At 49.3% G+C, this 69,857-nt stretch overlaps 2 protein-coding genes across 11 annotated transcripts; one reads left to right on the top strand and one right to left on the bottom strand.

Moving 5' to 3' along the window:
- Nucleotides 1-20,533: 20,533 nt before the first annotated feature.
- NAIF1 (nuclear apoptosis inducing factor 1) lies at nt 20,534-25,748 on the bottom strand. Of its 5 annotated transcripts, none has more exons than XR_014081346.1 (4): nt 24,997-25,748; nt 22,328-22,854; nt 21,163-21,477; nt 20,534-21,079 (listed from the first exon to the last, which is right to left on the bottom strand). XR_014081346.1 is itself a non-coding variant. In XM_081587071.1 (2 exons), the coding sequence occupies exons 1-2, from the start codon at nt 25,505-25,507 to the stop codon at nt 22,382-22,384; spliced, it is 984 nt and encodes a 327-aa protein (XP_081443197.1). In that variant the 5' UTR covers nt 25,508-25,748; the 3' UTR covers nt 20,534-22,381. The 5 variants fall into 5 exon arrangements, 1 of the variants encoding a protein (XP_081443197.1); XR_014081347.1 differs by having other exon boundaries at nt 21,163-21,332; XR_014081344.1 differs by having other exon boundaries at nt 20,534-21,477.
- An 874-nt stretch (nt 25,749-26,622) lies between these two features.
- On the top strand, nt 26,623-60,239 carry SLC25A25 (solute carrier family 25 member 25). 6 transcript variants are annotated; one of them, XM_081587064.1, is made up of 11 exons: nt 26,623-26,957; nt 52,378-52,504; nt 52,605-52,692; nt 53,376-53,411; nt 53,681-53,792; nt 55,075-55,233; nt 56,468-56,620; nt 56,966-57,073; nt 57,182-57,349; nt 57,899-58,049; nt 58,153-60,239. In XM_081587064.1, the coding sequence occupies exons 1-11, from the start codon at nt 26,703-26,705 to the stop codon at nt 58,335-58,337; spliced, it is 1,542 nt and encodes a 513-aa protein (XP_081443190.1). In that variant the 5' UTR covers nt 26,623-26,702; the 3' UTR covers nt 58,338-60,239. The 6 variants fall into 6 exon arrangements, with proteins under 6 accessions (XP_081443190.1, XP_081443191.1, XP_081443192.1 ...); XM_081587066.1 differs by lacking the exon at nt 26,623-26,957 and adding an exon at nt 42,343-43,216; XM_081587068.1 differs by lacking the exon at nt 26,623-26,957 and adding an exon at nt 49,858-50,052.
- The last annotated feature ends 9,618 nt before the right edge of the window (nt 60,240-69,857 follow it).

Genomic DNA, 69,857 nt, shown 5'->3' with positions numbered 1-69,857 from the left:
TAGACCACTGGGCTCCTCTGTCCATGGACACCTTTGCCTAAAAACAGTGAGCTCGCTGTACATGTACAGCTTCCAGACAAGCCCCTGGTCCCCGCCACACTGGTGCCCCCAGGCTCCTCCTGTGGGGTTGTCCGTCCTGAGGCTGCCCTGCTGCTGACCCAGAACTCCCTGCTGTGTTCCTGGGACAAGTTTGTCGAGCCCCTCTGGGTACCAGGCCCGGCCCTGCCTTCCCAGAGTCCACTTCTAGGGCTCCACCTGGGCCCCAGAAATGTTGCCTGCGCTTCAGAGCTGCAATCCAAGCTCTCAGTGGTGTCCTGAGTTTCGGGGTAACAGTAAGGGAGAGACAAGTTTCCGGAAAAGGACACTGGACTGGCAGCTAAAGGCCCAGGTCTAGGCCCAACTTGACCTTTGTCATGCTGTGTGATTTTGAGCAAATCTCTATTTCTCTCTGGGCCTTAGAACTGAAGGGACCATAGATGGTCCCTCTCTCTTACAAACTAATCAAAACAGAGGTAATACTCAGGAGTCAGTCACCCCCTAGTTTTTTTTTTTTAATTGACATATAGTTGATTTAAAACGTTGTGTTAGTTTCAGATGTAAAGTGATTCAGTTTTATAATATACATATATATATACTTTTTCAGATTCTTTTCCTTTATAGATTATTACAAGATATTGAACATGATTCCCTGCTCTATACAATAGTCCTCGTTGTTTGTCTATTTTAGTGTGCATGTGTTAATCCCAGATTCCTAATTTATACCCCCCCCTCACCTTTCCCCTTTGGTAACCATAAGTTTGTTTTCTATGTCTGTGAGTCTCTTTCTGTTTTGGAAATAAGTTCATTTGTATTTGTTTATTTTTTTTTCAGATTCCACATATAAGCGATATCATATTTATCTTTCCCTGTCTGGTTGGCTTACTTCACTCAGCATGATCGTCTCTAGGCATTGATTCACATTTTAACATCTTTAAAATCAAGATGCATTTTTTTACAGTCAGTAGTGCACCTGATGGCTATAATTGGCCTTGTTTATTTCTCGATGGTGCATAAGCAATGGTGCATGTTATAGCTGGTGATGTCTTAGATTCACTGAAGTGTGGCATTATTTTGACAAAATCACAATTATTTTAAATTAAAAAATAGCTAATTGGAACAGCTGCTGTTTATTGCACTCCTACTGTAGATCAAGCACTGGGCTTCCTGCCCATGTGCTTACTTAGTATTACAATTCTGGAGTATTACCAAATTTGTTAGATGAAGAGTTGGGGGCTTAGAGAGGCTAAGTGACTTCCTTAATGCCACCCAGCCAGGAAGTGATAGATACAAGATATATATATATATATATATTGTTGTTCAATCACTAAGTCATGTCCCACTTGTTGCAATCCCATGCACAGCAGCATGCCAGATTTCCCTCCCTTTCACTATTTCCTGGAGATTGCTCAAACTCAGGTCCATTAAATCTGTGATGCCATCCAACCATCTCATCCTCTGTCGTCCCCTTCTCCTCCTACCCTCAGTCTTTCCCAGCATCATATGAATCACTGTGCCATACACCTGAAATGAACACGATATTGGAAATCAGCTGTACTTCAGTTTTTAAGCATGTGAATAAGTGGGCGTCTTAGAATTGATGCAATACAGTCCAGGTGTGGGAAACAAAACCAACTTAGAGCGAAAAGGAAGATAACAACGTGCATTGGTTTCCTGTCTGCCCCTCCCTGTCTCCCCATGCTACCCCCTCCCCCAGGAGCAACCACTTTTGAGTCTTTGGGTTTATTTTTTTTCTAGCACTTACGCATTTCATGCTTCTAAGCAATAAGCACATACCGCTATCTTTTGATACATACCTTCTAGCCATCTTTTCCTCCCTGCTCTGCTTCCCTACCTTATGCTCTCTACCTACTACCTGTTGTGAGAAGGGAGGATTTCGCTTTCCTGCACCACCTCCTCCCCCATTTCCTGTCCTCCATCTTCTACTGCGGAAGTACCATCATCGCAGTTTGGGGTTAAATTACTAGTCACACATAAGATTTGCACACTTCTTTGTGCAATTCACTGAATATATTTAATATCTCAATTTAAAAATCATTGTTCAGTGTTTACGTGATTTTTCTTCTGCAAATATAATTCATAGCTAAGCATTGTTTTTTTCTGTTTTCCTGAAGCTAATAATTACTTTTTATTGATCTGTAATTGATGAACAATAAAATGCACATATTTAAAAGGTACAAATACCAGACTTCCCTGGCGGTCCAGTGGCTGAGACTCCCCATTGCCAGTGCAGAGAGTGTGGGTTCGATCCCTGGTCAGGGAACTGAGATTCCACATGCCCTGTGGCCACACACACACACACACAAAAGGCATAAAAAGTACACATTTCAATATGTGACCACCAGTGATATCATCACCACAATCCAGATAGTGACCAGATCTGTTACCTCCATGAGTCCCTCACATCCCTCTATAATCCTCTTCTTCCCACCCTCCCTGACACCCCACCCCATTTCTGTCACTGTAGTTTGCACTTTCTGGGACTTTATACAAATGGATTCACACAGTATGAATGCTTTTTGTCTGGCTTTTTTCACTCAGCATCATTATTTTGAGAGTCATCCATGTTGTTGCTATGAATGTCAGTGAGTCACTCTTTTTTTTTTTTCTGCCTGAGCAGACTCTTCATTCGTGGGCTCAGTTGCCCCATGACGTATGGGATCTTAGTTCTCTGACCAGGGAGCCAACTCGTGACCCCTGACTGGAAGGAAGATTCTTAACCCCTGGACCACCAGGGAAGTCCCTGATTCACTCCTTTTTATTGCCAAGTATTGTGGTATGGATGACCACATAGTCATTTGAGCCGTTTTTGCCTATTGTGAGTAAAGCTGCTATGAACATCCTGCAAAAGACTTTGTGTGCTAAGTCACTTCAGTCATGTCCGACCCTTTGAGACCCCGTGGACTATATCCCGCCAGGCTCCTCTGCCCATGGGATTCTCCAGGCAAGAATACTGGAGTGGGTTACCATCTCCTTCTCCAAGGGATCTTCTCAACCCAAGGATTGAACCTGCGTCTCTTATGTCTCCTGCATCGGCAGGGGGGTTCTTTACCACTAGTGCCACCTGGGAAGCCCAAGACTTTAGAAGGACATGAGTTTGACGCTTTTGAACTGTGGTGTTGGAGAAGACTCTTGAGAGTCCTTTGGAGATCCAACCAGTCCATCCTAAAGGAAATCAGTCTTGAATATTCACTGGAAGAACTGATGCTGAAGCTGAAACTCCAATACTTTGGCCATCTGATATGAAGAACTGACTCACTGGAAAAGACCCTGATGCTGGGAAAGATTGAAGGCAGGAGGAGAAGGGGACGACAGGGGATGAGATGGTTGGATGGCATCACCGACTCAATGAACATGAGTTTGAGTAAACTCCGGGAGTTGGTGACGGACAGGGAGGCCTGGCGTGCTGCAGTCCATAGTGTCACAAAGAATCGGACATGACTGAGCGACTGAACTGAACTGAAGTTTTCTTTCCTTTGGGGTAAATACCTAAGGGTGGATTTGCAGGTGTGTAGTAAATACAGGTTTAATTTTACAAGAGCTGAAAATTTGTTTTCTAAAGTGGTTTTTCCGTTTTACATTTCTACCAGCAGGATAGGAGAGTTCCAGTCATTCCCTCACCAACCCTTGGGATTATTGGCCTTTTTTAAATTTAACCATTCCAGTGGGCAGGCAGGGGTATCTCATTGTGATTTTAATTTGTACTTCCCTTACAAATAATGATGTTGAGTATCTTTTTGTATGTTTATTGGCTATGCACTTATCTTCTTTAGTGAGGTAATTTTTCAAATATTTTGCCCACTTTTAAGTTGAGCTGATTGTCTTATTATTGAGTTGTAGACACTGTTTGTACATTCTGGATACAAGTCCTTTTCAGGGTTATGTATTGCAAATATTTTTATCCTAATCTGTGACTTGCTTCTTTATTCTCTTAGTGACAACTTTTGAAGGGCAAAGATTTAAACATTCGAGTCTAATTCATCAAGTTTTTCTTATATAATTTGTGCCTTTGTGTCTTTTACAAAAAAAAAAAATCAATGACTTAAAAAGTCTCTTTACTCTAGTTTCAGGAGGGAGATAGATTAGGCACGTGTGGTTTTTTTTTCCTCTTCTTCTTCTTCACTGTGTGGCATGTGGGATCTTAGTTCCCCAACCAGGGATAGAACACACACCCCCAGCACTGGAAGGCAGAATCTTAACACCGGCCTTCGAGGGAAGTCCCAGGCATGTATGACGAATCCATCATCTCACCAAGGATGGATTAGCTCCTTTTCTTCAACGGGAAATTCCCTCCCACCCTGCTCTGCGTCCCCTTCCACCATAAGAGGTCAGACAGGTATGGTGTGGAAGGAGCAGAGTTCCTGTTCACACACGCCAGGCTCCAACCTCTCACAGATCTGCAGCCTTGGGAAAGTCATTCAGTTTCCTTGGGCCTCTCTTTCCCAACCCGGGAAGTCAGGGCAACTTCTTGACCTCAGGGGCAGGGGGCAAGGTCAGACAAGCAGAGGGCTGTCACGGGGCTTGGGCTCCACAGGTGAGCCCGTGAGTGGCCCACTGGGCAGCTGGTGGCTGACTTTTGGCCACCTCGGGCCTTTTGTCAGGGGTCAGATGTGGCAGGCTCTCACATCCTCACTGCAGTGAGAGGGAGACTGGGGCCAGAAAAGCAAGGCGAGCCAGAATCACACAGCCGGCCCAGGTGGGGTTAGCGCTGCCGACTTTGGTTCCTAAGCTCGGTCCACAACCCGAGCTGCCTCTAGGATAGCCAGGTTGGTAGAACTCGCCATGGCTTCTCCCTGGGGTAGTGGAAGAGCCTGCTCCCCTCCAGGACAGGACGCTTCTGAGGCCTCGCTCCTGTCTCACCATCCCCACCCAGGGCTACGCCTGACTGTGGCTGTATAGCGCCACCTACAGGACACACGGAGAACGACATGCCACAAGCCTCCCAGCCCCGATTCCCGAAACTCTGGGCTGGGAAGACGCAGGTGAACAGCGCGCCCCACCGTGGCCTCTTAGAGCTCTGCGCCCTACGCGGGTCTCCAGCACTATCAAGTAAAACAGGACACACTTCCTTAACACTTAGAAATTTTATTATTTTTATACTTATTGAACGCACTCTTTTAAACAGACCTTTTAATCATATACCATTACCGTGAGCACTTAAAAAGGAAACTATGATCTAAATAATTTCGTGAAATTATTCCTGAAACGTTTGCACATGCAAAATCTTTTTTTTTTTAGACTTCATGTTCTTTATCTCTTTTTCTTTGAAGTATGGGCTTCCCAGGTGGCGCTAGTGAGAATCCGCCTGCCAACGCAGCACACATGAGACACGGGTTCAATCCCTGGGTCAAGAAGATCCCCTGGAGGAGTATAGTTGATTTAGACTCTGATTCTTTGTTTTGTTTTGTTTTTTTAAAATATATTTGGCTCTGCTGGGTCATAGTTGCAGCACGCAGGATCTTTAGTTGCAGTATGTGGGATCTAGTTCCCTGGCCAGGGATAGAACCCAGGTGCCCTGCATCGGGAGTGCAGAGTTTTAACCACTGGATCCCTAGGGAAGTCCTAGAATCTGACTTTTCTATGTCACTTTTTCATTGGGAGTCACCGAAGTCTGTGCTGTCCCAAGTAATATTGTCCTATATCATCAAGAGCTTGAGTAAAGTAGCTTTTCTTCAGAGCATGCCACTCTTGAGGCTTCTCTGCTGGCTCAAGGGTAAAGAAACCGCCTGCTAATGCAGACAACGTGGGTTCAGTCCCTGGGTCGGGCAGATCTGGAGAAGGAAAGGGCATCCCACTCCAATATTCTTGCCTGGGAAATCCCATGGACACAGGAGCCTGGCGGGCTGCAGTCCTTTAGGTTGCAAAGAGCCAGACACCACATAGTGACTAAACAAAAACAATGCCACTGTTGTCTTGGGGTATCCTTCCAAGCTGTAAGTTTTAATGCAAACCGGCAGGTACTGGAGAATATGTCACAGCTGCTATTCAGTCACTGCAGTTATAATATGTGTCCTGACTTCAGAGATGTTAAAATGTGAGGTGAAAACACATCTTAGAATGGATGGCATAGGGTGTTAACACTACTTGTTCAACAAAGTTGCTGGGGTGCCTACGCTCTGCCAAGCCTGTATAAAGGGCAGGAGACACAGTCCCCAACAAGACTGTCTTGTCCCTGCTCTCAGGGAGAGACATCAAACAAGTGGAGACAGACATAAACAAATAATCACAGACAGCATTGTTTAATGACCACGGCTGTGTGACGACAGGGGTCAGTAGCAAGAGTGACTGTGTCTGGGATCAGGGCAGTCTGACCCTGAAAAAATGGCATCCCAGCTCTGATGAATGAGTTGGACTGAGCTGGGGAGACAGGCACAGACTTGCAAGCCAGAGGTAAGAGCATATGTAAAGGCCCTGGGGTGGGGGGTAGGAGTGTAGGGGCTACAGTGTAACTGCTGTGTGATGAATGAGGGGGGAGAGGCAGGACCTGGAGCTGGAGAAGAGGGAAGGGGCAGATCATGAGGGCCCTTTTCTTCTTATTTTTATTTTATTTTATTTTTTTTTCTCTTTCTCATGAGGGCCCTTTTCCAAAGCAAATTGAGGAGCCATTGCAGGGTCCTACTTGGAAACAGAAACTGAGGTATGTGAATGAACAATGCAGCAGCCTAGACGGACCTAGAGATGGTCATACTGAGTGAAGTAAGCCAGACAAAGACAAACACCATATGATAGTGCTTATATGTGGAATCTTAAGAAATGTTACAAATGAGCTTATTTCCAAATAGAAGGAGACTCACAGATGTACAAAATAAACTTATGGAACTAAAGGAGAAGAGAGGAAAGGGATAAATTATAAGTTTGGAATTAAAATATACACACTACTATATACAAAATGTATAAACAACAAAGACCTACTATATAGCACAGGGAACTCTACTCAATATCTTGTAATGACCTATATGGGAAAAGAATACTATATATATATATATGAATCACTTTGCTATACACCTGAAACACAACACTGTAAATCAACTACATGTCAATAAAAATTTTTAAAAAGAAATTGAAGTATAGAGAGGCTGAATAACATGCCAAGTCACAGGAAGTGATGGAGACGGAAATGGAACTCAAGTTTGGAAGATTGCAGTACCCATGCTTTCAGTCCTCTCTGGTGGGGCCAGAAGGGGACTGAGCACCTGACCCACGTGTTCGCTGCCCAACTCAGGAGCCTGGGGCCTCAGCAGGGCAACGGGCTTGGGCCAAGTGACACGGAAGGGCAGGGGCTGATCTACAGCCCAGGTCTCCAGGCTCCCAATTCCCTTCTTCTGCCCAGCTCCAGCAGGTCCTGGCTGGCCTTGGCCAAGGCCCCACCTCCCTGTGTCCCGGGGAAACTACTGGTATTGGGAGCACAGGGTTGCCCTTTCTCAGGTCCCAGGTGTCAGCCAAGTGTCCCTTGTTCCCAGTCTGAACTGGTGGTGGCTTGTTAGAACCTGGCCAGGCCAGGCTCAGGGTGGGCCCAGACTCCTGACGCAGTCAGGCGAGACCTGCATAGGCCTTTCCTCCAGCCTCCCTGCCGGCCGCCGGTCAAATCTCAGCCTCACTGACCTCCCGGTCCCTCTGAGCCTTTCGCTTGGGGCTCTGAGCACACGGCAGAGTACTAAGATCCCAGGTCAGCCAGCCAGGCATGTCTGCAACTCCCTCCTGTCAGCACACTCCAGTATTCTTGGGCTTCCCCTGTTGCTCAGATGGTAAAGAATCCACCCTCGATGAGGGAGATCTAGGTTCAATCCCTGGTTTGGAAAGATCCCCTGGAGGAGGGCATGGCAATCCACTCCAGTATTCTTGCCTGGAGGATCCCCATGGACAGAGGTGCCTGGCGGGCTACGGTCCATGAGGTCGCAGAGAGTCAGACATGACTGAGCCACAAAGCACAGCTCAAGCTTTGATAACCACCGAGACTGGTGCACCAGGGCAACACCAGGTTCACAGCAGCTAGATCTGTCAAAGCTAAATACCGAAACAACCGAATATCCATCAACGTGTGATTAAATAAACAGGGACTTCCCTGGTGGTCCAGTGGTTAAGATTCTGCACTTCCAGTGCAGGGGGCTCGGACTCGATCCCTGATCGGGGAGCTAAGTTCCTGCGTGCTGCACGGCATGGCCGAAAAAGAACGAATAGAAAAACAAATTGTAATGTATCCTACTCAGCAATAAAAAGTGAACCATTGATAAACGCATCAACATGGGTGCATCTCAAAATAATTGGGCTGAGTGAAAAAAAAAAGTCAGGCCGAGGAATCGTACATGCTGTATGATTTCATTCAGATAAAATTATGGAAAATGCAAACTCATCTATAGTGAGAAAACAGAGACCTGTGATTGCCTGGGGAGAGGGAGGGAGGGATGATTATAAAGAGGCACCGAGAAACTAAGTGGAGATTTTCAAGACAATCTTCCCCATCTTAACTGTTGTGATGGTTTCACAGATATACATGCGTACTCATTAAATTGTTAAATATATGGAGTTATTATAGTTGATTATACATCAATAAAGCTGCAATATATGTAGCTATATAGACAATTGGCTCCCCCCTACACCCACCTAATGATTATAGCTTCCCCATGTAGGTTCCAGGAACCTGCATTTTAAACAGATCTCAGGCAATTTCAGGGCTTCCTGGGTACCTCAGCTGGTAAAGAATCCGCTTGCAATGCAGGAGACCATGGTTCAATTTCTGGGTCTGGAAGTTTCCCTGGAGAAAGGATAGGCTACCCACTCCAGTATTCTTGGGCTTCCCTGGTGGCTCAGATGGTAAAGAATGCGCCTGCAATGCAGAAGACCTGGGTTGGGAAGATCCCTTGGAGGAGGGCGTGGCAACCAACTCCAACAGTCTTGCCTGGAGAATCCCCATAGACAGAGGAGCCTGGCGGGCTACAGTCCATGGGGTCGCAGAGTCGGACACGATTGAGCGACTAATCACAGCACAGGCAATTTCAATGCACATCAGACTTTGAGAAGCACTGTTGTAGTAAAATCCTTCAGCTCCCTATACCCCATGCCACCAAGACCTCTCCTGATGGAAGGAGTGGTTTAAGCAGGGGCTCCTATCTGAGGACTTGTGGCGTACCAGGGAGGGCATCACAAATCGCCGCACTGGCCATTTTACAGATAAGGAGACTGAGACCTTGAGAAATAAATGACATCTTAGATAAAGGTCTCCTGGTTACAAGCAGCAGAAATCACCCAAGTTAGTTATGTCAGAAAGTGGAAGGGGCTCTAGAACTACAGGGTTCCACAGGTAGTGGGGAAGGGGGACCTGTGCTGAGTGGTCAGGCTGGGAACCTTATGGAAACGTGGTCATTTCTGCTGGACTCTCTCAGCTCTGCCTCCCCTCCCATGACCCCTCCTTCCTCTTTTGAGCAATCTTTTTTCTTTTGTTTGTTTGTTTTTCCTTTAATTTTTTGGCTGCACCACGCAGCATGCTGGATCTTACGTCCCTTCCTGACTAGGGATTAAACCCACGGCCCCTGCAACAGAAGCTCGGAGCCCTAACCCCTGGCCTGTCAGGGAAGTCTCTGAATAAACTTTTCTACTTCCTGGAGTGTGAGGTGGAAGAAGGTTCACACAGCCACAAAGAGCAGGTCCCTGCATACCTATTCCATATTTTGGGGAAAGAGAACCAATGACTCAGTTTGGACCAGGTTTCCCCTCCTGGTCCAATTAGCTGTGGCCAGATGGGCAGACTCACGTGGTTGAGACATACAGGGAGGAGGGTGGAAAGGGGGAGGGACAGAGGCCACCAGTGTTCTCCGCCTTGAGGTTTAGTCAGAATCATGTGGGAGCTTGTAGAAAACCCACACTCACAACCCAACATCGCCAGTATCTGTTTCAGGTGCTCTGAGGTGGGGCTCAAAAATGTACATTAACCACTAAAGCTAAATCTTCTCAGAGTACAGCGTGAGAAACAGCTAGTCTAGGCCAGCACTGAAGATACTTTGACCTGCGATCTTAATAGTAGACCCTTAGGGTTGGTTGAAAACAGTATTTGGACTCTTCCAGCTGCTAATGGCAAAGTGAAAGTGGAAGTATTAGTTGCTCAGTCGTGTCCAACTCTTTGCGACCCCATGGACTTCTCGTGGACCCCATAGCCCACGAGTCTTCTCTGTCCACAGACTGTAGCCTGACAGGCTCCTCTGTCCATGGGATTCTCCATGCAAGAATACTGGAGTGGGTTGCCAGTCCCTTCTCCAGGGGACCTTCCCGACTCAGGGATAGAACCTGGGTCTCCCACCTTGCAGGCAGATTCTTTACCAACTGAGCCACCAGGAAAGTCACACTGATGGCAATGCTTAAAATGATAGATGCAAGACTGCAGATTTGCAGGTGTTGTAGCTGGTGCATCCAGGAAGGTAGATCTAGCTTCAGAAATCGCTGGATTTAGGACTTCCCTGTTGGTTCAGCGGTTAAGAACCTGCTCTGTAAAGCAGGGGATGCAGTTCATTCAATCCCTGCTCAGCCCACCTACCACAACTAAGACCCGATGCAGCCAAATAAATGAATAATTTTTAAAAAACCATTAAAAATAAGGAAATTGCTGGATTCAAGTACTCAAAGTGTTAGTCACTCAGTCGTGTCCAACTCTTTGGGACCCCATGGATTGTAGTCTGCCGGGCTCCTCTGTCCATGGGATTCTCCAGGCAAGAAAACCGGAGTGGGTAGCCATTCCCTTCTCCAGGGGATCTTCCCAACCCAGGGATCGAACCCGGGTCTCTTTCACTGCAGGCAGATTCTTTACTGTCTGAGCCACCAGGGAAGCCCAGACCCTGGCTGAAATCTTTCTCCACCCTCTACTTAGACTTTCCTGCATTGGTTTCATCATTAGGCAGACTTAGGTGACCTTCTCAGAGCCTCAGGAAAGTTTTCATCCTGCCAGCTTAGAAATATCAATGGCAAGAGCAAAAGTCCTAGGGCAGGCTCTTATTGGTCCAGTTGAGTCACATGCTCACCCTTAACCAGTCACTGTGGAGAGAGGAATGTTGTGCTTCTCAAGGACCAGCCCTGGGCCATATCCTTACCACTACAGCCAGAATTAGGATCTCTGCCTCAAACTGCATGGACTGAGAGTGGAGGAGGAATGGTTCCCCAAAGGAAAACCAGAGTGCCACAGCCAGGAGGAGCCCTGGGTCCTGAGCAGACCCTGAAAACAGCCAGAGGTGGGGCTTCCCTGGTGATCCAGAGGTTAAGAATCTGCCCAGCAATACGGGGGATGCGAGTTTGATCCCTGGTTGGGGAACTGAGATCCCACATGCCATGGAGCAACTAAGTCTGTGTGCGGGAACTACTGATAGCCCACAACTAGAGAGCCCACACACCACAACTAGAGAGTCCATGCCCCGTAACAAAAGATCCCGCATGCTGCAACTGTGACCCAACGCAGCCAAATAAATAAATAAATAACCACCCACAGGAGATCATGGAGGCCTTTTGGCCCAACCTCCCACCTGGACAGGACCTTGTTGGAGGGTTGCCTGGAAACCGTGGTGCTGCCAGCCTCAGCCCCGGTGGGCGTCCGCTGTGGTGGCCAGTCCCTGTTTGCGCTAGGTTCCTAACAGGCAGGGGGCACGTGAGTACCATTACCACATATGTCTAGACTGACTCATCTTGGAGCCAAATGAAGAGCCCAGCACAGATCCTCCCAGTGAGTCAGGCCCAGCCTGGGCAAAGGAAGGGTGTCCAGGAGGGGCCCCTTCCTAGGAACCATTCCAGTTAGGCCGGCCAACACCCATCATATGAATGGCGAGACTGAGGCACAAGAGAATGAGGGATTCGGGGCCCAGGCCTCCTACCTACCAACCTCTGCCTTCCTCTGGCCCCTCCCGAGGGGTATAGACTGGTGCCCATAGGGTAACGTACAGCTTGCAAGCTGACTTCCATGACTCTAGGCAACGGCTATGTTTGGTTTGCCTTGTACAGAGTTTATAAATATTTAGTACTCGAAATATTTCAACTGGGAAATTTTTCATAAAAGCCCAAGATTTCTGGCTGTTTTTGTGAAAAAAAGGACTATTGGGCAGGTGGGCCCACATTCCTGCCTGTCAGGATTGCCTGAAGCCTACAGTTCAGCCTCTATCTGACCTCCTGCAGATGCAGGCAGGAACTTGTTATCTGACCCAAGGGCTTCTTAACTGAGTGGCTGTAGACCTCTGCATCAGCAGAATCCTTGGAGAATGTGCTGTCGGGGGGCAGGGTGTGGGGGCCTCAGGTGGGCCCCTTCCTCTCTTCATCCCCCTTACCTTTTACAGGCCAGGTCCTGTGCAGAGCCCCCACGCACAGACAGCCCTCCCATCACTCACCTACTCTATGTATCTCTCATCAGCTCTCAGCAAGAGGGGCGGCATAGCAGGAGAAACCCAGCAGCCCAGTGGGGAGGTGTGACCTGCCCCAAGGTCATAGCACTCAGGTGGGACAGGGCCACTCCAGGTGGGATTCCTGACACACCTGTCACAGATCCAGGGTCCAGGCCGCAGGTCCAGAAGGTGATTCATGCTCAGCCTCTTATGCGAGGCTGACTCATAAGGAGCAGGCTGTGTAGCCAGACACGCCTGGGATAGACTCCCAGCTCCGCCACTTGCAAACAGTGTGCCACCAGGAGAGTCCTGGCATTAAGGCCTTCATCTATTGAGTGGGGGAAACGCAAAACATCTGATAGGAATGCTGTTGATGGTCAGTCAACTAAGACTGCAATAAAAAGTGGATTAAAAAGACATCCAGGGATTGTGCTATGCTCTAGACAAGGAAGTATAAGACAGATGCTACTGCTGGAGGACCGTTGTTCTTTTTTTACTTTTATTCTTTGGCCACGCCCAGCGGTTTGCGGGATCTTAGTTCCCAGAACAGGGAGTGAACTCAGGCCACAACAGTGAAAGTGTCGAGTCCTGACTGTTGCAGAAAGGGGAACCCCTTCCAGGGCCTGAGAGGGGGCTCTTGTCTAACACTCGGAAAGGAATTATCTGAGGAGACACATGTGCTGACAAAGCAAGAGACTCTGTTGGGAAAGAGCACCTGGGTGGAGAGCAGTAGGGTAAGGGAACCAGGAGAACTGCTCTGCCACGTGGCTCACAGTCTCGGGTTTCATGGTGATGGGATTAGTTTCCGGGTTGTCTTTGGCCCATCATTCTGACTCAGAGTCCTTCCTGGGGGTGCACGCATTGCTCAGCCAAGATGGATGCTAGCAAGGATTCTGGGAGGTGGTCGGACACGCAGTGTCTCCTTTTGACCTTTCCTGGACTCTTTTGGTTGGTGGTGGTTTATTAGTTCTGTGTTCCTTACTAGGATCTCATGTCATAAAACAACTCACACCAATGGTTACTATGGTGCATGGTCAGTTTGGGTGGTTTCAGTCAGTGTGTTCCCCTAACTTGATCACTGGATCACCAATTCCCAAGACAGTGGTCCTTAACTAGAGGTTTTAAGAACACCTCCCGTCCCAGGGACACTGGTGATGTCTGCATACATTTCTGATTGTCACAACTGGAGGGGGATATGCTGCTGGTATCCAGTGTTCAGAGATGTTGCTGCTGCTGCTGCTAAGTTGCTTCAGTCATGTCCAACTCTGTGTGACCCCATAGACAGCAGCCCACCAGGCTCCCCGGTCCCTGGGACTCCCCAGGCAAGAACACTGGAGCGGATTGCCAGTTCCTTCTCCAATGCATGAAAGTGAAAAGTGAAAGTGAAGTCACTCAGTCGTGTCAGACTCTTAGTGACCCCATGGACTGCAGCCCACCAGGCTCCTCCGTCCATGGGATTTTCCAGGCAAGAGTATTGGAGTAGGTTGCCATTGCCTTCTCCAATTCAGAGATGAAGATGCTACTAAACACCTTACAGGACACGGGACACCCCTCCAAACACGGAAAGATCCAGTCTAAAATGACAATTGTGTTGAGGTTGAGAAACCCTGCAATAGCTGGACCCAAACATTTATTTTGTTAATTTTTGCTGGGGTACAGTTGCTTTACAATGTTGTATTAGTTTCTGCTATTCAGCAAAGTGAATCACACACACACACACACACACACACACACACACACACACATATCTCCCTTCTATATTTCCTTCCCATGTAGGTCATCACAGAGCATTGAATAGAGGTCCCTGAACTATATAGTAATTTCTCATTAGTTGTCTATTTTTACTTATTTGGCCACAGCGGGTCTTAGTTGTGGCATCTGGGATCTAGTTCCCTACATTGGGAACACAGAGTCTTAGCTACTGGACCACCAGGGAAGTCCCAGTTGTCTATACTTCATACATAGTAGAGTATATACGGGCTTCCCAGGTGGCTCAGCAGTAAAGAATTCACCTGCCAGTGCAGGAGATGCAAGTGATGTGGGCTTGATCCCCGGGTTGGGAAGATTCCCTTGGAGGAGGAAATGGCAGCCCACTCCAGTATTCTTGCCTGGAAAATTCCATGGAGCGAGGAGCCTGGAGGGCTATAGGCCATGGGGTCACAAAGACTGAGCATGCAGTGTATATACGTCAATCCCAACCTCCTCATTCATCTTACCCTCCACCCTCACCTCAGGATCCATAAGTTTCTTCTTTACATCTGTGTTTCTATTTCTAGCAGGACCCAAACTATGAAAAATGAAATTTTCATATGAAGCTTTCAAATGAAAAATTGAAAATTTTTTTTTCAAAAGAGGGAAGGAATGAATTGGGAGATTGGGACTGACATATAGACACTACTATGTATAAAATAGATTACTAATAAGAGCCTATTGTGTAGCACAGGGAACTCTACTCAGTACTCTGTAATGACCTACATGGGGAAAGAATCTAAAGAAGAGTGGTGGTGGTTTAGTCTCTAAATCGTGTCTGACTCTTGCGACCCAGTGGATGGTAGCCTGCCAGGCTCCTCTGTCCATAGGATTTTCCAGGCAAGAATACTGGAGTGGGTTGCCATTTCCTTCTCTAGGGGATCTTCCCGACCCAGGAATCGAACCCAGGTCTTCTGCACTGTAGGCAGATTCTTTATCAACTGAGCTACCAGTAATGACCTACATGGAGAAAGAATCTAAAGACTGGTTATATGTATATGTATAACTGATTTCTTTTGTTTTACAGCAGAAACTAACATAACATTGTAAATCAACTATACCACAATAAAAATTCATTTAAAATAAAATTGAAAAAAAGTGCAATTATAGCACAGTTCGAGGGAGGAAACACAGGGTGTGACCAAAGAAAGCTCCCTGGAAGAAGTGACCCAAGCTGAATGTGAAGGATGAGTAGGAATTGGGAAAGGGATGAGCAAGAAAGTTGTTCTGAGCAAAAGAAACAGCAAAGGTAAAGGTTTGGAGGGCTGAAAGAGCCTGGCATTTTTAAGGAAGTAAACTTTCTCTCCCTGACCCCTGGTTTTATTGAGATATAAATGACCAGGAAGTAAACTTTCAGTGTGGCTGGAATGGAGTACAGGGTAGGAAGCAGCATCAGCTCAGGTCTGTAGGTCACGTTCTGGAGCTTATACTTCACTTTAAGAGTTAAGGAAAGTCACCGAAGGGGTGGAACAGGGAGGAGCCTGGCTAGATTTACTGCAAAATACCATCCCCTGAAGGGTCTGGAAGCAGGGAGGCCAGTGTGAAGAGGCTGCTTTGGGTAATCCAGGTGAGAGAGAAGCTGGGGTTGGTTGAGAGGAGAGAGAGATGTTGCTGTTCAGTCGCTCAGTCGTGTCTGACTCTTTGTGACCCCATGGACTGCAGCACGCCAGGCCTCCCTGTCCATCAACAATTTCTGGAGCTTGCTCAAGCTCATGTCCATCGAGTCGGTGATGCCATCCAACCATCTCATCCTTTGTCGTCCCCTTCTCCTGCCTTCAGTCTTTCCCAGCATCAGGGTCTTTTCTAAGGAGTGAGTTTTTCTATCAGGTGGCCAAAGTATGGGAGTTTCAGCTTCAATATCAGTCCTTCCAATGAACACCCAGGGTTGATCTCCTTTAGGATGGACTGGTTGGATCTCCTTGCAGTCCAAGGGACTCTCAAGAGTCTTCTCCAACACCACAGTTCAAAAGCATCAATTCTTTGGTGCTCAGCTTTCTTGATAGTCCAACTCTCACATCCATAAATGACTACTGGAAAAACCATAGCTTTGACTAGATGGACCTTTGTCAGCAAAGTACTGTCTCTGCTTTTTAACGTGCTGTCTAGGTTGGTCACAGCTTTTCTTCCAATGAGCAAGTGTCTTTAAATTTCACAGCTGCCGTCACCATCTGCAGTGATTTTGGAGCCCAAGACAATAAAGTCTGTCACTGTTTCCATTGTTTCCCCATCTATTTGCCATGAAGTGATGGGACCAGATGCCATGATCTTAGTTTTCTGAACGTTGAGCTTTAAGCCAACTTTTTCACTCTCCTCTTTCACTTTCATCAAGAGACTCTTTAGTTCTTCGCTTTCTGCCACAAGGGTGGTAACATCTGTGTATCTGAGGTTATTGATATTTCTCCCGGCAATCTTGATTCCAGCTTGTGCTTCATCCAGCCCGGCATTTTGCATGAGGTACTCTGCATATAAGTTAAATACGAGCATTAGCTTAACTTTTGATACCAATCTCATTAGAGAAGGACTTTTTTTTTTAATTTGGCTGCACCATGAGGCATGTGGGATCTTTTCTTTTGATAGCTTACATTTATTAATCTGACATAACATAATTAATACTCAAATATTCATATGCCTTTATATAATTGCCATTGATACAAAATTTCATTCCACAGATTCAAATACACAAGAACTTTTTTCTAAGTTTTTGGAAACTCTTTTTTTTTTTCTTTTACCTGGGAACTTTTTAAATTAATTTTTTTATTGGAGTATAATTGCTTTACAATGTTGTGTTAATTTCTGCTATACAACAAAGTGAATCAGCTATATGTATACACATATCCCCTCCCTCTTGAACCTGCCTCCCACCCCCAGTGTGTGGGATCTTAGTTCCCTAACCAGAAATGCAACCCTGAGCCCCTGCATTGGAAGCATGGAGTCCTAACAACTGTATCACCAGGGAAGTCTCGAGGATTTTCAGATGAGGAAGCCAAGGTCTGGAGAAAGTAAATGACCTCACGCCAGGGCACAAAGCCAGTAAGAGGCAGGCTGACTCCAAAGACCTGAGACAAACTTATGAGGAGTCCAGCTCCTGGCCACAAACCAATGTGTGATCTTCCAGGCACAACTATAGGCCATTTTGAAAGCTTTATATGGCAGGCCTTACATGCTCTTAGGCAGAGTTGCATTCCCAGCCTAGGTGCTTCCATTCGGAGGCCTCAGACGCTTCTGCCAAGCGTCTCCTTCTTATCAGGAGGTGGGGGGAGACGTTTTGCTCTGACTCTGCACTTTCGCACTCCTGGCCTTTCTGCTCTTGTTCCCCCAACACGCACACAAAAGTCCACAAAGCAGGGGCTTCTCTCAACAGTGAAACGATTCCCACCTGCAACTCATCTGACCCTGCCCAGCCCTGTGCTGTGGGAAAAACGTGACCCTGGGAGAGCTGCCGCTTTCCCTTCTTGCTTACATCATCACAGCCAGTGATCAAAGCCTTGTCTGTTCCTCCCATTTGGGCTGGTTGTCTACTGTGACTCATGGCATCTCAGCTCTTTTTCTGTGTGTTTTGGGGTTTTTTTTGGCTGCACTGTATGGCTTGTGGGATCTTAGCTCTCCAACCAGGGACTGAACCTGGGTCCTCAGCTGTGAAAGCAGAGTCCTAACCACTGGACCACCAGGGGATTCCCACATCTCGGCACTTGACACCTCGATCGACCCTCCTCTTTCAGAACCATTAAGTGCAGCTCTTGCCCATCCTGGCCTTGGTTCCCATCCCCCACTCTCCCTTCAATCGTCCCTACTCTTCACTCCTTGGGCATCTTTTTTGATCTGACTCAAGCCACTTTTTTTTTTTAACTTTTTTGATGCAGATAATTTTTTAAAATGTTTACTGAATATGTGACAGTATTGCTTCTGTTTTCTGTTTTGTTTGTGAGGCACATGGGATCTTAGCTCCCCAACCAGGATAAATCTCAGTTCAGTCGCTAAGTCATGTCAGACTCTTTGCAACCCCATGGACTGCAGCTCGCCCGGCTTCCCTGTCCTTCACCATCTCCCGGAGCTTGCTCAAACTCATGTCCATCGAGCTGGTGATGCCATCCAACCATCTCATCCTCTGTCGTCCCCTTCTCCTCCTGCCTTCGATCTTTCCCAGCGTCAGGGGCTGTTGCAGGCGCAGTCTTGAGCACCGGACCTCCTGGGAAGCCCTTGAGTTGTTGTGCTCTCTCACTCAGTTGTGTCTGACTCTGCGACCCCATGGACTGTAGCTCACCAGGCTCCTCTGTCCAGGGGATTTTACAGGCAAGAATACTGGAGTGGGTTGCTGTGCCCTCCTCCAGGGGGATCTTCCTGACCCAGAGATGGCACCCACATCACCTGAATTGGCAGGTGGACTCTTTACCACTGAGCCACCTGGGAAGTACTGGAAGTCCATCAAGCCCTCAAGCTCCCATTGTGATCGAAAGAAAAGATGTATGAGTAGCTTTCTGGAATACCAGACTTGTAATACTAATAATGGCAGCAGCCAGTATTTATTGGCACATGCTATGTCCGTCCCAGGCACATGCCAAGTGTTTCACATACGTGATCTCATGAAATGAGTTAATACAGTGCTTAGAACAGGGTCTAGATATGGTCAATGCTCAATACATGTACAACACCTGGTAACACCCTTGACCTTGGTCAAGTAGGAATTACTATTCATCATAATCATTTTAGAACTGAGAAGACTGAGGTTCAGAAAACTTCAGAGACCCAGTGAATAAGGGGTGGAGTTGATCTCAAGCCCAAACCTGCCTAGTCCCAGGGACTTTCCACATGGAAGCACTGCCTCTCTGGATCTGGGGTGCAATTTCTATTGAACAAGAAACATCTGGGTAAAATATAGTTCACAAAGGGAATCTTTATGAGAGACTTCTATCAGAATGGTTTAAAAAGTAAAAGGTTTTGGGACTTCCCTTGTGCTTCAGTGGTTAAGACTTCCAGCTTGCACGGCAGGGAGTGTGGGTTCAATCCCTGGTTGGGGAACTAAGATCCGGCAAGCGGCAGGGTCAAAAAAAAAAAAAAAGTTTAAAGTTTCAATACTTGAAGTAGTAAGCTTCAGTGGCTTGGAAGGTTTCACTTACGCAAAACTCCACATTTCAGGAAGGATTTCAAATGAATCACCCTCATATATGTGACCATTCTTCATCAGCACCATCAAGGTGCAGTGGGTTTATTTTTTTATTTCATTTTTAGGTGATGCCATGTAACATGCAAGATCTTAGTTCCCCAGCCAGGGAGCAAACCCGGGCCCCTTGCCCTGGGAGCTTGGAGTCTTAAACAACTGGACCACCAGGGAAGTCCCAAGGTGCAGTGGATTCAATTCTGTTAAACCACCCTTTTCCCTATTACAAGTCCAAAGCCTACAAAGAATAGAAGTCACTGTGTTCCCTTTCAAGTGCCAGGAAGAACAACACAAGTTGCCTCCTGGGCCTCTCACCTGACCTAAAAACTCAAGATCAGGCTCAAATAATCTCTAAGTGATTTCACATCTCACCAGATCAGAGCAGTAGAAGCTGAAGCTCAGCAGTTAAAGATTATAGGCTACCCCAGGGTACAAGGCAGCTGTGTGGCTTTAGGCAAATTGTTTGGCCTCTCTGATACTCAGTGACCTCATCTGTAAACTGAAAACAGCATTACTACCTAGTTCATGAGGCTGTTGCAAGAAGTCTATAAAGTAATGCTTATAACTTGTCCGTTTTTATTCTCATTAAATACTGGAGAGAGTGTTAACTGTGCCCAGAAAGCTGGGCTTCCTCCAGAATGAGCGCCACTCTCAAGTGAGAATTACTGCTTAGCAGGACTTCTCAACTGTTCAGCAGAAACTCCTGAGAACCAGTCCTTCCTGGGACATTATCTTGATTCCAGTTGAATTTGGAATTCATAGACTGAATTCTTTCAGTCAATGTATGGGCCACAGTTCTTCAGAAAAGATGAGAATACCCCAAGAACTTGTTCATAATGCATATTCTTAGAGCTCTCCCTCCAGGAGTCTCGTCTAGGTTTGACGTGGGGCCAGGGATCGGTTATATTTAACAAACACTCCCAAGTAATTCTCATCCAGAGTCTGAGACACTGCCCTAAACCAAAGATGGGCAGGCAGGCTTTTCTGGAAAGAGCCAGAGAGTAAATATATTTGGCTTGTGGGCCAGATAGCTGTCACAACCACTCAACTCTGCTGTTGTAGCGGCAAAACAGCCAGACATTAAGGAAATGAAGGGATGTGGCTGTGTTCCAGTAAAACCTGATTTACAAAGGCACATGGGGGGCCAGATTTGACACGTGAGCCCCTGCTCTCTGCCAGCCTCTATCTCCTCTACATATAACCAATGAAGACACAGACATGTGTATTTTTTTTTTAAAAGTGATATTTCTTTAATTTAAAATTATGACCTGGAAAGACCCAGTCACTCGAAGTGATCCAAGCTTCCTCTTTATACCCAATTGGAACAGACACAATATTGGCTCAGATTGCCAACCCCAGAGAAAAACCAAACCAAGCTGCAAACCCCTCAGAAATTCCCCGAACTTCCTAAGTTCAGGGGCCATCAGGCTCCATGGACGGCGCCCAGGTGGCCGGAGGCTGCTGCTTTCCAGTCACTGAGAAGAGTTTTCCTTTGCTCTGTAGCTGGCACTGCCCTCATCCCCCATACTGAGGATGATGCTAAAAGAGTCACCTCCCAACCGTCCTCGGGGCATCTTCCCGTAACTGTCACAGTGGAGCTGGGCGATTCTAGACGTACACCAGAAGGGCAGCACCTTCTTTGTTTAGCTGAGATCTGGAGCCTTGAGTTGTAACCAGCGGTCAACGTGTGGCCAAGGCCTCCTGGCAGCAAAATGGCAAACTTGGGAGAGGACCGGGGAAGGTGCAAGGGTCTCAGTAACTGATGGCGATTCTGAAAATGAAACAAGACGGATGGCAGCTGGGTAAAGCCCTTACAAATGGGACCAAGCGTCAAGACAGAATAGGGAATACCACCTCCTCCGGCACTCTGAGGTCGGTCCGCTTTCCTTTGAGAACAGACGTCCGAGGCCCCACTTCTTGGGTCAGTTTCAGTTCTCCCAACAGCAAATGTTCAGGGCCAATCAGGCCTTCGGATTCACCCAACCAGTCAGTGAGGCTCTCACGAGAACACGAGGCGCAGAGAACTGTGAGAAGGCAGTCCAGGCAGTGATGCGATGGAGGCTGTTTTCTGCACCGAGTTTTATAACTGCGCGATCAGTAGAGGGATAAGGAGGAAGGGCATGGCCAGAGCTGCCCTTGGAGGCCCCGGAGGCCTTCCCAGAGAGGTTCCTGTACAATAAATACCACTGGGTCGCAGCAAAGCCTTTTGGAAGAAGCCGTGGCCTCAGAGCCACTGCAAGTAGGGGCAAAGAGTAACATTTACAGCACCCAAAGCCTGATGCTTAACCTGAGTCAAAAGCTGTCAGGACAGACCACCAAAGGGCTGCCCGGGGAACGCAGTGGAAGACCAGATGGAGGTCAGGCTGGTCCCCACCACACACAGCATTCCTGAGCCTGGCCGGCTGCAGCCTGGGTATACTGCAGGGGCAGTCCAGGGCACTAACAGGGTGTGCCTGGGTGCGGTGGGGGTAGCAGGGGAAGAGCACGGCCCTAACCAGAGTCCCCTGAGAACTGAGACACAGTGAGAAGGAGAAAAGGGCGGGGGTTTCCTCCTCAAGCCCACCGGGTCACTCTGCCTCCCAAGGGAGGAAGAAGATATTATTGTGCTACTGCCAGTACCACTGACGTTATTTTACTCCAAAGGATGGCACCTGGGTGGGGGGCGGGTATTTCAGCGCCTTCCCCCAGCTGTGAAATGCACTTCCCCCCTCCCCCCTACAATAAGAGCCCTCCTTATGGTGGTCCTAGTCCAAGTCTGGGTCATGTCACAAGGCCAGGCTCATGACAGCATGGGTCCCATCACCAGCGCCTGACCCCCGCCCATCCAGTCTTCAGGTTCTTAGCAGGACAGCTCAAGGGGTGGGGTGGGTAACAAGAATTTTGGGTCCCAGGAACCCAACAAATTCTTCTTCCCAGTCTCCTTCACCTCCCAGAAACAGTGGACCCCTAAATGTCTGTCAAACTGGGAGCCGTTCACGTGGCCGGGCCTAGCCTAAGGCCAACCACACAAGCCACTTACAAGACCTCCGCGGTGTCATCCATTCACAGCAGAAGGCTGGCCTGACCCCTGCTCTCATTGGATGATGCTGTCTGGCTGCCCGTTCTGGGCCATCTGTCCAGGGTCGGAGGCGGTGGCGGGGTTGGGCATGTTGCTCTGAAGGTAGCGGCGGAAATCTTTGATCATGGGCCGGAGGACCTGGATGAGGACGCTCAGGGCCGCCTGGGTGCCCTCCATGGCCTGAGCCTGGCGCTCCTGGGCGCAGGCCTGCACTTCCTGGGAGCGACGGATCATCTGTAGCAGGTCATTCTGCTGCTCCAGGTGCTGGGCGATCTCCTTCACGTGCAGGTTGGTGACCCGCTGCTCCTGGATCAGCTTGGCTGAGTTGAGGGCTATGCGGCTCTTGAGTGCCTGCGGCTTGACCGAGGTGTCAGCGTGCTGGGCCATCATCTCCATGGGGGCCTCGGCTGGCAGGGGCGGGGGGGCCTCAGCTGTGCAGTACTCTACCACTCCCTCCTCCAGCGTGTGATAGGTGGTCTCTGTGGGGACTGTGGGGAAGAAAGAGCAAATCAGTGGCAGGTCACTTTCTAGAAAGAGCGAGGCTGGCCGTATGGGGGAGGCCATTAAGCCTTATTCTGGAGAATTCAGTCTCCCCTGGCTTTATAGCCTTTTATGTATAAATCTGGGGCTTCCCGGGTGGCATTAGTGGTAAAGAACCTGCCCGCCAATGCAGGAGGTGTAAGAGACGCGGGTTCGATCCCTGGGTCAGGAAGATCCCCTGGAGAAAGGCATGGCAACCCTCTGCAGTATTCTTGCCTGGAGAATCCCATGGACAGAGAAGCCTGGTGGGCTACAGTCTATGGGTCACACCGAGTCAGATACGACTGAAGTGACTCAGTACACATGTATAAATCTAGACTCTAAAGGATTTAGAATCTTAATCTACTTAATAACCAAAGGGTCAGCCCCTGATCTGGCAAAATCAAAGATGCTAATAGTTAAGACCAGCACCTACTATGTGCTAGGCACGGTCCTAACCCTTTGCACTCCTTAGCTTCATGAACCCTCATAATGACACCAAGAGGCAGATACTGTCACGTTCATTTTCAGAGATGATAAGACAGACTCAGACACCATGGAATGACTTGCCTAAGGTCACACAGCTTATTCAGCAGGTATAGGAAGAAACCCAGGTCTCCTCCAATACTAGTGTCAAAGGTCTTCACAGTCACCCCACTGGGCTGCTTCTGGCTAATAAAAGCAGGGCCACATGCTCCCAGAAGTACCAGCACACAGCTGGCATCCTGGGTAAGGGTTTGCAACCCCACTGGCCCTGGCTCCTTCAGTGCTTTCTTGACTTCCATGTCTTTTATGGCCAAGCAGAAAAGGAGGTGGGATTGGGAAGGCAGCAGTTAAAGTGCCCAATAAGTGCCTCCCATCTCCTTGATCACCTTAGTCAATGGAATGCCTAAAGGTCCTTCCTCTTACAGAACAGCAGTTGATTTAGACCACTGTTTGATCCCCTTTCCCACCTCCATATCCTTGAGAAATATGACACTGCTGGGGTATGGCACTCTCACACACACACACCCAATTCTCCCAAGCCCCATTGAGAAACCACTGATCGATTCAGTTCCCAGCCCATCACAAAGACCACTTAACAGTCATTGGTGCGAACCTTATCTGAACTAAAAAGTCCAACCAAGTAGTTTCATTGTCATTCCTAGCTTGAGAGCCTTTGAAGACACTCTAGCTAACTGTTTGGGCCTCCATGCATGTCGGAAAGATCAGTTCTTTCCTCCCTTTAATGCCAAAATCAATTGTGTGTCCCACCCCCACCCCCAGAAGTCCCCTTTCTCTTCTGACTCCTTAGGTGATCCCGACTGGACAGTGCAGTTATTCATATATGTGTCCCTCTTATCTGTCCTCCTAGAATATAAACGACCTATCTCTTAGACACCTTGGGAATCCCAGCACCGAGCCCAGGGTTTGGCACAGAATTGCGCTAATGGTTGATGAGTGAATGGAGGGGTAGATTAACACCAGGAACCAGGAGGTTCCTCAGCAGTGCCTGATGAATGTTCACACTGAAAACCAGAATGTCTTTGTCCAGAGTTAATGTCCATCTGCCTATTCATTCAGTAAATATCTCCTGACTGCCTACTAGGCACCTGGCTCTGGGATAAGTCCTGTGAGGACTTCCCTGGTGGCTCAGACGGTAAAGCGTCTGCCTACAATGCGGGAGACCTGGGTTTGATCCCTGGATTGGGAAGATCCTCTGGAGAAGGAAATGGCAACCCACTCCAGTACTCTTGCCTGGAAAATCCCATGGACGGAGGAGCGTGGTAGCTTACATACAGTCCATGGGGTCGCAAAGAGTCGGACACTACTGAGCGACTTCACTTTTCACTTTTTCTGTCTTCAAGGACCAAACAGTTCAGTCACGGACGCAAATGGTGGCAAAACAGTGGAGGGCAAGCCAGCCCCTCAGAAGTCCAGACTGCGTGCTGAGGAAGTCTCAGAGAGAAAACAAAATCACTTCCGTCTGGGGAGCCCTTGGAAGGCCTCCTGGTCGTCCAAGACTCCCATCTGACCTTTGACCCTTGGCAGCCAACCTTCCCTGGGCTGCCCCAGCTCTTGCTGGCCCTTCCCATTTAGAAACGCCGGACTGGGTGGGAGAGGTCACTCACTCTGTGTCAGGGTGACTGTGGCAGCGGCTGCAGTGGGCGTGGGTCCGAGGGCCACAGGGTGGATCTCTGCGGTACTGGGCAAGCTGATAATGGTGGCCTCGCCCAGCAGGTTGCAGATGCGCTGTTGCATGGGGGTGAGCAGTACAGGGGCTACAGCGGGGCCACCGGCGCCACTGCCACCGCTTGTCCCAGGCCCACCAGCTCCGTCTTCGTCAGTGGGCCCCGGGGCCTCGCCACCCTCCACGGCCGCCCGGACCTGGGCAACTTTGCGACGGACCTCGGTCTTGAGGTCGGACCATTTCTTCTTGACCTCGGGCAGCTCCCGGCGGCAGGTGGCCACGGCGTTGACCCTTCTCAGAATGCCGTGCCACGCCGCACTCTTGGCAGCCAGAGGGACGCCGGCGTTGAAGTGGTTCACCAGCAGGTGCTTCTTCAGTTCCAGCTCCTCCACAATGATTTCCACCTCTCGCTCGGAGAAGTTCATCTTCCTTTTCTTGGCGGGGACAGCCATGGCCTCTCCCCACCCGGCTTTTTAAAGAAACTATAATCCTCTAACTGCCTCAATTGCCCTCTGTCTTCCTTAGCCTCGCTACTCACCCACCCCCCCTACAGGGGATAAGCTGGGCTGGTCCAAGGCCAAGTACCAGGCCTTTGGTAAACCCCCTCGCTACGCAAAGTGCGTAGGGCCCAGCCCCGACCTGCCCAGCCGCTGCCAGCCAGCTGCGTAATGGCTTCCTGAATCTGCCTCTTCCGCCGGGGTGTGCGGAGATCCGCCCACTTCCCCTCTTCCCGCCTCCCAGAGCTTCTCTAGGGAGACCCGCCCTCCCGGTTGGTCTCGGTTCAGATATCACATCGATCACTGGTTCTTTCGACCTGTCGCTCAGCTAAAGGACACGCCTACTTACTGGAACCCGCCTGATCATTGGTCTAAAGGTGTGTCTGTCGCTACAGAGCGCTCCACCCAACCTAGTCTTTACTCACCCCCATTGGAAAGTCGTCCTGTCGTTCAATCATCATGATTACGACTTCTACGCCATTAAATTCAGCTATTTTATTGGTGATTTAGGGAGTTAGATTACCAAAACCCGGCTTCCTTGAGGATCCCTAGTGCTTTCGGCCTTGAGCCGTTGACCAGTTAATATTTTTATTTATTCTACCCAGGGCGCAAATTTTGCCTTGGCAACCGCAGATCACAATCGCTCCTCAAGCAAATCCTATTTTCCATTGGAGATGACGATCTCTCCGTACACGACGGCTCCTCGCGTCTTGAGGATTCCGCTGGATAAACAGCGTTGCTGAATGGAAGTAGGACACGGGGCTTTCCGCCTGCCAATCACAGAACTCCTGCCTATCGCAGCGTGATTTCTTCTAGCCGACCCGACTCAGCCAATCCCCGCCTCTCTCCGTTTGAATCGGCCCCAGGTTGAGCCGGGATTGTCCCTCCCTCCCCATTGATCCGGGTAGTCTAGGGCTGCGTGGGCCGTCCTCGGGGTGGCTCCGCCCCTCCTGTGGCCGTTCGGGCCTGTGATTGGCCGGCGTCACTCCCGGGGGCGCGGCCATCCATGCGGCGCGCCGCGGGGCGGAGCTCCCGGAAGCTGCCCATCCCGCCTGCTTGCCGGCATCGCTGAGCCCGCGCTAGTCGACCGGGGACTCCGGCGTGTCGTCCGCGCTCTCCCCGCCGGCCCGTCGCCCCAGCCTCGCGCCCGATGGTGAGCAGTGTGTTGTGCCGCTGCGTGGCTTCCCCGCCGCCAGACCCCGCCGCCTCTGCCTCGTCGTCCGCCTCGTCGCCGGCGTCCGTGGACCCGTGCGGCGGCGCCGTCTGCGGGGGCCCGGACCACCGGCTGCGCCTCTGGAGCCTCTTCCAGACTCTCGACGTCAACCGCGACGGCGGGTTGTGTGTCAACGACCTGGCCGTGGGACTTCGGCGCCTGGGACTACACCGCACTGAGGGCGAGCTCCGGGTAGGCAACGCGCAGCCCTCCGCGCGGGCGGGGAAGGGACCCCATCCTTCGCGCCCCAGCACCTCCGGGAGGTCCAGGTGACAGGTCTGGTCTGTGCGACCGGCTTCTCTGGCAGCCCTTTGGCTGAGACCCCCTGGATGACAGACTTAGACACCCCCATTTATGCTCTAGTGGGAGTAGAGTTCCTTCTTGGCCTCTGTGGGCGCTTGGGTTAGGGAGGGGTGTGCGGGGATAGGCTCTCCCTGGATACAGGTGGGTACCCTTTGGATATTCTGATGGCCGAAAAGCCCCTTCCTACCGGGGCTTTCCCCAAAGTAGAAGGCCAAGTCTCCAGAGTCTGCTGTATGTCACCTTCTGACCTCAAGACTAAGCTTTGATGCACCCCTCTAACCCATCATTAATGGTTTCATCCATCCTCTTCCAGTGGCCCCACGTTTCCATGCCAGCGGTGGGCCCTGATCGGGTTCCTCTCAGAAACGTGGGAGTTGGGAAAAATGGGAACTGGGGTTTCAGGCAGATCGTGCCATGTGGGTGGTAAGAACTGACAATTCTGGGTGAGGCTCAATCCTGGTTGACAAGCTTATCCAGAAAATGGGATCAAGATCTCTTACAAGCTTGCAGATTGGAGTGAAAGAATCCAGGGGAAAATTTCTCCTAAAAGTGAAAGCCTGGCCCACCTAGGAGGAGACTTTGTTACTCTTGTCCTGGAGTGGCCTCCTGGCCAAGGGGGAAGGAGGGGCAGAGATGTGCTGTCCTTTCTGTATGAAACCCTCAAGCAGAGGCTGTTTCTTCCTCTTCTGTCTCTCATGGTATATTTTTCTATCTGACTTTGTAGCTGTAGCTGCCCTTTTCCAAGTATTTTGTTTATTGTGGCTTAGCCTGGTTTATAACCTGGAGGAAGACTGCTTTACCTAGCAACCTGTTTCTCTTGTAAGTTAGTACCTTTGGTCCATTTGTCCATACCACAATTAGAGAATCTCATAGCTAAGTGTGAAAAAAGTTTTTGGTAAAACACCAGTGAATTAAGCAATTTGTTTTTAGGGTAGGTGTACATAAAGTTTTAAACTCATGTCCAGAGTATCTTGGCTCAACATCCAAGCTATTTCATCTACTTAGGATCAGCCTAGGGAAAGGGTAACACTGTGCAAGATAGAATCATTGGGTGAAGTCCAACAGGCTTAGAAGCAAGATTTTTTTTAAAAATTATTTTCAAGTGAGTGTTACACAGAACTGAGCTGAATATTTTCTAATCCATAACTGATGAATAAATCACTTGAAAAGATGAGATGGCTGAACTCAGAGGGTCTGTGACTTATGGGCTCAGGGAGGTGTGGGCCTAGGTGAGCCTTTCTGCTTCTGTGAACCTAGCTACCGTATTACATGGAGGGCATCAGGCTGCAGGAGTGTATTCAATGTTTACACTATGCTTTGTGCCTCAACTGGAGTCAGTGTTTTTATGATTCATGGCACATCTGACATGGATCCAAATCTTTTTTTTTTTTGGTAGTAAATGTAAACTTTAAGGGCAAATAAAGAAAGTGATCATTTTCTTTCCAGTGTTGAAACTTTTTTGATTAACCAAAAGGAGCCTAGCCCATTGGAGTCACATTGGCTCTACAATCTCTAACTCAGGCAGTAAGTTTCCTTTCAGTGTATGGCTTTTCGTATGGACTCTGACTACTTCTACATCAACTCTTTCAGCTGATGAATGTGAAATTATACAGCTTTGCGAGATTGGGAATGATTCATTTTATTCGTTTATTACCTGTGGAGGAGCACAGGCTAGTCCTGCAGCAAATGGTTTAAGTATGAGAGAGAGAACCTGTCTTCTTGTGAATAGCTGGGGCGCAGGAAGACACCCTGCCTCGTGAACCCCCTTACCACTTCCTGCTGCAATAGTTATAAGTATTAGCTACACCCAGAAAAAGTAGTGCTGCAGTTTTGCAGAAGTAGCAAAGGCAAGAGAGAATTGGGGGGCGGGTGCCCTTCAGTTCAAAATGGGTTATCTGCCGCGGGAATAAGCACTGAAAAACACAACATCCGACTCTGGCAGCTGCTCCATATAACCCACAGGACCAGTCTGAGGTGCTGGGGTTTGCACAGGAATCAGCCTTGAGGGTTTGTCAGTGGGCGGCTGGTGAACCCAGGCCTTGTAACTACACAGAGCCTCCCACTAGCTTAGCACCACTGGATCGAGCTTTCTTTAGAAATGAGCGAGCAGGTTTTGGCATCTGCCTTGGTTTCAGAAGAAATTGAAACAGTCGAGGAAAATTTACTTAAAATGGCAGTGGGCCAGAGACACCGATGACAGCCAGCCAGAGAAATTTTCTATGTAAAGGGCATGTGAGCAGGAAGCCTGTCCCGAGACAAAAGAAGGGAAAAGTTTATTAAAGACAGAAAAAAGGTGATGACCACAGTAGCAGCTTTGGGAGATGAGACTCCAGTGAGAGCTAATTATAGCATTGCCTATTTAAGGCATTTTCATGTGACCAAACAAAATCTCTGTCTGAAAACAAATTTAAAACATAGGCTGGAACTCGGTCAGCCAGTTAGGGAAAGAACCCAAGCTGGGTGACGTGTCAGCTGTTGTTCCTCTAGCTGAGGCTTGAGGGACTCTCCTCAGCCAGCTGGTGTTTGATACAAGTGAGGATTCTAGATGATGGTATGGTCAAGTTTGCTGACTCAAGAGACTTGCGTGTGCTCCATCTAGTTTGAGCCTCACAAGCTGGGCTTTGGGGAGAACTTGAAGAATGATCCTTTTATTTGGCTTACAGGATCTTTATTTGGCACGTGGGATCTTAGTTCCCTGACCAGGAATCGAACCCTCCTCATCCCCTGCATTGCAAGGCAGAATCTTAACCCCTGGATCACCAGGGAAGTCCCCATCCTTTTAGAACCACATCTTTTATTCCCAAAATAGGTTTCAGGATTATTCAGAGATTATCCTATCAAACATGAGAACCTGCCCTCCCCTAATTCTCTCCTTGACCTGAACAGTATATAGGAAGTAATCTCTGTTGACCTAGAATAATGTCAAGTTGGCATTGCTTGATCACACGCTACTCTTGGACTCTATACCTTTTCAGTGTCTGGGCATTTGTGGGGCAGGTATTTGCCTAAATAGTCACACTTAGGTAAGAGAGTCTACAGAACAAAGACCCTTTTCCCTGGAAAGGGTGGAGACGTAACTTGGTATAATAGAATGACACATTAGAAACAGAAAAATGCCATTCGCTGACTAGATTGACTTTACATATTTAAGTGATTATGTTATATTGTAAAATTTGTTTCTGGGTTGGAGGAATTATCATCAACTTGGCTAGAAGATATTTGTTTTTAATTAGTTGATATCTGGAAAGATGGAGCTGGGTACCCTGATCCTTAGACCAAGTATTAAATAAGAACATACCAGAGTGGGCCTGACGTGGAGCTTTAGTGGGTGAATTCCTCTGATGTTCAAAGAGCCATCAATTGTTGAAGCCTCACAGAAACCACAGGGGAATGAGGAAAACAAATATTTTGCTGGTATTCATTTCTAGTCCAGCTGAGTACATAGCCGCAGGATGAATTCAGTGAATAAAACTGCACTCCAAGGGGACTAGTCTCATTAAATCTGAGCTGACTTTTCACTTTTAACCGTTTCTTCTTTCACTAATGTGAATTTGGCAGAGCCAAAGAATTTAGTCTTGGATGGTCACTGGCCATCCTAAGCCAGCCTCCCACCCAGCATTCCTCCTGTGACATCCTCCTTTCCAGAGGACCATCTAGCCCTTTCCTTTGTGGACTGAGTTGGGGTCCGTCTGAGTTCTTTCTCAGATCAGACTGAAGTCTGTCTCCTTGCATCTATTACCCATTTGCCCCAGGTGTACCTTCAGGAACGACCTAAAAACGGTATCTAAGGGTCCTTGGAAACAACTGTCTTATCTGAAAACCCCTGTCTTATCGGAGACAGCTGTCTTCCTGTAATCTCTGCTGCCGCTCAGTAGTTTTCACCATGCCCTTCTCGCGTGTCCACACTTCCCTGCACCCTTCTCTGAGGCAGTGTGCCCCGGAGTTAAGACTACAGGTTTTCCTCAGAAGTCCAAAACAGGGAAAGCAGTAGAGACAGAAAATAGACTAGTGTTTGCTGCGCCGGGGAGTGGAGGGCAATGGAGAGCTAGGACGGTGATAACTAATAATAAGTCTGGCGTTTCTTTTGGGGGGTGGGGTGGCGACGGTTCTTTGTAAGGTGATGAAAGTGGCCTAAAACTGATGATGATTGCAAATATCCCTGAATATACTAAAAGCCACTGAATTATACACTCAAATGGGTGATTTCCTTGGTATGAAAATTATATCTCAATCAAACTTTTGAATAACCCAGCACAGGTTTTGCGGTATAAACCTGGGTTCGGGTATTATCCCAGCTGCTTGTGAGCTCTGTGACCTTGAGCAAATTACTCGACCTCTCCAGGCTGAGTAGGAGGTTCAGTCTCCTTATCCTGGTGGGAGGAATACCTAGTTCAGTGGGCTTGTGGGACTGAATTAGAAGTTCATAAAGAACCTGCGACAGGATTCAACCCAAAGTGACCTTTTCCTAAGGAGTCTTTGAAAATAAGCTGCCCAGAGTTGGGGGTAATCACCAACATTTTCTTCTTAGGTTACTGAGGTGAAAAGTGGATGCGAAAGAAGGAGAAAGCCTAGGGGATGTGGTTGTAAAGGGTGTGTCGGTAATAAAGGGTGTGCAGCACAGTCTCCTGTCAGCTGATGGGGCTGCGGAAAACCTGGGCTCTACAGCCTTTAGGAAGATTAAAACAGAAAAAAAGAGAGAGAGAAAGAAACTCTGGTGGCAGGAGATTTCCAAAAAGCGGTCGTGTTACTCGACACACAATGATGCCTTTGGCCCAGCTGTTTCCCAGGGTGGACGTGGGCCCTGGTGAGCACTTCTCTTGTCAGCCTGTTGTGGTTTCACGAGCCATGGATAATATGGAAGCTTCAAGTAGAGCTTAACACCTTTGGAGATGGTCTCACCAACCTCGTTAGTTTGTAGAAGTGGGACTGAGGTTCCAAGGTCGGGCTGGTTGAAGGCAGAGTCAGTGGCAGCACCCAGGATATTTGTTCTCAGCCCAAGTTAGCTCAGCTTACACGGCCTCTGTCCTTCCATGGCTCGTGGTACTTAAGTAGCCCTTAACACTTTGCAGCCTTTATTTTCAGTTTGTGACAGGCACGTATCTGTGCCCTGACACTAGCTGAGTGTTTTAAGACCTCCCCCTGTGGTGTTCAGGAAGCAATGCCGGAAGTGTTAGGTCCGTTCTGGACTCTAGAAGACTCAACACAGCATCTGAAAAAAGAAGCTGTTCACTTAAAGATGCACCTTCCTTTAAAGTAAATGAATAACAAAAGTAGGACGGAAGGTGCTTCTTATCTGCTTTAAACTCCTGGCCGGGATGCTTGAAAAGAAGGTGACTCATGGCTTACGTTCAGGGGTGGGGGGGGGGGCTTTCAGGGTGGGGGGGCCTCCATGGCTGTCCCTGTTCCTGCCTCTGCTCTGTGAAACTTCCCACATTCCAGCCACCCCTGGCCTCCTGCCTCCTTTCCTGCAGCCCTCCCTCCTCCTGGGCTGGAGTCTTCTTACCAAACACAAGGAAAAGCCACCCCCGTTGTGTGAGAAAACTTGGAAAAATAAGAAAAGAAAAAATTTTGAATTGCCAGTGGTAAAATAAATAAAGAGCAGGGAATGGCTTGGATCACCTAGAATAAGCACAGAGTGTTGGGTCCTTGTCTTTGGTCCGATGCAGTTGAAGGAAGAGTCCTGTTGGTTAAATCCACCCCACTACCATACCCACCTTCACCATCCTCACTTGGCCTTTTTACCATCCCTCCTGTTGCTTCTGGTTGATGGCCTTGGATTGAGCTTGAACCCCTGGGGTGTTAGAAATGGAAAGGCCTTTGAGGTTTATCCAGTTCAGAGACATCAAATAACTTGTCCCAGGTCTTACTGAAACACCTTATGCGGTCATGTAGGACCTCTTCTGTGGGAGAGATTACATCCCCATAGAAGCCTTTAGTGATACATTTATGGACATGGTTAACTTTTTTCCTTTCTTCCTTTACATCTTGGGTGTTTTTGTTTTTGGTTTTTTTTTGGTTAGAGGCTTTTCTTTAAGCCTATATAAGCAATATAAAATGGGATCTGGTAAATGGTTCTGTAGTTAAAAACTTCCTTTTCTGAATTGTTTCTAAAGTGCTGACTTGATATAAACCAGTCATTCTTACATGGAGGTCTTCCACCTGCCCTTCACACCCTGAGCAGCTCTGATGTGTATTTGCTGAAGAAGGCAGCCGTCCATCTGGTGGGTTTCACACCTGTGTGTGAGCTCCTCTCTCAGGTCCTCCCCCAGGACAGAGGAAGAGGCTGGTGACAGCTACGTTCACACTCAGGACTTCCCAGGTGGTGCTAGTGGTAAAGAACCCGCCTACCAATGCAGGAGACATAAGAGATGCAGGTTTAATCCCTGTGTCGGGAAGATCCCCCGGAGGGGAGGGCGTGGCAACCCACTCCAGTATTCTTGCCTGGAGAATCCCATGGACAGAGGAGCTGCACGGGCTCCAAAGAGTCCAAAGGGTTGCAAAGAGTTGGACACAACTGAAGCGACTTAGCACAAACGCACGTGCGTTCACACTCATTCAGATGATATCGGTTTTAGAGGGCGATCTTGAAATCAGCTTTAAGAAACTGCAAACATCTAGTGTTGCTTTAATAATCTGCTGGCTTGCCATTTCACGTGGGAGCGAAGAAGGACTAGGAAAGTGTGGCTTTCACGAATAAGCTGAACATGTGCCCGTGGTTCGGCTCCCACTGGTCAATTTGGGTTGGTTGAGAAATTTCTGATCACTTTAAGTGACTTAGGGTGTTTATGTGACCGGCCTCAATACCATATTCTCCCCACCACCACCACCCCACCCCTCTCCCCCTTTATACTTGACATCTATGTAATCTGAAAGGAGAATCAGGCTCCTATAAGAGCAGAAAAGGAAGAAAAATTGTGCTGTGTTTCTATTCTGTCTCTTGTTTCTCCAGCTCTTTATTTTACATTCTACATCTCAAAACCCTATACTTAAAATCAGGTTAGTTTTGCACACCGCTGACTTTCTTCTAGAGAAAAGAAAAAGACATCTTTGTTCACAGGCATTGACCTTGAACTTGGGACCTCAGTGGAGACTGGCTTTTCATCAGGAGTAAATAAGCATCCAAAAAACTGTTTCCTCTGTGGGGCACTTCTCTTTCCCACAGTCACAGGAGTCCCCTTCAGGGAGTTTTGGCCAAAGCTAGATTTTCTGGTTTTACTTCCTAAAACGGAAATAGATTAGGGGATTTCACCTTTTTCATTACTGTAGTTTTGTCATCTTCAGTGCCAAAGGGGGCCAGTGCCTGGCTCCTCTTCGTCATCTAATTGGGGGCTGAGCCCAGGGCAGGAAGCTGTTTAACAGTCCTGCCTGACATCCTAAGACCCCTCCTGCCATGGTGCCATGGGACGGCACGGGACAACACCCGCGATCTAAGCATTTTAATTCTCCAGTTGACTCATTTTGGAGAAATATAGTCACCTGCCACAGTGGTGCCTTTGAAATAGCAAATTGTTACTACAGTCTTTTGCTCCTGCACCATTCAAAAGGACATATAAAAAAATATGTACCCCACTGCATATTAAGTTGGCATCTAAAAATTTTTGTCCTAAGTTTGGTAGCTGCAGAGGCTATAATTTCTGGCATACTGTATATCTGGTTTAAGTGTTTTAGTTTGTGGGTTTTGGTTTTGGTCAAAACCTTACAGTTTTTTACAGATTTGACCCATTCAGTTTGTGTTACCCTCCACATAACCCATTAGCCAAGGCAGTCCTCGTTTTTAAATCAAATCATTTTGGCTTTGAGTCAAATAAAATCTGGCTTCATTTTTTTGTTAAAAGTATTAGTAGTCATCCCTTTGACTACATCTCTTCCTAATGCTAATTATAATTCTAAGATAGATGGTTTGTAGGTAGTGAAACTGGTAAACAGCAGACAGGGCCTTACCCTGGAGTCAGTCATGGGAGAGCTCTCTGCCCTGTTATAAGGTTCCCTCAGGAACCTCCAATTGTCCTTCTGTGTGATGTTCCAGGGGCTTCTATACCCAGGGCAATTCATCAGGATACTTTAGAATGGGTTCCCATTGGGAATCCATTCCATTAGAATTTGTTGTTTTCTCTGAAAAGTATAGGAGATCCTGAGACACACTTTTATTCCCAAGTCTGTTTTCTAGATTCTTGGAAGAATGGGTTCCTTCTGCAGGTGATTACCCTCAGCTTATCCAGGCTCTGTTGATGTTTATAAATCTACAGTTGCAGGAGGGTTATACTCTCCAGTCCTGTCTCTGGGTATCTGGGGTCCCCCAAGAAAGTGAAGTGAGGTGGAGTTGTGTTATAGTGACTGCAAAAGAAACTAATGATCGACCAGATACTGGTGATGCTGTCGTATAAGGAAAGAGAGGTACTGCATTAACCCACAAGGAAATCAAAGGTACTAGAAAGGTTGCTTTAAAATCAAAATATTGGCAAAGTATGCAAATTGAATATGTTTTCCTTGATTGCTGTCTTAGGTGCTGGTCAGAGGAGATTCAGGATAAATAGGCGTGGTCTCTTCCTTGCCTAGTTATTATTTCTTTTCTTCTGCTGACTTTGGGTGTAATTTGTTCTTTTCTGGTAAGTAGAAACAGGTCATGGATTTAAGACCTCTTTTGGGGATGTGGGCATTCCCTTCTAAGTCCTGCTCTAGCTACATCCCACAAGTTTTGCTGTGTTGTGGTTTCATACCATTCAAAATACTTTTTTCATTTCTCCTTTGGTTTCTTCTTTGACACATAGATTATTTACAGTTATATTTCATTTCTGCTTCCCTGGTGGCTCTGTGGTAAAGAATCCACCTGCCAATGCAGGAAACATAGGCTCAATCCCTGGGTCAGGAAGATCCCCTGGAGAAGGAAATGGCAACCCACTCCAGTATTCTTGCCTGGGAAATCCGATAGACAGAGGAGTCTGGTGGGCTACAGTCCATGGGGGTCACAAAAGAGTCAGACATAGCGACTAAACAACAACAAATTTCATTTCTAAGTATTTAAATATTTCCCAGGTATCTTTCTATCATTGATTTCTAACTTAATTCCACTGTGGTCAAAAAAACATTTTGTACAGGTTGAATCCACTTATATTTCATTTAATGAGTCTTGTTTTATGAGCCAGAATGTGTTCTGTGTGTACTTGAGAAGAATGTGCCTTCTAATCTTACCCAGTGGAGCGTTTTATAAAGACCAGTTAGGTCAGGTCAGTAGAGAAGCTGTAGTGTCGTTCACGTCTTCTGTGTCCTCACTGATTTTCTGTCTACTTGCTCCACCATTTACTGAGACGAGGGGGTTAAGACCTGACCGTAATGGTGGGTTTATCTCTCTTTTCCTTGCAGTTCTGTTGGGTTTTTACTTTCTGCCTTTTGAAGCTCTGTGATGTGGTCCTAAAACATTCAGGATTGTTATGTCTATTCTTTTACTTTTAACCTATGTGTATCTTTATATTTAAAGTATGTTTCTTATAGGCAACATCTAGCTAGATCTTGCTTTTTTGTCCAGCCTGACAATCTCTACCTTTGCACTGAGATGTTTAAACCATTGTTACTGATATGGTTGAGTATAAATCTGCCATCTCACTGTTTGTTTTCTATTTGCACCATCTGTTCTGTGTTCCTTTCTCTTTCTGCCTTCTTTTGGGTCAAAGAGTATTTATAATTTCATTTGATCTCATTTGTTAGCTTACTGGTTATAACTTTCTGTCTCTCTTTACCCCCCACGTCTCTCTCTTCAGTGGTAGCTTTTGGAATTATAGTATACATCTTTAACTTATCACAGCCTACCTCAACTGATATTATACCACTTCATAAGTAGTTTAAGATTCTTTTTTTAATTTTATTTGTTTATTTGGCTGTGGTGGGTCTTTGTTACTGGGTGCGGGCTTTCTCTAGTTGTGGTAAGCTAGGGGCCACTCTCTAGTTGCGGAGCACGGGCTCTAGGTGCTCGGGCTGCAGTAGTTGTGGTGTGTGGGCTCAGTCACTGTGGCTCTCAGGCTCTAGAGCACAGGCTTAGTAGTTGCAGCAGCACACGGGCTTAGTTGCTCCTCAGCATGTGGAGCTTCCCACATAGTTCAGTTGGTAAAGAATCTGCCTGCAATGCTGGAGACCTGAGTTCAATTCCTGGGTCAGGAAGATCCCCTAGAGAAGGAGATAGCAACCCACTCCAGTATTCTTGCTTGGAAAATCCCGTGGACAGAGGAGCCTGGCAGGCTACAGTCCATAGTTCACAAGAATCAAACACGACTTAGTGCTATCTTTCTTTCTTTCAGCATGTGGAATCTTCCCAGACCAGGGATCAAACCTGTGTCCCCTGCATTGGCAGGAGGATTCTTATCCACTGTACCACCACCAGGGAAGTCCTAGTTTAAGAATATTAAACATTATGCTTTCAGTTCTTTCCTTGGGATTCCCTGGTGGCTCAGATGGTAAAGCGTCTGCTCGCAATGCGTGAGACCCGGGTTCGATCCTTGGGTCGGGAAGATCCCCTGGAGAACGAAATGGCAACCCACTCCTGTACTCTTGCCTAGAAAATTCCATGGATGGAGGAGCCTGGTGGGCTACAGTCCATGGGGTCGCAAAGAGTCGGACACAACTGAGCGACTTCACTTTCACTTTTCATGCTTTTATTTCTTTCCTCCCAGCCTTTTTTTTTTTTTTAATAAATTTATTTATTTTAGTTGGGGGCTAATTACTTTACAATATTATAGTGGTTTTTGCCATACATTGACGTGAATCAGCCATGGGTTTACATGTGTTCCCCATCCTGAACCCCCCTCCCACCTCCCTCCTCCCAGCCTTTGTGCAGTGGTTCTCATACATTTTTACTTCCTCGTATGTTATAAACCACGCAGGCAGCCTCTATGGCTTATCTTTTTATGGACTTCCCAGGTGACGCTAGTGGTAAAGAACCTGCCTACCAATGCAGGAGACACAGGGACGTGGATTTGATTCCTGGGTCTGAAAGATCCCCTGAAGGAGGGCATGGCAACCCACTCCAGTATTCTTGCCTGGAGAATCCCATGGACAGAGGAGCCTGGTGGGCTATAGTCCATAGAGTCACAAATAGTTGGACACAGCTAAAGCGAAGGATGCATGTTATAAACCCACAATGCTGCTGATGCTAAGTCGCGTCAGTCGTGTCCGACTCTGTGCGACCCCATAGACGGCAGCCCACCAGGCTCCACCGTCCCTGGGATTCTCCAGGCAAGAATACTGGAGTGGGTTGCCATTTCCTCCCCCAGTGCATGAAAGGGAAAAGTGAAAGTGAAGTTGCTCAGTCATGTCCGACTCTTAGCGACCCCATGGGCTGCAGCCCACCAGGCTCCTCCGTCCATGGGGTTTCCCAGGCAAGAGCACTGGAGTGGGGTGCCATTGCCTTCTCCAATACATTGTTTTATTTTTGCTTTAAATTGTCACTTATATTTGAAAGAGATTTAAACAATAAGAAAAATATCTTTCTTTCTACCCACACAATTACCATTTCTAGTGCTTTTCATTCCGTTCTTCATCTGGTATCATTTTCCTTCTATCTGAAGGACTTCTTTAACATTTCTTATAATACAGTTCTGCTGTCAATAAAGTCTTTAAGTTTTCATACGTCTGGAAAGTATTTTGCCTTCCTTTTGGATGGTATTTTTCTAGGTATAAAATTCTGGGTTAACAGTTTCTGATGGAAATCCCCTGTCATTCTTGTTTTTGTTCTTCTGTAAGTAATGGGTGTTTTTCTCAAGGTGCTTTTTAGATTTTCCTCTTTATCACTGGTTTTCAGAAATAATTGTGATGTGCCTGACTGTAATTTTTTGGTTTTGTTTTGATGTTCCTTATGCTTGGGGTTTGTTGAGCTCTTGGGTCTGTAGGTTTTAATAAATTTGGATAAAACCTGGCCATTATTTATTTAAATATCTTTTCTGTTCCCACCTCCATGAAATTTAGCAGGTGGATATTAGTCTATTAGCAGTTCTCCCAGAGGTCACTGATGCATTTTTCTCTCTCTCTGTCTTTTTTTTTTTGTATGGCTTTATTTTTTCTATGTGTGTTTCCTTTTGGAAAGTTTCTATTGCTGTGTCTTCAAGTTCCTTAATCTTTTCTTCTGCATTGCCTCATCTGCTGTTAAAACCATCCAGCTGTGTTTTTCATCTCAGACATTGTAATTTCCATCTAGAATATCTGCAGTGTCTCTATTTAACGTGCTGGATCTTTCTTGAGTGTATGGAATACAGTTATGACTTGTAATATCCTTGTGTCCTAATTTTATCGTACATGTCCTTTCCAGGTCAGTTTCAATGGATTGATTTCTCATTGTAGGTCATCTTCTCCTGCTTCTTTGCATTGCTGTTAATTTTTTTATGGGATTTTTATCTTGGATATTTTTGTATTCCTATTAATATTCTTGAGCTTTATTCCGGGGTGCAGTTATTTAGAAACAGTTCAACTCTCTTGGGCCAGCTTTTTATAGCTTTGTTAGATCAACAAGAACAGCATTTAGTCTAGGGCTAGTTTTGCCCCTGCTACGGAGGCAAAACCTTCTGAGTACCCTTCCTGAACTTCCCTATGTTATGAGGTTTTCCACTCCAGCTGGTGGGAACAGGAACTATTCTTAGCCCTGTGATGCCTTTGGCCAGTTCTTTCCCCACCCACAGGGAGTTTGCTCATACTCACATGCTCTGACTCTCAGGGGCCCTCAGCAGAACTACAGACCTCACTCTCTGTGCAGCTGTGTCATCTCTGGTTCTCTGCCCTGCACACTCCAGCTGTCCTGGCCTCCCAGCTCCTGCTCTTCATTGTGGGGAGACTGCTGGGCTCTGCTGGGTGTCCACTCTCTGCACGATAGCCTGGAAACTCTAGGCAGGAAACCTGGGCAATTGAAGGTCTCATCTGTTTAGAAATCTAAGGCATCCTGTCCTTCATTGCCCAATGTCTTGAAAACCATCATCTCACATTTTGTCTGTACGTTTAGTTGTTACTGGAGAAGGAAATGGCAACCCACTCCAGTATTCTTGCCTAGAGAATCCCATGGACGGGGGAGCCTGGTAGGCTACAGTCCACGGGGTCGCAAAGAGTCGGACACGACTGAGTGACTTCACTTCACTTCACTTTAGTTGTTATAGTCGGGAACGTGAATTGGTTCCTATTACTCCATGTTGGCTGGAACCCGCCCTGAATTCATAGCTTAGTTCTGTGGTACAGAGGAGTCCATTAAAGGAAAAACCAGTTACTTACTCAATACAGGATTTCTCTTTTATTTGTAGATGAGGGCCCAAAAGATCACCAGCTGCCCCAATTCACCAGATTTTCAGTGCCTTAAGAAAAAAAAGGATTAATTTTTAGTAGTGGATTCTTTATTTAGGGATTTTTACCCTAGACTGGCCCTTCTTTTGTATTAAAACTATTTAGTTCTATGAACTCAACAGTCATTTTCTAGATAAAAATAGCTAATTATGTACCGTTCTAAGAGCTTTCATGCATTATTTAATTTAGTCTTCAACCAACTCTATGAAGTAACAGTACAGTCCTGTTACTGTCCCCATTTTGCACATGAGGCTGTTAAAGCACAGAGAGGTAAAGTAGCTTGACCCAGATCACACAGCCAGTAAGTGATAGCCAGGATTGAACCTGGGGTTGGGCTCCAAAGACCAGACATTTAATCAACACACAAAACTCCTTCTAGGTAAAGTTGTTCTGTGTATCCAGTGAGAGGGCAACTGCTGTGGGCTCCTTAGCTCTCAAACAAGCATGGCAGTTTGCTTTCCCTTCTCTTGTTTTCTTTTTAAATAACAGCTGTATGTATGCACACATGCGTGCCTGGTCATACATGCTCATGATCTGGTTTCACAAGATATAAGAGGATACTCAGTGAAAATAAATCTCCCGTCTACCTTTCTCCCCTCAGACTCCCACGTCCCCCCATCCCCTCCCCAGACCATCTCTTCAATTTTAGTATGTCCTTCCAGGGAGATTCTTCTTGGATACAAGCGTAGAAATAAACAGCGGCATACTATCCCCTTTCTTCTGCACATAGCTGTTTTCCTCTAACAAGATATTTTCAAGTCGTTCCATAATCGTAGATGTAGTGCTGCCTTACTCTTTTTTTGGAGGGGGGAGGGTGGTTTGATGTAGACCATTTTTATTAAAGTCTTTATTAAATCTGTTACAGTATTGCTTCTGTTTTATGTTTTGGTGTTTTGGCTGTGAGGCATGTGGGATCCTAGCTCCCCAACCAGGGATCGAACGAACCCACACCCCCTGCGCTGGAAGGTGAAGTCTTAACCGCTGGACCGCCAAGGAAGTCCCTACTGTACTCTTTTTGACAGCTGCCTAGGGCTCCATTGTGTGATGTGCGTTAATTTACGACCTGCTCCCCTTTTAAAGAACTTTAAATTGTTTCCATTTGTGCTCAGTCGCTCAGCTGTGTCAGACTCTTTGTGACCCCATGGACCATAGGCTGCCAGGCTCCTCTGTCCATGGCCTCATCCAGGCAAGAATACTGGAGTGGGTTGCCATTTCCTTCTCCAGGGGATCTTCCCGACCCAGAAATTGAACCTGCTTTCTCCTGTGTCTAACCTGTGCTATTGTAAATCAGGCTGCAAAAAATATCCTTATGTTTTATCACATGTATGCATCCCATATATGTTAATACATGCATATGTGATTTCCCACATGTGCAAATGTATCTGCAGGTTAATTCACTGAAAGTGGAATTGCTGTCAGAGAGTTTGTGCTTTTGATATGCTGGTTGCAGCGACTAAATTGCCCTCCAGCAAGACTGCACTGGTTCACACTCTTATAACAGCGCATCTGGATATATGTTTCCCCAACACAGTCTATTAAAATTTTTCCATGCTGTGTTTGTCTTTAAAATAGTGGTTATGAACACCCCATCAGAGAGTTGCCTTTTCAAGAGATGACCTGACACTGCAGTTTGTCTGCTAGTAAATGAAGCAACAAATGACCAAAGATTAATTCCCTTTTATTCACGATCGTTTACTCAGTTGAGTCCACAGCCTTCACCTATTCCTGGTCCTGGGTACGAGGGCTAGAAAGGTGTGTGACTTGATCGCTGTCCCCCGGCAGCTCACCGTGTAGAGGGAGCCGCAGAGGAGAAAGGACCGTGATAGGGCGCGCCGTTTGTGTTCCGCACAATCGCAGAGAATGGGATAACTGAACAAGGGGAAGGGTTGCCGGATGTCTTAGGAAGCGTTGCTAGGATCTCTTGACCGTGTTAAACTTGAGGGGGAGTGTCATCCCGGAAGCAGCCAGTTGGAGAGGAGGAAGCCGGGCTCCTCCATGTGGATTCCGGGCCACTGGAAGCCCCTCTGGAGGTTGCCGCGGGCACCTCCCTGCAGAACTGCGGGCCGCATGCGGGGAATCGGCGGGCTGTGATTGGAGGGACGTTGCTGGTGGGGATAATGAACCCGGTAGTGTCGGCAGAGGTGATTGGCCGCGCCCTGCTGCAGTGAGAATGCAGGCTTGGATGCTCGGGTGCTCGCCGGTGTGATGCTGCTCATTAGTTCAGAGAGGACAAGCTGAATGATCGGGAGCTAGAAGAAGTTGGCTTCTGCCTCGGGAGAGGTCTGTCGGGCCATCCGCCTTTTCTTTGGTTTTTTTGCGCCAAAAAGCCAAACCTTTGATCACCGTCCACCTGCAAAAGTGAGTTTTTATTGGAAGAAGCTCCGGCAGCTCTCTCGTGTCCAGCACCCACCCCCGGCGGGGCTCTCAGAGTGAGCTGCTTCGCAGGCCAGGCACGACAGCAGTGAGAAGGCAGGAAGCAGCCACGGCGGGCAGAGCTGCCAGCCCTCCCAACTCCCCAGGCTTAGTCGTCCAAGCAGCTGTGTAGCCAGAGATCTTCGGTGTTGTGGTCACAGCCCTCAAAAGTGAGCGGTCACTGGCGGCAGCGTGGGGAGCAAGCTGGGATGTTTCAGATGCTGTGGCATTTTCTGTCTAGCTTTTTCCCCAGGGCCGGGTGCCAAGGCTCCAGAGAGGGCAGCGGGAATGAAGTCAGAGGCACCCCGGCCCCTGCTCGGAGAGACCAGATGCCAAGCTTTTTGGGGAAGCAGGACGGAAGGGCTGAGGCCACGGAAAAGAGACCCACCATCTTGCTGGTGGTCGGACCTGCAGAGCAGTTTCCTAAGGTAATGGCAATATCGAGAGGACCTCCTAGGTGAGGGGCTGGCCTGGAGAAAGTTGGAGCGTGGGTAGGAAGAGAAAACTTATGAGTGAATCTGTTTGCTACCAGGGCTTGGGGAAAAGTGTTACACAATAAAGAAGCCCAACTTTAGTCCAGTCTTCCTGTGGCTGCTGCACCATCTTGATTACCTTATGTGACCACTTCAGTGGCCATTGGAAGAAGGAAGGTGGAATGCAATGGGAGATATACCCTAGGATGTGTCACTGTGGCCCCAGAAAGCCATTTGAAAGGAAGGGACAGTTACAGTGTGTCTTAGGTATTAGCATTTTCAACAGCTTGGGGAGGACAGAGCTCAAGCGGACCACAAGGCGAACCTTCGAAGGTGAACCCAGGTGCTGGGAACTAGGGAGGGCCAGCCTGTCCTGCATCCCGAAGGTCAGACCCTCTGCCTTGGTGGACAGAGGACCCATCTTACCTTTCCGTTGGGGAGGAGGGGAGCAGTGGGGCAGAGTTGAGGCTGGAGGCTCAGGGCGCAGAGGCTGGTGGTCCTCTGGGGTCCTCAGGTCTGCTGAGTTGCGGAGGTCTTCTGTCCATCTCATGCCCTGAGTGTGGGTTGTGTCATCTGATCCCCTCAAGAGCCAGGGTAAGTGGTAGCATCCCCATTTCACAGATGAGGAAACTGAGGTGGAGAAAGGTTAAGTAATTTGCCCAGGATTAAACAATAAAGGAAGGGCAGAGGTGAGATTTCACTCTGGTCTACCTGGAACTTTGCCCTCTACTGCCTCACCTTTCCTTAAGAAATCCGCCAGGACTAGTCTGGTTTGGTTCAGGATTAGAACCAAAAGGCTGCTTGGCTGTGATTTCTCCTGCCCGAGGTAGCAATGCCTCGTTCACCTCCCGAGCCTTGGTTATTTTGAATCTTTTCTCCTTTCTCAAGGTAAAAATCTACTGGAAAAAGGAAGGAGAGTCTGCCCTAGGTGTGGCACACTGTAGAGTCCAGCAAAGGTCCTGCTGGGTTGAATTGCTGCATTTACGAAACAGGTGTTCACTTTCCCTTTGCTCAGTGGGAGGGACCTTTTTTTTTTAAATTTATTTCTTTGCCTGCCCTGGGGCTTAGTTGAGGCATGCAGGATCTTCAGTTGAGGTATGTGGGATCTAGTTCCCTGACCAGGGATCGAACCCAGGCCTTCTACATTGGGAGCGTGAAGTCTTAGCCACTGGACCACCAGGGAAGTCCCGGGAGGGACTTTTGATGCTTTTGCCGTGGTTGCAGGTGAAGCAATGAGAAAAATCCTTAGCCTGTGCTCAACCACTGGCAGCAGGGGTCTGAGCATCTGTACTGTGCCTGAGGCATGACAGGTGTCGCTCTCTACCTTTTGATCATTTTAGAGGAGCTTGGAAATGACTGCAGGGTTATCTGTTGGAAGGAACTTTTATCTCCAGACCTGCTTGCCTTACAGCCAAGGGATTATGGGATTGGCCGGCTCTGTTTTAAATTCACCCACTTTTGACTTTAATAATTAACTGCTCCATTTCCCAGACTCATTCTGACTGGCACCCCTTGCCAGTCCTCCCCCCGCCTGGGCTGGCTGGCATTGGAACTCTGTTCTGAACAGCTTCTTTCCTGACCTACAGAATTGGGAGCAAGGCGGGCTGGAACCTAAGAGCCACACCTCTCACTGGCACTTCTCGCCAAAAGGGACATGAATCAGCTGGCTGGGGGTGGGGGGGCCCCAAGAGGGAGGTGGATCAGCCGGCTTGGTTTGAAGCAAGCAGGAAAGCACACCTGGGCAGTGTGGACCCTTTAAAGGCAGATAACTAAGAACTGGAATAGCGGTTCAGCAGTACGTCCTTTTCCAGTGCAGCTGCTCTTGAAGGTAGAGGGTTGAGGGCTGTGATCGTTGGCCAGTGGGGCCTGGCTCACTGTTTCTCTGCCATTTCTCTCAGGCGGAGGCTGCCACAACCGCATGGAAACCTGGTGGAGACATTCACTTTGGTTCTCAGGCTTCTCAGTTTCCCAGCATTGCTACTCTGTTTAATTCTCACTTCCCTCTTTTAAATATGTCTGCTGGTGAGTCAGGTTCCTGCAAGGTTTTATTCTAGGAACTGTTCCAGTTTCCACCCTTTATCTTTGTCTTCCAGTTGATCTGCAGTTGGAGAAGAAAGCCATTAGTTTGGAGTGGGAGGTACCCCGAGCTGCATTCAAGCTTTCAAATCCTGAGGGGCCGTCTCCTCAGAAGCTCAGAGAATTTTTGGTCATTGTGTGTCTAATTGCCAAGAGCAGGCAGGTTTCATTGGAAACCAGCTCCACTGGGCTGTCATGGCAACCCGATCATCAAATGACACGGCGACCGCAGCAGCAAATGAGGCTCTGAGAGCCTTACCGGTGGGCGGGCTAGAGTAGCCGGATGCTGGCAAGGCTCCTTCGCATATTAATATTTTGGGCTTGGTCTGAGTCATTGGAGGGGGGTGGCGGAAACGCTTTATGAGCTAATGCCACACTCCCAAAGGTACTCTACTTGCCCTGTTCTTACCCCTGGTATTCCAGCTCTTGTAGGAAGCACCCGTTTCTCTGGTATGAAACAGTAGTAGAACAAGGAAAGCCTGTGGGGTCAGTGCATTGCCAGGTCTGAAGGTGAGAAGATGCTCGTGAGAGGAACTACAGATTAAGGGAAATGGAATACCACTGAATTCTCAGGGATTGGGAGTGACTGTCATCATTTCCCAGAACTAGTTGTTACAGGAGTGGACTTTGGAAGAAAGAAAGGAGACAAAAGTGGATCTGGGTCACGAAATTAGAACAGGTAAAGAGAGCGGAGAAGACATATAGATGGCAGGAGGGGGAACAGTGCATTATACTCAAGGATCCAGAAACACCTGGGGCTGGTGTCAAACATCAGGTGTCAAACATCCTGCTTTATGAACCTGTTTTTTTTTTTGGCCATGCCTCGTGACATGTGGGTTTCCATGGTGGCTCAGATGGTAAAGAATCTGCCTGAAGTGCGGGAGACCCGGGTTCAATCCCTGGGCTGGGAAGATCCCCTGGAGAAGGGAATGGCAACCCACTCCTGTGTTCTTGCCTGGAGAATCCCATGGACAAAGGACAAAACTGCAGGCTGCAGTCCATGGGGTTACAAAGAATCGGACACAACTGAGCGACCACACTTTCACTCTCATATGATGTGGGATCTTAGCGCCCTAACCAGGGATCAAACCCGTGCCCCCCGCAGTGGAAGCCGAGTCCTAACTACCAAACCGCTAGGCAAGTCCCAAGCCCTGCTTTATTCTTCTTCCTTATTTGTGTTTCTCATGTATGTGTTCAGCGCTGTAACAGGTAGAGTTTCTTGTGGCTTTTTTTTTTTTTAGCTAAAATTGCTCCCCCACACCTGCCACCTCCCGTGTGAGGGCCTGCTCATTATAATTCTCAGGGTCAGGCTGAGGAAGTATTCTTTGGAAACTGAAATTCTAAAATCTCTTTATGGCAGTGTCAGGCTTGGGTGCTGATTTACATGGCCGCTGTAACAAGAGCCGGGCCCTGGGTGAGCCTCAGCCCCGCTGCCAGCTGGCTCTGGGGCCTGAGCAAACCAGTGGCCTCTCCTGGTCTGATTCTTCATCTCAGAGATTAAGAGGTCACCCCAGGGCCTGGTCACCTCTGGGGCCCAGTGTCTGTCATTCCAGGGAGAGGACGTTTGCCTTGGAACTCCAGGTACCTGGAGGTCTCACCTGGGAAGTTGCCATTTCTGTGTGACAGAAGAACTCTGCATGACCTGTACAACTCAGGGGGGAGGATGGTTTAAATAAATAAGCAAATGCCAGTGTACGTTTGTCCAGTGAAGACATTCTGTTGGACGCGAACATGATTGCAAAACAGAAATACGTTGGAGCTCTTTTTTAAGAATAACATTGGAATAGAATTAATATAAGCGTTGTTAAGATCACATCTTGACAAGCACGTGTAGAACTTTTCAGAGAACATTTCTGACCCTGGTGGTACCATTGGTCTGTAGAATGATGAGCTCTGTTATGATCAGGAAGATTCTGTTCTGTTTATTGTAGAAGATATTTGCCCTTGTTTGATAATGCTTTTTAAATTTATTTTATTTTTTAAATTATGAAGATACGATAACACGTTTACAGGAGATTTGGAAAATATACAACAAGGTTTCATATAGATTGTTCCTTATATGTTGGATATTGATTTCACTTTCATTTGGCTTTGTTTTCAAATCTCTTTTCAGGTTTGTAAATACATCATAAAACTCAGTGGTACCAAAAAAAAAAGCCCTCAATGGTACAGTTATGTTTCCCACCATTGTTTGAAAAACATAGTTTAGTAGAAAATGAACATCTCCAATTGAACAACTTATTCATTCAGTCAAAATATTTGCCATTTTGTATTGGAAGGATTATAGTCATCATTGAAATGAGACACTTCAACAGATCTGTGTAATTTGTTTTCATTTTAGAAGCACACATGAATAATTTTAAAAAGGCAGATCAACAGTTAAAGTTCAACTCTTTTATTTATAAATGTGAACTTCCTTTAAAATAAAAGTAATAATACAGTATCTTGTTGAGGTAGACAAAATGCCCGGAGGACTCTTTATTTGCAGATGCTGCTGCTGTTTGGTTTAAACCTAAGGTCTTCATTGAGGATGGTCACATTTGTTCCTTGGGGTCTTAGAGCCCTGCCAAGTATGATTCATCCGTTCAGAAACTGCTTCTATTAGGCACCTTCTGTGATCAAGGCAAGGGCTCATCCCAGACAAGGAGGTACAATGGCCTTGCCTTCGGGGACTCCAACAGTAGAGATAAGATGTATGTTAAAATAGCCCTAAAGTAGAACATTCTGCATTGGGTGGCTTAACAGACAGACAGCTGAGTGACTTGGATTTAGGTGGAGGCTGAGCAGGCTCTTGTCCAAATAATCCTGAGCTGCCTCTGAGTAGCTCATCGGATCCACCCAAGTGGATGGATAAAACAGCCCAAGACCTGTTTTTACAGACTTAACCCTCAGATCTCTTTTAGAAGGGCTGAAACATGGGGTCAGCCAAAAAGTTCTTTGGGGTTTTTCTGTAGCCTCTCACAGGAAAACCAAATGAACTTTTTGGCCAACCCCATCATATAAGTTACTAAAATCTGTTTTAGAATGATGTACATAAGCATCAGCATCTTCTTTTCAGAACCTTTTCCAAGTTCTTAACAAAAGCCTTTTAGTGAATTTAAGAAGTTCCTTTCACTTTTGTGGATCAGCAAATGATCAAAACCCATTTCTAACCCATCCTGATGGTGAGGTTTTGTCTATATTAGGAAGTGGTGCTCTGTGGACGGAACAAGGCGAAACGGACTCCTTTTTCGTCTCTGTGACGTGGGCTCTTCCTCTGCAGCACAAATCTGACACCTTCCGTGCGAAGGGACGAGGTGGAGGTGGCAGGGTGGCCCTTAAATAAAGATCAGATCTTGACTCTCCAGGACCTGAGATTTTTTTTTTCCCTCATCCTCACCTAAAAGGGATATTCTAGGGCAGTGTTGTTCAGTAGAACTTTCTGTGATGATGGAAATGCTTGGTGATTACATGTGACTGTCAAGCCATGTGACCCAGGAAATGAATTTTTAGTTTCATTTCATTTTGATTAATTTAAAATTGAGGATTTCTTGATGGTCCAGTGGTTAAGACCCCCTGCATTGGAGACAAGGATTGCATCCCTGATTGGGGAACTTAAGAACCCACATGTTGTGGTGCAGTCAGAAATAAATTAATGAAAAGAAAATTGAAAAACTTCTGTATTGAGCAGCACGGTTGTAAGCCAGAAAGCTCCAATCCACTGAACTTTGGAGTGTTCTGAGTGAACGTGGACTCTGAAAACTACTTCTCTAGGTCCTGAGTGAGGCTCAGGCTGACCCTAGATTGGTGCTGCTGATTGGTGACCCTAGATTGGTCCATCCCCCCAGCACAGTGACCTTGGCCTAGGGTGTCCTCTTCCTGAACCCCCCCCCACGTCAGCCTCTCCACACTTGGCGGGGTCTCCAAGCAAAACCTGGAGGAGAAGGGGTGCTCGTGTGCAAGGTGGCCTGGGAAAGGAAGGTCCCCGGAGCCAGCCAGCTCAGGAGCGGCTCTGGGACAGATGAATGAGCCCCGCTACAATCCCATGGTACCCCTCCCAGCATCTCCCCGCCACCCCTGACTTTCTACCCTCACAGCTAAACTGGACCCATTCAGTGAGTCCTGATTCGATCTCTGCCTCCACTGATTTTTCTGCTGGGAATGATTTACTAAGGGGAGAAACGACGATATTGTGTGACGCGTTTGGGGACCTTGTGGAAAAAACAGGCCAAAGGCAGTTTGTTTGTGTGGAGGGGTTGGCAGCTGGAGGGTGAAGGTTTTGGGGTGGGGGGGCAGGGCCAAATGTGCTTGCCCGTCTAGGAAGGGTTAACCAGGGAGCGAGTGACGTCAGTCCTGATCTTTCTCCCCTGGCACCCGGGCAGTGCGGGCCTCCTCGTGGGGCTGTGTGCTCATTGGCTGTTGGCTAGAAGTACAGTGAGCAGACTTTTTTTTTCAATTAAGCCAAAGGGCAGGGCTGGGGCAGCCAATGACAGCTGCGCCCCAGCATATCTTGTGCAAGTGTGCCGGGCCAGGCAGCATTCCCGGCGTCCACGCCGCCTGCAGCAGCTCCCGCCAGCATGCTCTGCCTGTGCCTCTATGTGCCCCTCATTGGGGAGGCCCAGACTGAGTTCCAGTACTTTGAGTCCAAGGGGCTTCCCGCCGAGCTGAAGTCCATCTTCAAACTCAGCGTCTTTATCCCCTCCCAGGAGTTCTCCACCTACCGCCAGTGGAAGCAGGTCTGTACCGGGATGCGGAAGGCAGGCAGGCGGACATTTCCTCAGCGTTGGCTCAGTGAAGGCATGGGACCCTCCGGCTCCCTCGATTTCCAGCTGTGCTAGCTTTTCCCCAGCGGGCGCGTGGCTGTAGCCGGCTACAGGGCTGGGTCACGGGAGAGACTGGCTCTCATGTGACTTCCAAGGGGAGGCTGGAATTACAGGGGAGGCACTTGTGGAAGAGGGAAAGGAATTTTATTGTGGAGAGTGGGTGCGGGGCCAGAAAGTGGGGACATGGTCTGGCTGCTGCGGGGGTCTTTCTCTGAGCTGGGGGGCAGAGAGGGGGAGGGGAGAGGCCCCTCATTGGAGGTGCAGGAGTTGGAACTGTGGCTGCTGAGGTGACAGGGCTGTGCTCTGGGTGAAACAGACCAACGGGCACGGGTGAGGGGACCTTCCTAGGGGGTCTCTTTGGAGCCGGAGGCAGCAGAGATCATTACATTTTAAATAGGGGAAAACAGCTACAGTGTCTGAGAGGGTCGCCTCCTCCTACAGGGACACCCCAGTTTCGCTGGTCATCAGACCCCTCACTGTCCCCCGGTTCTCATGGTGGCAGTGGAGGTGAGAGAGTGTGCAGGGGGTGATGATGTGCTTATCCTAGGAAGGAGACCGGACTGGGGTAGAAGCGAGGGTTTAGACTGTTTTGAAACCAGCCACATGAACATGTCCTTGGGTTGTCTGTACCCCGACACCCACCCCAACAAGGCATATGGATCACATTGGTGCCAGAGCAACGCAGATTCCAGCGAGCTTCATTCCTCACGTTCGCCTCCTCCCTGAATGACATGCAGGTTCTACTTCCACTCCTCTCATAAAGCTAGGATGATTACCTATACGTAATCTGTGTCATTCTTGGCGGAGAGCAGAGATGTCTGCAGGAAGTTAACCCAAGTCCAGAGAGTTGATAGAACATGTACCAGCATCTGTCTCACATTCCAGTCACACCCCTGAGCTGGTCTTTGGATCATGTTAAGTGACACAGTATCTGGAGAGGACCAGCTAGCCAATGATGCATCAATTTCCAAACCCACTGGCTCAGAAGACTTTGAAACCCACATTGGTTTGTAGATAGAGGATGTGTTTCTCGCTGAAAGAATTGGGCAATGCAAGGAGACTGTACCCATTTTCCTTAGGAGATTTTTCGGTCCTAGTGTTGGGGTGTTGCTGGGTTGAAGTGACTCATGTATGTTCCCCACCTTCTTGAGATTAACCTTTAGAATGGCAGCAGGCTCTCTCAATAGGGAGGTGGCTCTGGAATCCAACAGGCCTGGCTTGAGTGCCGCCTACCACTTCCCTTGCTGCGTGACCTTGGATAAATTACTTAGCATCTCAGAACTTCTGTTTCCTACTCTGAGAAGTGAGGGAAATGCTAGCCCCCCACCTCTGAGAGCTATTTGCAAGGATTCATCGGGTTACTCAAAGTAAAACATTTAGCAGGACCTGGGGCACAAGCCAAGTGCTTGTGCTTTTGTGGAGAACTTCCAGTTTCTGAGCATCCAGAACAGACTGCAGCTGCTTGAACCAAGTGCATCTCTAAGCGCAGGTGCAGATTTCTGGACCCTCATTGCCAAGGAAAGGGTCTCTTAAAGCCCCCTTGGGTTACCAAACTATTCCTGAGTCAACTGCCCTGCTTTCCAGGGCCTGGTTAATAAGGGAGCCGAAGTTGGTTACAGCATCTGGCTCCCTCAAGATCTGAGACAGTCAGCGCCTTCGAGCACAGGTCCAAAAATAGTTCCTGTGGGTTGTACCACTTCCCTATCCTCCAGAGTTCTCTCTGTGTTTCCATGAAGCAGGCATTGGCAGGGGCCAGCTCTGCCCTGTACCTTTACCCGGGTCGCCCCCAACTCTTCTTGGCCCAGTGCCACTTTAAGGATAAAAGCGCAAGCTGCAGAGTTTCTGCTGAAATCTGGAGCTCTGGGGCCACCCTGCGTGTAGGCAGAGGGCATGTGGGGCTGAGGCCTGGCTCCAGAGACAGTGCTGCAGGGAGCCGAGCAACTAACCTGGTGAAACCAGAAAGGCTCAACCCCACCGCTGTTGGCCTCTGTCTGAAGGGCTTCTCTCGGGGACTGATTTTTTCCCTTGTCGATCGTGAGGGAAGCATGGCGGGCTCTCGGCTGGGTTCTGGCTGGTCCTCGGGCATCCAGGCAGTGACCCTGGGAGTGGAGGAACGGAAACATCTCAGGTCACTGGGCCACCTCATGGATGAGCAGTTGTTTTCCTGGGGATGGGGCACCGCAGGCGGGAGAAGCTGGTGTTTGAGCCCAGGGACGAAACCTTTCTTTTCTTTTCTAGAAAATCGTACAAGCTGGCGACAAAGACCTCGATGGGCAGCTAGACTTCGAAGAGTTCGTCCATTATCTCCAAGATCACGAGAAGAAACTGAGGCTGGTGTTTAAGAGTTTGGACAAAAAGAATGATGGTGAGCATTGTCCCCAGGGCCAGCAGCTGTCCCCCAGGGCCCGGCAGTCCTGGGCCTCTGTGCCAGGCTGGCCCCAGGTTCACGGCCTTTGTTGTTCCAGGGCGGATCGACTCCCAGGAGATCATGCAGTCCCTGCGGGACCTGGGGGTCAAGATATCTGAGCAGCAGGCAGAAAAAATCCTCAAGAGGTGAGTGCACGCGTAATCAGTCCCTGGGTTTGCTTTAACAAAAGTGTGACGAAAGAAAGATTCTTGGACTCGCTCTACGGTGCCATTCATTGTATTAACCCTGTTTCCATGGACTTTGGCTCCTGGTGGTTGGAAGGGATGAATAAGTAACCCCTCCCAGAGGCCAGCCGCTCCCCAGAGTCCAGGTCAGCTCCAAGTGGAAGAATCGCAAATCCCCTGGCAGGGTGCCCGACACCAGCTACCCTCAAAGAGAAAAGACTAGTGGAGAGATTTCAGTAGGTGAAAGGCGAGCAAGGAACACCCTTCTCTGCCTGGTCGTGCAGGGAGGGGTGGGGCTCACAGGGCCGCCCTCTGGTGAGGGGGACTTCCTCTTAACTTCACACTCAGATGCACTGCCCCGAAAGTCAGCCCCAGGCAAATGGTGCTCCTAGGGGCTGGGAACTCCCACCTTAGCAGCCCTGCAGTCGCTTCCTGTCCTCCCCAGCCTCCTTAAGTCCTGGGGGGCCCAAAGCCGGCTGGCAGGCTGGTAGGGATGGCAGCCCCTGGCGCTCGCTCCCCTCGCCTGCAGAGCGCGTCTTCACGCCATGCTGTGCCGTGTGCTTGCCTCACTAACCTCCGCTCAGAGCACTTATTTGTGTTGTTTCTCCTCTCTCCTCTGCATCCTCCTTTTGTCTGTCTGTCAGAATACGAACGGGCCACTTCTGGGGCCCTGTCACCTAGTAAGTATACGTGTCACCCTGGGGACCTCCTCCCTCCTTGACTTCTGTGCTTGATCAGATCGGGGTGCTCGTGGGCCATTACATCCCCGTGTCTGTGCCAAGTGGGGTGTGGAGCCACCTGGCCCCTTCTCCTCCGGGGCAAGGGCGCCTTCCGTGGTTTCCTGATGGCCACGCGCCTGTCCTCGGCTCCCCTAGAGGTGGTGGGGGTGGTGTTGCGGCTGACAGATGGGGCCTGCGTCCACATGGGTGACCGTGCGCATGTCTTGCAGCATGGACAAAAACGGCACGATGACCATCGACTGGAACGAGTGGCGAGACTATCACCTCCTGCACCCCGTGGAGAACATTCCTGAGATCATCCTCTACTGGAAGCACTCCACGGTGAGTCCTTCCTCCTGGGGCCGGATGGCGGTTTCTCCTTCCCTGCGGTCCAGAGGGTCCCGTCCGCCCAGCATCAGCCCCCATTCTGCCAGGGGTTCCCGGCCTGCCCCCTCTTCAGCAGCAGGGCTGTTCACTCCTCTGCCAGCCCTCCAGGTGCTCCCTCCATCTCCCACGTGCCAGCCAACCTGAATGGCTCCGCCCATTCCCCAAACACAGGGTTCCCTCTGCCAGAAAGGGTGCCCTCCTGTCCCCACCGTTGCTGCCCGATCTTCAGAGTCCACCCTTCTCTCTGAGCCCTCTGGTTTTCGCAAAGCCTCCTAGGAGGCAGTGGGAGCTGCCCGGTAGAGACCAAATAGCTGAGCTGTTAAGTGTCTTCCCCCTCCCCCACCCCAGTTTTTGTCTCATTTTCCTCTATGGCAAAAGAATACCTCCTTCCGCACTGCCACACACATATAGCTCTTTCACCTCTGATCAGAAACACACAGCACCCTCACTCGTGGTGGCCCTGTTGATCCCCCTCCCCCGAGCCCCCTCAATGCACAAGCATCCCTTTCTGCTACTCCTTGCTGAGTGCCCCCTGGTCGCAGTCCTACTACCATCCCAGGCCACCAGCTCTAAGAGGGGAGGCCACAGGCGCCCCTCCTCCTCCGGCTCCCTCAGTGTCCTCAGGGGACACCTGGCATCTTTGTGGGGTGAAATTAAGTGGATGCCCCATGGGTAGGAGCTGGTTGTCCCCCGGGTCGGGCCTGCACCCCCCGGGCTTGGAGCAGAGCTGGCTCTGCCAGCCGCACCAGGGGAGAGGGTGCCGCTCAGGCAGCACAGCCCTCTCGTGTTTGCAGAAGCCTTGCATAACGCTCTGCCGGCGTGATCCGGTTACTGTTCAGGTTTCAGAAGGATTTTTACCCTGGTTACACATCGTGTTTCAGAAGAATTTTTACCCCTGACTTGATCCTTTGAGCACAGCCAGCCTGGCAATCCTCAGCTGAAATGCCTTTGTAAGCTGTTCTTGCAGGAGCTCCTGGTGGCCTCTGGACGGGCTGTCCTCCTGGTTTTGTACCCGCGTTCTTCCAGCTCTGCTCTCGGACCCTAACCTCGGCCTCTCTCTTCAAGGCCACAGACGGCTCAGAGCTTTATCACCTCCACAGAGTGGGGGCGGGGGCGGGGCAGGGTGGTGGTGGTTCCATTCTAGACAGTGGAAGGCTGTGAACCTAGCTGTCGGCCGGTAGTTCAGCCACAAGCTTTGGGAGCCTGCTTGATTTATTGGTGTTGGTCTTCCTCACAGATCTTTGATGTGGGTGAGAATCTGACAGTTCCTGATGAGTTCACAGTGGAGGAAAGGCAGACAGGGATGTGGTGGAGGCACCTGGTGGCCGGCGGCGGGGCGGGGGCCGTATCGAGAACCTGCACGGCCCCCCTGGACAGACTGAAGGTGCTCATGCAGGTAGGTGCCCTGAGCCGCCCGTTTCCACCTTGGGGTTCTTTGGTCGGTTGGCTTCCCTGCCCTCTCTGGGGCCCTGCTCTGGGCCCATACCTTTCTAACTGAGTAAATCAAATTGGAGTTATTGCTCCGACCAGGGTGACATTAGATCCTGGCCCAGGTGACCTTTTGCACATTGCTGATCTAATTTTATCTGAGGCTCTTAAGCCAGGAGTCACATTACAGGGCTGTAATATGGGCAGCTGACCCCGGTGAGAACTGGGGTATGGCAGGAACCTGTCGCCTTATGTGCATCTTATGTAGATGCATGGGGGGCTGTGCAAGCTGATCCTCACCTGGCCCAGACACTAGTCCCCTGGCCAAGTGCCCGATTCCAAGTCCACAGGGCAGAGATAAGCTGAACCCACGTCAGGGGCAGGGTTGTGAAAGAGACCTGCCTGAGGACACACCACTGGACTTCAGTGTCATCTGAACAGTGGCCAGTCACCCCCTTGTTTCCTGGCTGGTGTTCTGGCATTTTTTAATGCCAGGAACCCTGCTCAGAAAAGGCGTCAGCCTTTCCCTGCCCTCCTTTCCCTGCCTCGGTTCAAGGCCTGTGGACAGAAGAAGGTGCCAGATCAGGGAGATGGAGTGGTTTGGGCAGAGGAGCTCGGGGCCTGGGACCCGATCCGGGGTCCCACCCTCCCATCTGGGTGACCGTGAGCACTTCACTCCCAGGGCTTCTAATCCTCTGGAAACTAAGAGGCTCGAACCAATTGCCTTGTCAGTTTGTTTTTCTTCCCCAAATCCCCAGGAATGCTGTAGAGATGAGAGGCTGTCCTTGGACGAAATGACCAAGACTGGGAATGCGTTTTCAATTAATGGGAGTAGGGGAGGAGGGGTCGTGGGCAGGGGACACGTAGATTGGCTGATCTGATGATGGTTGAACCTTATTATGGGTTCATGGAAGCTCCTCTACTTTTATATATGCTTGGAAGTTTTTCCATAATAAAAAGTTCAATTTTTTTTTTAAGTAGTCCTCGTGGAGGTGTAAGAGGTGTTTAGCATGGTGTTGGCATATGCAGGTGCACAGTAAAAAGTCTGGTTGGACCCACAGCCATGTTTGACTCTCAGGGTGCCGAGTCAGTCTCAGGCACGAGAGGGCAGAGCCTTGCCTGCTGACCTCCCATCTTGGTTCTTGGTCAGACGACAGTGGCTCCCTGTGGCTCCTCCCAACCTCTTGTCCTTCCCTCCCCAGGTCCATGCCTCCCGCAGCAACAACATGTGCATCGTGGGTGGGTTCACCCAGATGATTCGAGAAGGAGGAGCCCGATCACTCTGGCGGGGCAATGGCATCAACGTCCTCAAAATTGCCCCTGAGTCAGCCATCAAATTCATGGCCTACGAGCAGGTGAGGACCCGGCTCTCCAGGGAGAGTCGCCCCGTGGCAGCTGCATCCTGAGCACCCCCTGGGACGAGGTCCCTGCCCTGCCGATCCCCTGGAGCCCAGAGCCAGGCCTTGTACCTGAGGGACAGCCGGGCCAGGCAGGGGATGGAGAGGCCTGGTCTGACCCCCGCACTGCCCCACTAGCCCGTTCCACTGGGGGCCAGTGCCCTCCTTCTCTGGGCAGCGTCAAAAGTCCCAGGGACGCCAGGTCTCGGTTAAACCTGATTGGCTCCGGGAGGACGGGCGGGGTGGCAACAGGTGTGCTGGTCTCTGGCAGGGGGGTTTCAGTTTGTTGGCTCCTTGTTCCAGATCAAACGTCTCATTGGGAGTGACCAGGAGACGCTGAGGATTCATGAGAGGCTTGTGGCAGGGTCCTTGGCAGGGGCCATTGCCCAGAGCAGCATCTACCCAATGGAGGTGAGGGCCACATCAGTGCTGGGGCGGGCAGCCCGTGTGGGGGTGGGCGGGCAGAGTGGGCCCTGCTCATGCTTCCATCACCCCCCTCCCGCCCCCGGGGCTCTGCAGGTCCTGAAGACCCGGATGGCCTTGCGCAAGACAGGCCAGTACTCGGGCATGCTGGACTGTGCCAGGAAGATACTGGCCCGAGAGGGCATGGCCGCCTTCTACAAAGGCTATGTCCCCAACATGTTGGGCATCATCCCCTACGCTGGCATAGACCTGGCCGTCTACGAGGTGAGGCCCCCTGGAGGACTCAAGCCCCTTGAGCAACAGGAGAGATTCAGAAACCCCCTCCTGGCCATGTGTCATCCCTCCCCAGCCCCCTTCCCCCCATTGTCTCCTTCCAGATTTCTCTGTCCCTTGCAAGGGGTCTCCGGTCACACTGCCTGCCCATGGCAGCCCCCAGGTTCTGTATCCCAGGGGCTTGGCCAACAGATCTAGAGAGCGCGATGCCCTGGGGGCTCCGCGGGCCCGTGCAGGCTCCAGAGCACTGGGGTCCAGCTCTCCAAAGAGAAGAAGGGGTTGCCACCCCTGCTTCCCCCCACCCCCCACTCCCCATCCTATCTGGGAATCCCCAGTGACAGCAGAAACAAAGGGCAGGCCGGTCAGGAGCGCAGCCAGCCCCCAGGGCCAGCCCAGGCCAGGCGAGTTGGGTTACTGTGGCCTTGCGGATCCCATCCATGTGACCGGGCAGCGCCTCCTGTGTGGATCCGATATCTGCCCCCCATCCCTCCTGGGGCCTGCAGGCCCTTGGGCCCATCCCTGCCCCCTGTGCCCTTGCAGACGCTCAAGAATGCCTGGCTGCAGCGCTATGCAGTGAACAGTGCAGACCCTGGTGTGTTTGTGCTCCTGGCCTGTGGCACCATGTCCAGCACCTGTGGCCAGCTGGCCAGCTACCCACTGGCCCTGGTCAGGACCCGGATGCAGGCCCAAGGTAAGGCCAGTCGACCCCCAGGGCCCCATCTCCCCCAGGGGCAGGCTGGGATGTAGGGAGGAGCCGGCGAAAGGCCCCTGACAGGTGGCCTCTCTCACTGCAGCCTCCATGGAGGGCGCTCCCGAGGTGACCATGAGCAGCCTCTTCAAACAGATTCTGCGGACCGAGGGGGCCTTTGGCCTGTACCGGGGGCTGGCCCCCAACTTCATGAAGGTGATCCCGGCCGTGAGCATCAGCTACGTGGTGTACGAGAACCTGAAGATCACCCTGGGCGTGCAGTCACGGTGATGGGCTGGGGCCCAGCTGCCCGCGCGGACTTGCTGATCCCGGGCTCCCAGCCCTGGGATGTGTAGCCATCTCATTCTGTGAATGTACCAACACTACGCTGACTGAAGCCAAGCTGTGAAAACCCTGGGGTGTGCCCACAAATGGGGGGGGACAGAGCTGGTAGGCCCACCAGGTGCGTCCCGCTGACCCCAGCCAACCCGCGTGTCCATTCCAGGGAGGACCTGTGAGTGTTCCTCAGGGCCCAGGGCTCAGCAGGACACGGGCTCGAGCATGTGGGGGGCTGAACGCTGCCCACGGGCGCCTGCCGACGAGCAGGGCTGGGAGGCTGGCTTCATTCTCCCGTTGCATCCTCGCAGCCGGACCATTGGCGCAGGCCCTCTTCTGGCCTGCTGAGCGTCTTCCCCCAGGGCCCACCTCGCTTCCTTCCTCGCTGCTGTTTTCCATGGTAGGAGGAGGGCCCCCGGCCCTCTCCCCACGCTGCTCGTCCCCCCTCAGTCCGTGGGGAAGGGTAGTTGTACCTGAAACCTAAGCCCGGCTTCCTGACCGGCTGCCCTGCTGCTGGCTGGCTGGTGCAGGGAAGAAGGAGGAGTCTGGCTTCTGAGCTGCCCAGCAGCCAGGCACCTGGATGCACGTGTGCATGACGGGGTCCAGGCTGCCTGGCATCCTGGCGCATGGCTTCACAGGTCCTGGAACCCAGAGGGCCTCTGCTCCCTGCCGCTGGGGGGACTCGTGAGGCTCTGAGCTGGGCCCGGACTCTGTCAGGACTGGCACCAGCTCAGAACCAAGTCCCTCTGCCCCGCTAGCATGAGGGCAGCGGGCATCGTGTCAAAGCGGAAAGGGCTGTGTCTGTGCTGCGTCTGCACGCCCTGGCGAGAGAAGGAAAAGGTGTTCAAGGCCTTAATAATTATGTATCGTTGGAAGAAGGGTTTTGTTCAGAAAGAGAAGCTGAACAAACGTGCAGGTTCTGGTCTTCCAGAAGGAAGACAGAGCCGATGGCTTGGCTGACCGCATTAAAGTCTGTTTCTGACCCCCCTGGGGACTCGTGTCAGATCCCCACGGGGGCCAAGTGGGACCACTTCACATTCCGCTGATGCAATGTGTCACACTGCTTGGAGCCTATTTATTTTGTATTTATTTGAACAGAGTTACATCCTAACTATTTTTATAGATTTGTTTAATTAATAGCCTGTCATTTTCAAGTTCATTTTTTATTCCTATTTATGTTCCTGGTGGATTGTACCTTCCCAGCCCCTGTGAGGTGGGGTGGGGAGAGGAAGCAGGGGGCCATGGGTGTGCCCCTCATACCTGTCCAAAGAAATTCCTCTTGGAACTGGTGACGGAAGAAAGGCAAAGAAGGCAAAAGGGCCCTGACTGCAGAGAGAGGGGCCCTTGGCGGGGCGGGGTTGGGGGCCAGCACCCAGGAAGCCTTAGGAGCTGAGGGTTTGATCGGGGGGGCGGGAAGAGGGAGGGAAACTCCCACCCCATTGAAGATGAAAGTCAAATCATTTCTTGAACTGGGGAGGGATTTCTTTATTCCCCCCTTTTTGAAGGATAGGGCAGTGAGGTACCTATCACTGTGAGTTTGGGGGTGAGGGGCGGAGGAGAAGGCCACCAGCTCCCCCTGCCCCCCCGTGAAGCGGGCTCCCTCTGTCCCGGCCATTCCCCCCGACCCCGACCCGCTCACCCTGCTCAATAATGCTGGTCACCGTGCAGATGCACGGTCACACTTCCATTCACCGGAATGGCCTGATGAGGACAATTCAAATAGGATGCAAAGATCAATGCAAAAATTACTGTTATATATAAATAGAGTTGTAACTGAAATTGGTGACAAAGCAAATTAAGAAAGAATTGGGAGTTGTCATTTAAAACAGCCTTCTAATAAAGTTGTTTCAGAGCTGATGACGGAGTCATGGTTTTTCTGACCTGGGCTTGGGTGGCACGGAGCTGTTTCCACGTTAGAATGTTGTTGTGTCACTCAAGTCCCTTCAGTCATGTCCGACTGTCTGCGACCCCATGGACTGTAGCCTGCCAGGCTCCTTTGTCCATGGGATTCTCCAGACAAGAATACTGGAATGGGTTGGCATTTCCTTCAGGGGATCTTCCCGGACCAGGGATCAAACCCACGTCTCCTGCCTTAGCAGGTGGATTCTTTACCACTGAGCCACCAGGGAAGCCCATGTGTACAAATCCATTTGTCTCATCAGTTCAGTTCAGTCGCTCACTCGCGTCCAACTCTTCGCGACCCCATGAATCGCAGCACGCCAGGCCTCCCTGTCCATCACCAACTCTCGGAGTTTACCCAAACCCACGTCCATCAAGTTGGTGATGGCATCCAGCCATCTCATCCTCTGTCGTCCCCTTCTCCTCCTGCCCCCAATCCTTCCCAGCATTAGGGTCTTTTCCAATGAGTCAACTCTTCACATGAGGTGGCCAAAGTATTGGAGTTTCAGCTTCAACATCAGTCCTTTCAATGAACGCCCAGGACTGATCTCCTTTAGGATGGACTGGTTGGATCTCCTTGCAGTCCAAGGGACTCTGAAGAGTCTTCTCCAACACCACAGTTCAAAAGCATCAATTCTTCGGCGCTCAGCTTTCTTTATAACTCTCACATCCATACATGACCACTAGAAAAACCATAGCCTTGACTAGACGGACCTTTGTTGGCAAAGTAATGTCTCTGCTTTTAAATATGCTATCTAGGTTGGTCATAACCTTCCTTCCAAGGAGTAAGCGTCTTTTAATTTCATGGCTGCAATCACCATCAGTGGTGATTTTGGAGCCCCAAAAAATAAAGTCTGACACTGTTTCCACTGTTTCCCCATCTATTTCCCATGAAGTGATGGGACCAGATGCCATGACCTTAGTTTTCTGAACGTTGAGCTTTAAGCCAACTTTTTCACTCTCCTCTCACTTTCATCAAGAGGCTCTTTAGTTCTTCTTCACTTTCTGCCGTAAGGGTGGTGTCATCTGCATATCTGAGGTTATTGATATTTCTCCCGGCAATCTTGATTCCAGCTTGTGTTTCTTCCAGCCCAGTGTTTCTCATGATGTACTCTGCATATAAGTTAAATAAGCAGGGTGACAATATACAGCCTTGACGTACTCCTTTTCCTATTTGGAACCAGTCTGTTGTTCCATGTCCAGTTCTAACTCTTGCTTCCTGACCTGCATACAGGTTTCTCAAGAGACAGGTCAGATGGTCTGGTATTCCCATCTCTTTCAGAATTTTCCACAGTTTATTTTGATCCACACAGTCAAAGGCTTTGGTGTAGTCAATAAAGCAGAAATAGATGTTTTTCTGGAACTCTCTTGCTTTTTCGATGGTCCAGCGGATGTTGGCAATGTGATCTCTGGTTCCTCTGCCTTTTCTAAAACCAGCTTGAACATCTGAAAGTTCATGGTTCACGTATTGCTGAAGCCTGGCTTGGAGAATTTTGAGCATTACTTTACTAGCGTGTGAGATGAGTGCAATTGTGCAGTAGTTTCAGCATTCTTTGGCATTGCCTTTCTTTGGGATTGGAATGAAAACCAACCTTTTCCAGTCCTGTGGCCACTGTTGAGTTTTCCAGATTTGCTGGCATATCGAGTGCAGCACTTTCACAGCATCATCTTTCAGGATTTGAAATAGCTCAACTGGAATTCATCACCTCCTCTAGCTTTGTTCGTAGTGATGCTTTCTAAGGCCCACTTGACTTCACATTCCAGGATGTCTGGCTCTAGGTGAGTGATCACACCATCGTGATTATCTGGGTTGTGAAGATCTTTTTTGTGCAGTTCTTCTGTGTATTCTTGCCACCTCTTCTTAATATCTTCTGCTTCTGTTAGGTCCATAGCATTTCTGTCCTTTATCGAGCCCATCTTTGCATGAAATATTCCCTTGGTATCTCTAATTTTCTTGAAGAGATCTCTAGTCTTTCCCATTCTGTTGTTTTCCTCTATTTCTTTGCATTGATTGCTGAGGAAGGCTTTCTTATCTCTCCTTGCTATTCTTTGGAACTCTGCATTCAGATGGGAATATCTTTCCTTTTCTCCTTTGCTTTTTGCTTCTCTTCTTTTCCCAGCTATTTGTAAGGCCTCCTCAGACAGCCATTTTGCTTTTTTGCATTTCTTTTCCATGGGGATGGTCTTGATCCCTGTCTCCTGTACGATGTCATGAACCTCTGTCCATAGTTCATCAGGCACTCTGTCTATCAGATCTAGTCCCTTAAATCTATTTCTCACTTCCACTGTATAATCATAAGGGATTTGATTTAGGTCATACTTGAATGGTCTAGTGGTTTTCCCTACTTCCTTCAATTTAAGTCTGAATTTGGCAATAAGGAGTTCATGATCTGAGCCACAGTCAGCTCCTGGTCTTGTTTTCGCTGACTGTACAGAGCTTCTCCATCTTTGGCTGCAAAGAATATAATCAATAAAGATTGATTATATTCTTTGATTATATTGATTATATTCTTTGTCTCATCAGAGGACATGAGAAAACTTCCCCCTCCCCCTCACTCAGAGCAGCTCTCCGTTCCAGGCTTCTCAAGGCATCCCCTCTTTAGAATGGATGTTTGTTGGCTTTGGGGTGCTCCGACAGGTGGTCAGTGCCCCAAGAGTTGCTGCATCTGGAGGTCCTTCCTCAGCCCTCACCTGATTCAGCCCATCTAGGGCAGAGCTGATCCCTCAGTGCTGCCAGAAGCCCCTCCTGACTCCTCATCCTCTCTCAAACTTGCTGGCTGCCCCTCTCCAGCCACAGAGTTGGTTCCTCCCCATCCCTCTGGAGGGCCCCCCAACACTTTTTTGCTTTCTGGAAACAGGGAATGTTTGCAGCTGTACCTCCAGCACCTAAGACCGTGCCCAGTGCAAAGGAGTGTTCATTAAATAATTCCACACCCCAGTCCCCCAACAAGCCCTGGGTGCTACTGGTAGGAGTGGGGTGGGGGGCATACTATGAAGCAGCTTAAGGAACATGCCGGGGGCTCTAGCTTTCAGAGGCTGTAAGGGGGGCACAAGAGTGTGCCCCGTGTGTAAAATGCATATGCCACTTGTGCTGGATTCAACAGGGACCACCACCCCACACCCCCCAAGTACATGTCCTTTGGGAACCTCAGATGTCGCTTAGTTTGGAGACAGGGTTTTTGCAGAAGTGATCAAGTCAAGATGGGGTTGTCCTGAGTGAGGGTGGGCCCTAAGTCCAAGGTCTGGCGTCCTTATAGAAGAGGGACATCTGGACACGGAAGAGAGTGCTGGGCAGGGAGCAGGCCACGTGGCGACAGAGGCAGAGGTTGGTGTGATGAATCCACACATCAGACACCAAGGGTTGCAGGCAGCCACCTGAGGCAAGGGGAGAGGCAGCCACGCTTTCTCCCTCAGACCCTCCGGAAGGAACCAAACCTGCCGGCACTGGGATTTCTGGCTTCTGGCCTCCTGCACTGTGAGAGAATTTGATTCTATTGTTTTCCGTCATCCAAGTTCAGGGTGATTTGTTACAGCTAGGAAAGTAACACGCCACTTGCGTCAGCTTGTTACCAGGGCAACGGGTATAAACCATTTCCCAACCACTGGGTCCCCACAGCCACCCCATCCAGGCTTCTCCTTGGAACCGTGGCCGGGTCCCAGGTTTCCAGGTGCTCGGTTCCACTTGCTGGGAAAGCAGCTTCTCCAGCATAGAAATTAGTTTTGGGAGGTGGGTGACAATGTTGATCATGAAGCCAACCTTCCTGTGGTCACCTCCTTTGTTCCTTCCTCCCTCCTTCCAATTTATTATTATTATTATTAATTATTTAGTTGGCTGCCCCAGGTCTTAGTTGCGGCATGCAGGATCTTTTAGTTGCAGCATGTGAGAGCTAGTTCCCTGACCAGGAATCGAACCCAGCACCCTTGCTTTGAGAGCACAGAGACTCAGCCACTGGACCACCAGGGGAGTCTCCTCCATCCAGTCTTTAATCACATGTCACCTCCTCACAGAGGCTTTCCCTGGCCACCTTACTTACAGGGGCAGCCCTGTTCCCTCCAAAGCCCAGTTCATTCCCCACCCCGTTTGTTTTTCTCCCTTGTACATCTCACCACCAACTAGAGGATCGACTTTCTCATATGCTGTTCCCAGTAGGTGCCTGGCACCCACTACAGGCCTAAGGAGTAGTTAGTCATTGGATAAAACCCATGCACATATCCTGTCATGTGGGAGGCAGAATTACATTCCCTCCCAAAGACATTTACGTCCTAATCCCCAGAACCAGTACATTAGGTGGCAAGGCAAACAAAGGCTAATTAAGGTAATAGATGGAATTAAGTTTGCCAATCAGCTGACTTTCAAACAGGGAGAGAGAGTAGCCTGCATTATCCAAGTGGACCCAAGATCACAAGATGCTTCCCAGCAGGAGAGGAAGGCAGGGAGAGAGCCAGGGAGACTGGACGAGGACTCAGCCCGGGGCCACTTGCTATGATGATGGAGGAAGAGGCCCCGAGTCAAAGACTCCTGTGGCCTCTAGAAACTGGAAAAGGCAAGGTCGAGTCTCCCAGAAAGTCTCAGGAAGGAACACTGCTCTGAGGACGACCTTGAATTTAGCCCAGTGAGACACTCCAGACCTCTGACCTCCAGACGTGCCTTGGGAGGGCTGTTGGGAAGTTGAAACGAGACAGGAAACGGAAATGGCCGGTCCTTAAACACTTGCAGTGCCCCGGCCCCATCCTGGATTCCAAACACGGAGTAATTTCCCCTAAATGCTTTTTCATTCCACTCCTCCCCCGCCTTCCCCCCCGCTGAGGAGGCCTGGGATCTCTGGCTTGAGGGGGTGGGGTGGGATAGTGGGGGGACCTGGCCTATGTTCTGTGCACTTCCTTCCTGGAGCAAGACCCTTTCATCTCAGTCCCGGGAGTGCCATCGCTGAGCTGCAGCTCTGTGCACACAGGGGACAGAGGCTGCTGCCACCATGTCCCCATTTTACAGAGGTGGAAACTAAGACCCCAGAAGGGGCAGGGGCTTGCCCAGGGCCTCACTGGGAAGAGGTGACAAGACCTTGAAGCAGATCAGAGCCACCCACTCTGGCTGTGGGCTTGGGGGTGAAGATACAGCTGGCCCCTGACCCCACACCAGGCCTGGTAGCCTGGACCCACGCCACGACCCACTTTCGGGGAACTTCAGTGAGGGGCAGGGGCTCCTTGCCTGGCCTCAGGTAGGTGACACCTGGTCCCTGGCCGCTCTCCCAGCCAGGAGGCCCCAGAGAGCTGGGGGAAAGTGAGGCAGGGCTGTGCTTGAATCCTGGCACCAGGCAATGTGATCTTAGGCAAGTTCCGTGCCTCTCTGAGCCTCAGTTTCCTCATGAGGAAGATGGGCATGGTATTTGCCTTGCAGCTCAGAGCCAGGAGGAACGTCAGATTCACACAAAGGGCAAATGTTGGGAATTCCCTGGTGGTCCAGGGGTTGGGGCGCTGCACTCTCAAGGTGGAGGCCAAGGGTTCAATCCCTGGTTGGGAAACAAAGACCCTGCAAGCCACGACTCAGCCAAAACATACATATATTCTTTTTTTTTTTAAAGAGCATGGGTTGAACCAAGATTCAAACCAGCTTTGCTGACTCTGAAGCCCCAAGCCCTGTTTTCCACCTTGGTTCACGGCCAGGCTGCCCCCAGGCCCCATCTCACCAGTCCGAGCAGACTGGAATGTAGGGGAAGGGTGACAGGAGGAGCAGCCTGCATGCCGGGCCCCACTGCCCAGGCATGGACCTTGGTCTCTGCCGCCCAGGGCCAGCGAGGAAGCAGGAGCAGACCAGCAAGGCCCGGTCAGAGGGGCTGGAGAGGCTGCCAGTGCTGGGTGGAAAGAAGGCCAGTGGGAGGGCAGTGATGCAGGAGGGCAGGGAGGAACCAGGAATGAGGACACTGAGGCCGGAGGTGAGCCAGAGGGCTGCCCCAGCCCCCAGGCCTCTCCAACTCTCAGTTACCTTAACACAGAGGTTGGTGCAAGAGAAGAGCCATTTGCTATCACCACTCAGCATGGTCCCTGTGGCCCAGGAGGACCGACTATCTCTCCACAGCAGCTGTGAACGCCCTGAGCTGGCTCCATCCACACCCGCCAGTTTGGTGGGGGCCCCTGACTGCACCAAAGAGCCCAACCCCTGCCCCGAATTTTATGGAGAAGGAAACTGACACAGAGGCAGGGACTTGCCTCTGGCACTTGGCTCCCTGTAGCCGGTTCTCTTCCCTGACTATACTGTGGTCAGGTATAGTCTTCCCTGACTGTACCATTTGTATTAGTGTCCTAATGACAGATTTTATTTTCTTAGGCTCCAAAATCACTGCAAACGGTGAGTGCAGCCAGGAAATTAATAAGACACTTTCTCCTTGGAAGAAAAGCTATGACAAATCTAGACAGCATATTCAAAAGCAGAGACATCACTTTGCTGACAAAGGTCCATATAGTCAATACTATGGTTTTTCCAATAGTCATGTACAGATGTGAGAGTTAGACCTTAAAGAAGGCTGAGTGTCGAAAAATTAATGCTTTGCAATTGTGGTGCTGGAGAAGACTCTTGAGAGTCCCTTGGACTGCAAGGAGATCAAACCACTCAATCCTAGAGGGAATCAACTCTGAATATTCATTGGAAGGACTGATGCTGAAGCTCCAATATTTGGGCCACCTGATGCAAAGAGCCAACTCGTTGGAAAAAAACCCTGATGCTGGGAAAGATTGAAGGCAAAAGGAGAAGGGGACGGCAGAGGATGAGATGGTTAGATGGCATCACCGACTCAATGGACATGAATTTAAGCAAACTCTGGAAGATACTAAAGGACAGAGGAGCTTGGTGTGCTGCAGTCTGTGGGGTGCAGAGTGTTGGACACAGCAACTGAACAACAACAAAAGGCTGCTATTACAAATCACCATAAACGTGGCATCTTAAAACAGCACATATTTATTCCCAATAGTTCTAGAGGCCAGAAGTCCAAAATCAACCTCAATGGACTGAAATCTAGGTATCCCACAGGGCTGCTTCCTTCCGGAGGCTCTCAAGGAGAATTCATTTCTTGCCTCTTCCAGCCTCTGGAGGCCGGCTGCTCTCCTTGGCTTGTGACCTCTTCCTGGCGTCATTCCAGCCTCTCACTTCTGTTCTCACATCTCTTTAGTCAAAGCTCCCTCCACCTCCCTCTTATAAGCAGACTGTGATTACATTTAGGGCCCATCTGGATAATCCAGGAAAATCTCTCCATCTCAAAATCATTAATTTAATCACATCAACAGAGTCTCTTTGCCACAGAAGGTAATGTTCCCAGGTTCCAGGGATTAGGTCCTGGATATATTTGAGGGTCATTATTTAGCCCACCATACTGTCCCCCCCACTATCAGCCCTGTTCTCTGTTAGACACGTCTGCCCATCCAAATCCTTCCCATCTGACTGGTTAAATAAATTAGGCACAGCAGGGGCATACAGTGGAGCAGTCATTAGAAACAGTGAAGGAGATTGGTTGCTGATGTGGAATACAATGTGATCTGAATTTTTATTAAAAAAAATATATTTCTAGAGAGAGGAATAATATAATATTCTGATTAAGATCACTGTTTCTGGGTCCAGGAAATCTAGCTTCAAATCCTTCCTGTGCTATTTACTGTGTGACACAAGCAATTCACTTAACCTGATGCCTCAGCTTCTTCATCTGTAAAATGGGAATACTTGTACTTACCTCAGAGGGATATTGAAAGGCTGTGTAAAGTGCTTAAAACAGTGCTTGCCACAAAATAGGCCCCATTTAACTGTTGGAGGGTTTTCCCATGTAGCTCAGTTGGTAAAGAAACTGTCTGCAAGGCAGGAGACCCAGGTTTGATTCCTGGGTTGGGAAGATCCCCTGCAGAAGGAAATGGCAACCCACTCCAGTGTTCTTGCCTGGAGAATCCCATGGACAGAGGAGCCTGGCAGGCTATAGTCTATGGGGTCACAAGAGTCAGACAAGACTGAGCAACTAAATCACCACCAGCTGTGGGATACATTTGTTGTTGTTCAGTTGCTTAGTCGTGTCCAACTCTGCGACCCTATTGACTGCAACATGCCAGGCTTTCCTGTCCTTCACCATTTCCCGGAGCTTATGCAAACTCATGTCCATCGAGTTGATGATGCCATTCAACCATCTCATCCTCTATCATCCCCTTCTCTTCCTGACTTCAATCTTTCCCAGCATCAGGGTATTTTCTAATGAATTGACTTTTCGCATCAGGTGGTCAATGTGTTGGAGCTTCAGCTTCAGCATCAGTCCTTCTGATGAATATTCAGGCTTGATTTCCTTTAGGATTGACTGGTTGGATCTCCTTGCAGTCCAAGGGACTCTCAAGAATCTTCTCCAACATTTATATGTTGGATACATATAAATACTTATATGTAAAATATAAATTATATGTAAAAATGTAAGATATTTTACGTGTCTCTATATACACACACACACTAAATGCAGCCTACAAAAAGATAACTAGAAGGCTATTCTCCAAAAAAGTGTTTTTAAGTTTTTCTTATTGTATTTATCTTTTAAATATTTATTTGGCTTTGCTGTGTCTTAGTTACAGCACACAGGATCTTCACTGTGGCATGTGGGATCTTTGAACCCTTAGTTGCCTGACCAGGGATTGAACCTGGGCCTCCTTAATTGGGAGCAAGGAGTCTTAGCCATTGGACCACCAAGGAAGCCTCCTGAATTTTTTAATTTTTGTTTTAAAAAATTTTAAATCTCAGTGATGGGTCCATAAATAATTGGTATCATCTTTTTGCTTCTCTGCAAGATCTGTTTATGCACAATATACAATTATTTGTATAATAAAAATGAAATTTTAAAATTTAACAATCTAACCAAAAAAAGCAACCCAGAATCCTAATCCTTAAAGCCTCTGCTGTGGCTCGCTCCCCCCAGGAAGCCCTCTCGATCTGCACAGTCTCATGACTCTCCCCTTACTTCCTGGAGCTCCTCTGGAAACAGTAGCTCTCAGCTGTGAACTCCAGGACCCCAGATGGAAACAGAGCGGCAGTGTGTTCTGAGAAGAAACAGCGAACCTCACCGACTGCAGAAAAACACCCCTCACCCAACAGTGGACATCAACTTTGTGCAACCTTCCCATCCCAGATTTCAACCTCATGAAGGGTGATAGACCTCCAAGGGCTTGCCCAAGATCACAGCACAGAGTTGCTACCTCAAGCCTTCTGCTGCCACCACTGCCACAGGGCACGTGCCATGACCTGAACTTGACCAAAATGGAGCAAGGGTTCCTGGCTTGCAGTTCTTTCCCCTGAGAGGTGTGACTCTCCCTACCCACTCATCTTCAGACCCTTGCATGTTAAACCCACTTTTGTTGTGTTGTGTTAGTCGCTCAGTCCAGTCCCACTCTTTGCGACCACATGGACTGCCATCCACCAGGCCCCTCTGTCCATGGAATTCTCCGGGCAAGAATACTGGAGTGAGTTGCCATGGCCTTCTCCAGGGAATCTTCCCGACCCAGGGGTCAAACCCAGGTCTCCTGCATTGCAGGCAGATTCTTTACCATTTGAGCTACCCGGGAAGCCCA

The sequence above is a fragment of the Giraffa tippelskirchi genome, chromosome 4 (assembly GCF_054371585.1).
Source record: "Giraffa tippelskirchi isolate mGirTip1 chromosome 4, T2T-mGirTip1v1.2.pri, whole genome shotgun sequence".
In the NCBI taxonomy this organism is placed as follows: Eukaryota; Metazoa; Chordata; class Mammalia; order Artiodactyla; family Giraffidae; genus Giraffa; species Giraffa tippelskirchi.
The sequence above is the reverse complement of the archived record's forward strand: the minus strand, read 5'-3'. Positions and strand labels throughout refer to the sequence as shown.

Coding starts and splice junctions, on each gene's coding strand:
- NAIF1 (XM_081587071.1), bottom strand. CDS start 25,507: ATGGCTGTCCCCGCCAAGAAAAGGAAGATGAACTTCTCCGAGCGAGAG. Junction 22,855..24,996: donor CACAGTCACCCTGACACAGA/GTGAGTGACCTC, acceptor TCTTCCCCACAG/TCCCCACAGAGACCACCTAT.
- SLC25A25 (XM_081587064.1), top strand. CDS start 26,703: ATGGTGAGCAGTGTGTTGTGCCGCTGCGTGGCTTCCCCGCCGCCAGAC. Junction 52,693..53,375: donor GCAGAAAAAATCCTCAAGAG/GTGAGTGCACGC, acceptor TCTGTCTGTCAG/AATACGAACGGGCCACTTCT. Junction 56,621..56,965: donor AATTCATGGCCTACGAGCAG/GTGAGGACCCGG, acceptor TCCTTGTTCCAG/ATCAAACGTCTCATTGGGAG.